The sequence below is a fragment of the Anomaloglossus baeobatrachus genome, chromosome 7 (assembly GCF_048569485.1).
Source record: "Anomaloglossus baeobatrachus isolate aAnoBae1 chromosome 7, aAnoBae1.hap1, whole genome shotgun sequence".
Taxonomy (NCBI): Eukaryota; Metazoa; Chordata; class Amphibia; order Anura; family Aromobatidae; genus Anomaloglossus; species Anomaloglossus baeobatrachus.
In genome coordinates this window covers 59,653,434-59,725,522 of record NC_134359.1, presented here as the reverse complement: position 1 = coordinate 59,725,522, position 72,089 = coordinate 59,653,434, and positions in this window count along the sequence as shown.

The following is a 72,089-nucleotide window of genomic DNA, read 5'->3' as shown; positions in this document are numbered from 1 at the left end:
CAGGCACAAGATGTCGCCGTGGTATTGGAGCAGCTTTGGTAAAAGGGGAAGCCTCTGGAAGGTGAGTATAAGACAGGGGGCTTACATTTAAAGCGCCACTCCAGAGCTGAAACTAAACCCCCGCTGGAGTGGTGCCTTAACTGAAAAAGTAAAAAGCAATTGTTTATAGCTAGAATCAGTAAGGCAAACAATTATGCTTCACATGTTGTGTTGTTGTAAGCACCAAATGTCTGCTTGGCGAGAGAAAGTGGACTAGGCATGGTGACAAATTTTTAGCATCTGAAATTCGTCTGTTTAAAAATATTAAACAGGTATAAAACTATAGCCATAGCGGACTTTTTATTTAGTCATTTATGCATCTATTTAGCTAATACTTAAATATGATAGGGCAGAGCAGCTGATGCAGTGGCATACCCATACCTCTAAAGGGGCAGATCTATTCCAGTGTTTGGTCAAACAGGGAATTTCTCTTTTAAAATGAGAGAACTGATTTGCCGAATTCCGGTCCATTGGTTAGGTCAGTAGTCTCTGGATGGGAGACCTCACTAATCTTTTACCTTTGATGAGTCAGGGCTGGCGTGACCAGGGGTGGACATACCACCGGTGCAGCCGATGCAGAGGTGAAGGGAGGCCCAAGCAGGGTGGTTAATAATGAATTCAATCTGGCCTGTTGTTCGAAGCCCATAGCCAAATTGCTCTCATCACACGCGGCATGCCGGGCAGGCAGCGACCCTGCAGCTCCACTGCCCAGTGTAGGCAGGAAAGCTGCAGGAATCTGTCCTCAGTTTCCTGCCTAGCACCTTTTCTGTGACACAGGCACGCACAGGGGAGAGAAGATTGGGATCAGAGTAAGGGATTGAAGAGAGACTTATAATGAACAGGCGGAGGAGAACATTATATGTGGATTTAAAATGTATTGGATAGTGGGGAAGGATGCTGTCCCCATAGCATCCTCCTACACAATTCATTATATGGCCTTGTAGCATCCTCCTCTACAATTCATTTTATGGCCCTGATAGCATTCTCCCACCCTACAATTCATTATATGGACCTAGTAGCATCCTCATACTTCACAATTCATTATATGGCCCTCATAGCTTCCTCCTTTTATTTGTTAAATCCCTTACACCACATTCTCACATTGGAGTGATATATCAAAGAGTAGTTCTTATTATGTTAAGACAGAACTTCTTGTCCAGAGGGTTAAAAGTGATGGAAAAATAAATTTTTTAATCTGTGTATATTTCAAAAAATGTATAACTTACTGGGTACTGTTATTTACTCACCTCATTTATGGCAGCGCCCTGGGCATTGGCTCTGATAGTCGCACTCCAACCCCTAGACTTAACACAGAGCTCTCCCTGCTGTGAGCTGAACATGCCCCCTCGGTGGGCGTGCGTCCGGCAGAGTATTGCGGGCGGGCGGCAGATAATTCTGGGCGTGTGTACAGCAGAGCATTGCGGACTTGCGTACGTGCGGCAGAGCATTGCGGGCGGGTGTGTATGCGTGCAGCAGAGCATTGAGGGTGGGCAGGCGTGCATGTGGCAGAGCATTGCAGGCGTGCGTGCGTGCGGCAGAGCACTGTGGGTGGGTGTGTGTGCGGCAGAGCATTGCGGGCAGGCGGGCATGCATGCGGCAGAGCATTGTGGGTGGCAGAGCAATGCGAGCAAGCATGCGTGCAGCAGAACATTGCATGCGTGCGTGTGGCAGGGCATTGCGGGTTGGCGTGCATGCAGCAGAGCACTGCAGGCGGGCGTGCGTGCAGCAGAGCTTTGCTGGTACGAGGTGTGCAGAGCGCTATGTGGGAAGCACTATGCAGCTGTCCTTGGTGACACGTTAGACATATTAGGATCACTTTGTAGTCACCAACCAAATGACTCTGCACTGTGATCCTAAACTTCATCTTCCCTTATCTTTTCGGAAACACCCAGAACGGGAGGGGGAGCTGTGACATCACACACAGGAGAGCAGATTCCACCCACTTTTACTGCAGTTGTAATGTGAGCTAGTTCTAAAGTAGCTCTACAGCAGGATTTCAGCAGTTGCTCCCCCTAATATTTAAGAGTGGAAAATATCAAACTTTTAATTTTATTTTTTTTAGATTTTGCTCAATTAAAAACAAATAATAATATTTAAACAAAACATTAAAACATTAATACTTTACATTTTTTCAGTTATTGGGTTGTTTTTTTTTTTGGACGACACCTTCCATTCTGATGCAAGTCATGAAAGACAGGGTTTTTTTGTGCACTAGCTTGATCACTCTCCATTGTGTTGAAGGCTTATAACTCCAGCCTTATTTAGTCCTGATGCTGTGTATTTTACTTCCACATCTAACAAACCTCTCAGCGTGGAGTTGTATTAATTTCCTATCAGTCAGCATCTCCACGTAATCATAAAAATTCTAAGAATATAGTGAGTCTTACAGGTCCTGGTAATTAGTTTCACACGTTCCTTCAGTGTGTGGCTTATACAATAGCTTCAATCTTCCCATTATAGTGGCTTCCCGGGATGTATTGAAGGATACTAATCATTGCCTAGCAAAGTTCAGAGCGTGTAACTTGTTCTGCTGTTTTCAAGTTTTGCTCATCACCATGTGAGCTTTTGAATTACCGCCCAGAGCCCAGCAAGCAAGGTTTTCTTAATTAAGTAATTTTCTTTTCTAACACAAGGCTAAATTAGCAAATGGAAACTATTGGTGAAAGACGGTGAAATAACCGTAATAGACTAATCAAATAGAACAGACATCACTTTTCATAGCAAATTCAAGAATTAATCTTTCTTTCATCTTATATCTTAATGCTGTGTGTTTAGCTATGAAAGACACAGCAATGCTTAAAGGGAACCTGTCACAGATTTGGCGACTATAAGCTTCGGCCACCACCAGTGGGCTCTAATATACAGCATTCTAACATGCTGTATATAAGAGCCCAGGCCGCTGTGTAGAAAGTAAAAATCACTTTATAATACTCACCTAAAGTGCTGTATGGTCCAGACTGGTCAGATGGGTGTCTACGTTCTCCAGTACCGGCGCCTCCTCTTTCGGCCATCTTTGTGTAACGCCTGCCTGGATCCACAGACTCAGATGGGATGTAATGGACAGGCTAGAGGGAAGCCAATCACCAAGCAGGACCCCCAGAACCCTGAAACCCTTTAACCCCTATACAGGGATTTGGAATTACACAGGGCCCTGTAGATCACTACCTGTGGAAGGCTGCAGTCCGATGAGAGTAGTCGTCAGTCAGGGTCATACCAGGAATAGCAGAACAGGGACAGAATCGTCAGGCAAGGACGTAATCAGAAAACGTAGCAGAGGTCAAATCCGGATCGGGCAGCGAGGTACAAAAACAGCAGGCAGGAGGGTAGTCAGGAAACACGCAGAAGTCAGTAAACAGGAATCACAAAACAGAATAGGGCGGACCAGGAGCCAGAAAATCAGAACTATCTCTGGCAGAGGTCAGCAGACAGGAGGGGAATTAAGAAGGGTGTGATGTCTTCCCACTGGCTGTAGCTGAATGATGGCAACTTCAGCTGGAAGACACACGCCACCTATAGTCAGCCAGTGGTACTGCAGATCCCAAGATAACCCAGCCTAGTGGATGATCGGAGCCTGCTCCCACCGGTGCCGCTGGCATCGACTTCCCTCTCATCACCAGCACCATCCATGGCAGGAACACGGCGTCGCCTGGCGATTGGAGTAGAAGTCGCTGGAGCGGACTCCAGTGGTGACATACCACTTTGTCCTCCTTCTTCTGAAGCCTGGGTGCATGATGCGTCCGACATCATCCACACAGGCCGGCATTGAGGTCCTGCACAGGTGGTCTTTGATCTGCCCTGAGCAGGGAAGATCAAAGTATTGTAGTGCGCCTGCGCAGGACCTCAATGCCAGATAGTGTGGATGATGTAGGATACATCCTTTTTTCCTCTCTTCACTGGCTCACCTTTGGATCTGCCTGTTCACACCAGTGAGCACGGCTGAAACCCCAGCAACAGTCAAGAGTTTGCATTTGTTCCCCAGCCATCTGCAGCATCGGACCAGGTAATCAAGTGGTGCGTGTCTGCATCTACTCTTTCATTTTTCATCTAAGGTTAAGGATTGAACAGGGTCCCCTAGCAAGAGGTATAGCATAGGAGCCCCTGTCTCCCGCTATCTTAACAGTCACCTCATGACACATACCCAGTGTTTCATACATCTAAATAAGGTTCGAAAAATTGGGTGCATGTGCTGCAGACACAACTCCAGATGTGAATAGAGATGAATAGAGATTCAGAGACATAATTATTTATAAGAACTCATTTGTAAATATGATACAAGTCTTTTCAGATGTGCCCAATCAGACTTGGATTTCGGCACATATTTCTTACAAAAATTTGCTGCAGATTCTATGGCAGTCTGCAGCTCATGAATGTGAACTTAGGTTCTGCAACCCCTTTCTCAAGCTACCTAAAATTTCAATGTGGATTTTGGTTGATGCAGGCAAAAAGAAACATAAGTAACATGCTGCTTTTTTCAAATTGAAAAGCAATTGACAATGTTGATAATCCTTCAATAGATCTTCTGCACATCCACCACAATACATTAGTATCATGGGGTATGTAATGAGAGGACAGGGCCCCCTAGGCTGGCCATAAGACATCGTGACCCTGCGCTGTCCCTTATCTCGGAGGTAGGCTTGATGGTAGCCAGGTCCAAGCCCCCATCGTGGCCCTGACTCATGTTCGAGCCCTGATCTTACTCCCCTTCTCCCCCATCCTTGGGGTGGGCTGGAAAACACAATAACAAAACCCCACGGACAAGGGAGAGTGGAAACTCGTACACACAGCACTCAAAACACACAGGAGAGACATTATGTGTATAGGGGAACAACAAAAAAGGGAATGAAGTAACGCACAACAGGGGAACATTTACACCACTCAATATCGCAACATATCACCATAAACAGGTTCACCAACAAGACCGGAATCACTGGAGCTTATGCTGAAGCTATAATCTGCACTGAGTAGTAAGATCCAGGATCTTCTATAGCAAGTAGATAACTCTGATTGGCAATTGGCAACCTGAGCTCTTAGCAGAGTTCCCCAGGTCAGCAGGAATTAACTCCTGCAGGACTGAGGAATAGAGCACATTAAACAGCCGATGCCCAGATCTGGCTGGACAACTAGGGGACACAAGGTTGCTTGTCAGGCTGTACAGTGTGAACAGAGCCTGACGCCGCTGGGTCATCTAATGAGTCTGGACCTGAACACCGGATGACAATTAGCTACAGAAATCTATGTGCACAGTTAATCTTAAATCTTTTCATGAAATGCATGCAGTGTAAATTTTACATGTGTAAATTTGCCCTTATGATTTATTTTGTAAATGCATTTTTTTATGCTTGTCTATACAATGAGTTTTACTCACCCAGCAGAAAAATGATCCGACATTAGACAAGTTAAGTTCCAAATTGCATCAAATTATGATACATCCAAGTCGGCAGTTATGATCCAGATGGATTTGAGTCACCGACTGGGACGATCCCCAGGAAATAAGCCCACTGAAACCCTTGTGTATCTAATCAATGTATTTTAAGAAAGTGTCACCAATAAAGTGCATTTCATTCTAAAATAGGAACATTATCACTGTATAGCCATCCAGTGTCCTATTCAATGATTTCTGAGATGTCTTGCTATCATATGCTGTGACAACTAATAATGCAAGTTATTACAGGACCTGTAGGGGTTATCATTGAGCATGCTGAGTAAAGATACACACCACAGGGGGAAAAAGTAAGTGATTTTATAAGCTATCAATCCCACTTTAGGAAAAATTGCCTCCAATAAATGCTTCCTGTAGCTTCAAATAAGATTTGCACGTTTAGGAGGAATTCTCATCCATTGCTCCTTGTAAATATGTTCATAAGTATTTCTGCGATACCTTGCGAGCTCAGTGACCTGCGGGTCATGCAACAGCATCTGGCAAGGGTTAATGGTGTTTTTCTACCCTTATCTTCCAGATGCAGTCTGTTTAAAGAAAAACACAAATTGTCCTTTACCTACCCTCCCTGGGTCCAGCGCTGAGTTTTTGCCCCTGTTCTGTTCTGTGTTATTGCCTTCGTTGCTGATGTTAAATTGACAGCAAACCCTACTGCCAATGACTGAGCTCAGTTGCTGTGACCGAGTTGACTGCATAAGCCGATCAAAGCCTCTAAAGGGTACTTTACACGCTGCGATCAAATCGCTGCCCATGGCGTACAACCTCGCTTACCCCGTCACACGGACTTACCTGCCCTGCGACGTCGCTCTGGCCGGCAAACCGCCTCCTTTCCAAGGGGGCGGTTCATGCGGCGTCACAGCAACGTCACACGGCAGGCGTCCAATAGAAGCGGAGGGGCGGAGATGAGCGGGCCAAACATCTCGCCCACCTCCTTCCTTCCGCATTGCCGGTGGACGCAGGTAAGGAGATGTTCCTCGCTCCTGCGGTGTCACACACAGCGATGTGTGGTGCCGCAGAAACAAGGAACAACATCGCTAATAAGTAGAGAACGATTTTTGGTTTCAAGACGACCTCTCCGCGGCAAATGATTTTGTCCGCTTTTGCGATCGTTTAAGGTCGCTCGTAGGTGTCACACACTGCAATATCGTTAATGACGCCGGATGTGCGTCACAAACACCGTGACCCCGACGATAATTCACTAACGATATCGCAGCGTGTAAAGTACCCTTAAGGTTGGCTGCCTCACTGTCAACGTGGCATCAGCACTGAGGACAATACCAGTGGAAGTGATGACAGAGACTCAGCGCTGGACCTGTAGAGGGTGAATAAAGAACAGTTTGTTTCATTTAGGGTATGGTTCCACTTGCGTATGACTTGTGCGAGTCTCGCATCGTATCACCCGTCATGGGCTGCCACTCTCTGGAAACGAGAGTGCAGCTACATAGAAATACATGCAGCCGACCCGCTACTGTCAGGAGAGTGTGTGGCCACGCCGGGGGATACCGATGCATGAGTCATATGCAAGTGGAACTGTAGCGCCCCTAAGACTGGGTGCTACAGGGTATTGTATTGTATGTATTTTTTATGTATTTTATAATGTCCATCCACCCTGGCAAGAAGAGGTTAAGTCTGTTTCCTGCTTCACTCAGCCTCACACACACAGGCAGAAGGAACATCCCTTAGGTGGGGGAATGTGCTGGAGGGAGTTACAAAAGGGACAGTTCAGTTTCAGTTTACCTCAGAATGCCTTGGGTAAGCAGAGAGAGTGGAAGCACACTTTTGCAGCTCCCTAGGATGCTCCCTCTGAGGGAAGCAGAGCAAAGGAACTACCAGTTCCAGACCGGTTCATACACCTTTTCCTTACCTGGGACCGGGTGAGTGGATGGCTGAGGACCCTTAAGCTGAGGAAGATGCCAGTTAGGAGGCTCCAGGTCCATTAGCCAGCAGAGACTTAGTATGGGAGAGGTGGCCAGCCAGGAAGGAGTTGAGAGCCTGGGAACAGTAGTCGTGTGGCACGGAGGAGAAGAGGGTTACAGAGCAGAGTGACAGAGTAACGGGTCCCAAGAGCTCCAGAGACAAGGAGGGGACCACCACATGAGAGCACAGGAGGAGAAAGTCCACGGGCTGCTCTACCAGGCTTAACCTCTGCCCTGCCTGGGAATGACACGGAGTCATTGCAGTAAAGAAAGAACTGTGAGTAAACAAGATCTGAAACCCGCAACCCAGTGACTCTGACTCTGTTTGTCTTTGTCATCGCCCTGTGATCCGGTGATTCCCAGTTCCCCGTTCTCCCTCCTGGGGGCTGGTCCACCTGTGGAAGGCAATATCATCCCAGCTGCACCCCAATATCTCCCCCGGTGAGGTTCCCTGCAGCGGCGGCCTTATCCCTGGCCGCACACTACAGGTGGCGTAGTTGACATCATCCGTTCCACTTCTGGAGGAGGAAAGGTCGGAGAAAGGGCCCACAGCGGAGGAAGCCGGGACCACAGTCACCACCGAAACCGGTGACTACCTCTCCAGGAACAATCTTTGCTAGCCTCCCTTTACTGTGCACCACGTGGCCACGGAACCGGGTCAGGCCACAACTTCTACAAACCACTGGCTTGGCGACAGGAAAACAAGGTACGTACTGAAGCTCCTATCTTGAGCTCCGTGGGGTGTCACAGAACCACACCCTTAAGCAAATAACAGCCAAGTAATAGGGGTTTTCCAAAACTGAAAAACCCCTTTAAGTCCAGAATTTTGGCTTGTTCTTTCCAAAACACATTTTTATTTTTCAACCGTAGTTTAGTTGTTTGCTTTTGAACTTTTGCGTTGTTGTTTTGCCCAATATCTCTTCAGGTCTCTTTCACACATCCGTGGAAAACACACACGTTTTTCATGGACATGTTGAAGGTGCGTATAGCCCTCTGTGTGCCGTGAATTTGACACATGTGTGCTATCCGTGATAGCACACGGAGATCAGGAACGTTTTACTCAGCTGTCCCTGCACTGCTGTCTTCGACGCTGCTACTTCCGGGTCCATGGTGCAGTGAATATTCATGAGCGTAATGAGCAGGCCCTGAAGCAAGAGACAGCAGCGCCGTAGACAGCAGGGCTGGAGACAAGTGAGTAAAGAAAATTATTTTATTTCAAAGATACGTGTTTTCGCCGGTACATGTCACACGGATCACATCAGTGTGTGGTCCGTGTGACACCAGTGCTGCGAGAGAAAAACGGACTCCATTCGGAACACACAGTCACGCGTGTGCTCCATACGGACATTGTGAAAACACTGATGTGTGCTCAGACCCTTTGATTTTAATGGTCTGTGTATGTCTGTATCTCCGGTACATATGCAAACATACGGAATCACTGATGTGTGAAGGAGGCCTTAAGCTTGAGGTCCTTGACGCTGCTCTAACATTCACCTGTAAAATGTTTTCTTGATCCATGATTTCCTCAATAACCAGAGCTCATCCAGGGCATGAAACAGCAAAGCAACCCCAAACCACGATGCTCCTTCCACCATGCTATAAAGTTAGAACGAGGCTTCAGTGTTTGAGTGTATTATTTTTTCCCTCCAAATATACCATTAACGCTTACTACACCTACTTTTTCTCCATGCACTATGGATGGTTATTTAATCTCCTCAATAAATTACATGAACGGTACATTTATTTGTGTAGCAGCGCTGGAGGTCACAACTCAATACAACTCTATGAGAACATCCTTCTGGCTTTCATAGACTTGTATTGGGAGTGTGTGACGTAACTTCTGACTTTTGGACAGTGTAAAGTAACAGTCGCAAGATGTCGCCGCGGGACCGGAGCAACACCGAAAAAGGATGAAGCCGCCGGAGGGTGAGTATATGACAGGGGACTTTCGTCCTCCTGTACCTGTGTGCCTTGTATTGTTTTTGATTATTGTACCTGTCCCTATTTTGTATACCCCTTTCACATGTAAAGCGCCATGGAATAAATGGCGCTATAATAATTATTAATAATAATGACTTACATATATAGCGCCACTCTAAAGCTGAAAAAACAAGCAAACTGCTGGAGTGGTGCTTTAAATCTAAGGGGTAATTTGCACGCTGCGACATCGCTACTGCGATATCGTCGGGGTCAAATCGAAAGTGACGCACATCCGGCGCCGGTAACAACGTCGCAACTTGTAAAGCCTAGATGCGCAGATAAAGTATCGCAAAAGCGACGAAAATCGGTGATCTGTGTTGCGTCGGTCATTTTCATAATGTCGCACCAATAGGAGATACGATGTTGTTTGTCGCTCCTGCGGCAGCACACATCGCTGTGTATGAAGCCGCAGGAGCGAGAAACATCTCCTTACCTGCCTCCATTGGCTATGCGGAAGGAAGGAGGTGGGGGGGATGTTTACGTCCCGCTCATCTCCGCCCCTCCGCTTCTATTGGACGCCTGCCGTGTGATGCCGCATGACCCGCCCCCTTAGGAAGGAGGCGGGTCACCAACCAGAGCGATGTCGCAGAACAGGTATGTGCGTGTGAAGCTGCCATAGCGATAATGTTCGCCACGGCAGCTATCACAAGATATCGCATGTGCGACGGGGCGGGTCCTATCGCGCTCGGCATCGCTAGCCGATGCTAGCAATGTTGCAACGTGCAAAGTACCCCTAAGTATTCTGACTCCTATCATATACTCGCCTTCTGGCGGCTTCAGCTTCTATTGCCGCTGCTCCAGTTCGTTTCAGTGATTTGTGACCTGCCAGCAGCTCCAGTACTTCATAGAGTGCCGCAGGTCACAACTCAGTACAAGTCTATGAGAGCCCCTTCTGGCTCTCTTAGACTTACATTGGGAGCTTTTGATGTAATTTCTGACTTTTGGCCAGTCAGAAGAGACTGACGCAAGATAGCACAGAGGGACTGGAGTGACGCCAAAATATTATGAAGTCGCTGGAGGGTGAGTATAAGACTAGGCTAGTATAAGGGGCAGGAGGCTTACATTTAACACTAGAAGTCCCAGAGAGGGGTCATTTAACATTTTTACCATTGGAACCCTATGGAGCTCGAAATTCCTGGGACTTCTAGTGTTAAAGCGCCACTCTAGACCTGATAAAAAAAAAAAAACCTGCTGGAGTGTTGCTTTAAACTCTTATGTAGGCTTCATGCACTATGCACATAGAAATATGTGTTGCAAAAAATAATGTTCTGATCGCGCTTAGTCTTTTGTGTCACTGTATTTCTGTGGTTAGGAAAGCCATTTTTATTCACTGTCCATATGTTGCTTTCATAAAACAGCTCTGATGCTGACAGTAGGCAGATGGCCTGATTTGTGTATACTAGTGTAGAACGTGTCTGCCAAACATACCCTAAAGAAAGCTGCCAACGTGTACCTCTGGCTGCTTCCTCCCACTGGATGGAATTCTGATTGGACTATTTCATGGGTTATTTCCAACTGTAATTATCAGCGAGGGTAAGGCAAATTGAGGTTTACACACTTGTTTATTTAAAAAGTCATCAAAGAAGGAGGCGATAAGGTAGACCCCTCTACCGGGATCTGTGCCTGCGCTCCCATTAATCCGGTCTTCTGCCGTAGTGTCCTACCCGAGCTCCTGAGATGCACGTGGAGAGCTTGTCTGTATAAAAACATGTAGGAATGTCTTCTCCTCTGCAACGAGAGAAAACAGAGTCAAAAATAACACAGAGAACTTAAGTCATCGGCAAAGTGGGAAAATTCCACGCAAATTGGGAGGAGATCAGAGTTACAAATCCCACAGAAAAAGAAATATACTGTATATATATGTGGCGCCCCTGACCTAGTCAGGCACCACTGAGTACTGCACCCATGCTGGGGACAGTACAATACAGGTAATCCAGAAGGCTGACCGAGGTGTGACTACACAGGCGCATAGTGATCAGGTCTCACACATGTACCTTTGAGAGGACCCCTGGGGATCCCAGGAGGGGGCAAAGCCTTCACCTCCACTGGAATAGTGGAGGGGGCCAAAAGCCTCCATCTCCACTCAAGGGGTGTGGTAAGAGAGCCTGGTTGCTAGGTGGCGTAGGCAAGAACAGGAGAGGAGGAGCAGTGAGCCGGTTTAGTGCAGAGTCCAGGGAGCTCCGAGGAGAGCAGACCCCTGGGGCTGTTGCAGTCTAACAGCGCCCGCGCAGTGGCTACCGACGGGGGAGAACGGTCACCTAGGAGTGCTACCCGAAATCCATCTTCAGCTAAAGAGAGAGCACGGAGTGGGAAGTAAGGAGACTGCTAGGGAGTACCAGGCCCAAACGGGCGGCAGATCCCGGAGCGGGGATAGATCTACCTTTCCTCGCTAAACCTGCCGGTGTGGGGCCCTCAAAGCCCACACCACAACTCCCAAAAGCCGCAGCCACGTAGCCACAGTTAGGGCCCATAGTTCACAGGAGGCAAGCAGCTGGAGTGATCTGGTCCAGGCGACAAGCAAACGGCAACCAAACGAAGGGGAGAGAGGCTTCAGCAACTTCCCTGGGTGACCCCCATAGGGACTAAAAGTCGGGGTTACCCCAAACCACCAAGGGCTAAGGAAGGCGAGTCGGTAGTCACCATCATCAGTCAGCCTGAAGGATACCTGGTTCCAGCCTGGTTCATCCCAGCTACGCCCGGGTTACTCACCCTGCCATCAACTGTGAGTAAAACCCCTGAAAGACATCCTGCTTGTGTGGAGTTATTCTGCGCCTTGTGGTTCTACACACCTACACAGGGCCCTGGGGCTTGCCTCACTCTCAGGAGGCTATTACAACTAACTGCACCCACCATCAGCCCCAGGCGTCCCTTAACCTGCAGTGGCGGTCTGCACTGACCGCAATTCTGAGAGTGGCGTCACGACAATCCTACAAGAAGGTTTCCTACCTGTGACAAGACTGAGCCGAGTGGAGTCCCTGAAGGTAATGCACCGACACAACACCTCTGGGGCTCCACATCTGGCGTCACGAACAGGATAAGGACTAGACCTGTTCAGACAGGTGACCATGTGCCTGGGCGGTCCGCTTGAAAAATTGGAAGCGCCGCCATATTGCCACCATGAAAAGCGCGCTGAAAAACAACAGCAGCTCGCGCTGGGAGAAGTTACCGCCCACGAAGAGGTGTGGCTACCCAGAGATCCCCTGCAGAGTCCTGACCTCGCCAGTGAAGAGAGCGGAAGCGTTCAGAGACGTCGGGACAGAAGGGGAGCCAGAAGTCTGCTGCTAGAGGAGATGGCGTCTGGACGCAGAGACCCAGAGCCGGGCTCCACTGCCTGGTGGTGTCGGGAGCTTGCCGAGTTCTGCGATCGGCTGGAGGCCAGGGTCGGAAGGCAGATCAGAGAGGGACGTGCGGAGTTTCTGGAAATGACCGCGGCGGTTCAGGCCTATGAGGGGAGAGCCGCGCGCCGAGTGCCAGACCGGACGGTGACGACTCAGACCCCGATGCTGCCAACGATGGGTGAGTCCAGTGTTGCCCCTGCCAGCGCGAGTGCCCCGATCCCTGCTGCCACGCCCGCGGTCCCCGAAGAGGCGCCCGGCGCGGCGACGCCGAACCAGGCCGCAGCCACGCCAGGTGCGGCCCGCCAAGCCCAGGCCGCCGCAGCGATGCCCTGCTCGGCCCGTAGAGAACCGGCTGCCACCGCGACCCTCATCCACGCCGCAGGTGTGACGCTGACCCAGGCCGCCGCCATGCTAGGCCCGGCCCGCCGAGACCCCACCGCAGCAGCAACGCTCGTCCGCGCCGCAAGTGAGGTGCTGAACCAGGCCGCCGCCACGTCAGGTGCGGCCCGCCAAGCCCAGATCGCTGCAGCGACGCCCAGCCCAGCCTGCAAAGATCCCATCGCGACAGCGACGCCGATCCAGGCCGCCGCAGCGATGCCCTGCCCGGCCCGCCAAGAACCGGCCATAGTAGCGATGCCCGCTAAGACGCCAGCTGCAACAGCGACGCTGATCCAGGCCGCCGCCATGCCAGGCGCGGCCCGCCAAGACCAGGCCGCCGCCATACAGGGCGCGGCCCGCCAAGACCAGGCCGCCGCCATACAGGGCGCGGCCCGCCAAGAAAAGACAGACGTACCATTGTTTACCCCGGCCTGCAAGGCCAGAGCAGACACCGCTCCCCAGTCTAAAGAAGTCCCTGCTAGGAAGTCCCTGATAGGTGCGGACCCCGAATACTGGAGACTGAAGGCTGACCTGGAGGCCAAGTTCCCACAGGAGATGGTGGACCGGTATCTGCTCCCTCCGCATACCCCCAAGGCGACTCCTGCAGCGGCCACGCCAAAGAGTCCCCCGTCCGGGCCAGCTGATGAACATTCATCCCCAGCCCTGCCACCAAAGGAGTGCCCAGAAGAACTAAGGGGGAGGGGAGGCCAGAAAGCTGAGAAGCTGACTCCGGAGCCATCAGCAGTGGATTCATACCCCGAGCCAGAGATGTTGCCATACTCCCGCTGGGACGAAGAAGACCCGATACCCTCCGCTGAGGAAGATCTGCCCAAAAGCCTCACCTGGGAGCTTGTAAGCTGTACCTCGCAGAATCCAGCCCGCAAGACACGGCGCCGTAACAGAACCCAGTCTTTCCCTGCACCGCAGTCCCCAGAGCAGAGAGATGAAATAACGGCCAGAGACCTAGAGGAGAAACGGTTCCTGAGAAGAGCCAAAGCCCAGGTCAGAGGACCCCTTTGTCGAGGAGTAGTGGAAGATTTTAGCCTAAAATCAGGATACGGCTTCATAGTAGCACCTGGTATGAAAGAAGGCATTTTTGTCAACAGAAGAGACGTTAGAGCTCATTTGCCCAGAGGACATCCTGGAAGGAACCTAAGAATGGGAGACACAGTGCAGTTTACCATGCATCAAGGAGAAAGAGGCTGGTATGCGCTAGATGTTACACCATGTCCTAAAGAAAAAGAAACAGACACGGAAGAAGAAAGGAAAGACAGAGATAGAGAAAGAACAGATAAAGAACCCACTGATGAGACTACCACAGACGAAGAAAGAGGTCAAGAAAGCAACAGGTGCCGCAGCCCTACAGGCCCAAGCCCTGGTGAGGAGGAATCTGCATAGAGTAAAGTACACCAAGTTACTGTTTGACCAGTTTGAAGTTTTGCAACGTTTTCAAGTTTAAGAAATGTGCCCACATAAACTAATGTGAGAAATGAACCTTAAGGCTATGAACTGGCTATAGCCACAAACTCTCGCAGTGTAAATAGTTACACCAGAGGGCACCACCACCACCAGAGTCAGCCTGTTTAGGGGCTTGGCTCGTCTGCAACCAGGGAGCACGTCCGTATATAGGGCCTTGGCTCACCTGCAACCAGAGAGCATGCCTGTTTATGGGGCCTGGCTCTCCACCACAAAGAGGGTACCTGGTCAGCACCAACTGTGGAGGCCGCCTCTACATCCTGCCAGAAGAGGCTGAAGGCGCGGATCCACCAGGCCAGGTATACCCTGAAGACCACCAGACCATGAAAGCCGCCTCTACATCCTGCCAGAAGTGGCTGAAGGCGCGGCCAACGTGAGAGGGTTTTGGGTGGGTTAACGGACTTGTGGGTGGAGGGTGGTGATGTATGGTACCTGGTGGTTTTAAAATGTTTTACCATGTTTTAATGTTTTATGCATTTTAAAATGTTGTCTTGCAGCCCGAGGACGTGCTGGTGATAACTAAGGGGGAATGTGGCGCCCCTGACCTAGTCAGGCACCACTGAGTATTGCACCCATGCTGGGGACAGTACAATACAGGTAATCCAGAAGGCTGACCGAGGTGTGACTACACAGGCGCATAGTGATCAGGTCTCACACATGTACCTTTGAGAGGACCCCTGGGGATCCCAGGAGGGGGCAAAGCCTTCACCTCCACTGGAATAGTGGAGGGGGCCAAAAGCCTCCATCTCCACTCAAGGGGTGTGGTAAGAGAGCCTGGTTGCTAGGTGGCGTAGGCAAGAACAGGAGAGGAGGAGCAGTGAGCCGGTTTAGTGCAGAGTCCAGGGAGCTCCGAGGAGAGCAGACCCCTGGGGCTGTTGCAGTCTAACAGCGCCCGCGCAGTGGCTACCGACGGGGGAGAACGGTCACCTAGGAGTGCTACCCGAAATCCATCTTCAGCTAAAGAGAGAGCACGGAGTGGGAAGTAAGGAGACTGCTAGGGAGTACCAGGCCCAAACGGGCGGCAGATCCCGGAGCGGGGATAGATCTACCTTTCCTCGCTAAACCTGCCGGTGTGGGGCCCTCAAAGCCCACACCACAACACCCAAAAGCCGCAGCCACGTAGCCACAGTTAGGGCCCATAGTTCACAGGAGGCAAGCAGCTGGAGTGATCTGGTCCAGGCGACAAGCAAACGGCAACCAAACGAAGGGGAGAGAGGCTTCAGCAACTTCCCTGGGTGACCCCCATAGGGACTAAAAGTCGGGGTTACCCCAAACCACCAAGGGCTAAGGAAGGCGAGTCGGTAGTCACCATCATCAGTCAGCCTGAAGGATACCTGGTTCCAGCCTGGTTCATCCCAGCTACGCCCGGGTTACTCACCCTGCCATCAACTGTGAGTAAAACCCCTGAAAGACATCCTGCTTGTGTGGAGTTATTCTGCGCCTTGTGGTTCTACACACCTACACAGGGCCCTGGGGCTTGCCTCACTCTCAGGAGGCTATTACAACTAACTGCACCCACCATCAGCCCCAGGCGTCCCTTAACCTGCAGTGGCGGTCTGCACTGACCGCAATTCTGAGAGTGGCGTCACGACAATCCTACAAGAAGGTTTCCTACCTGTGACAAGACTGAGCCGAGTGGAGTCCCTGAAGGTAATGCACCGACACAACACCTCTGGGGCTCCACATCTGGCGTCACGAACAGGATAAGGACTAGACCTGTTCAGACAGGTGACCATGTGCCTGGGCGGTCCGCTTGAAAAATTGGAAGCGCCGCCATATTGCCACCATGAAAAGCGCGCTGAAAAACAACAGCAGCTCGCGCTGGGAGAAGTTACCGCCCACGAAGAGGTGTGGCTACCCAGAGATCCCCTGCAGAGTCCTGACCTCGCCAGTGAAGAGAGCGGAAGCGTTCAGAGACGTCGGGACAGAAGGGGAGCCAGAAGTCTGCTGCTAGAGGAGATGGCGTCTGGACGCAGAGACCCAGAGCCGGGCTCCACTGCCTGGTGGTGTCGGGAGCTTGCCGAGTTCTGCGATCGGCTGGAGGCCAGGGTCGGAAGGCAGATCAGAGAGGGACGTGCGGAGTTTCTGGAAATGACCGCGGCGGTTCAGGCCTATGAGGGGAGAGCCGCGCGCCGAGTGCCAGACCGGACGGTGACGACTCAGACCCCGATGCTGCCAACGATGGGTGAGTCCAGTGTTGCCCCTGCCAGCGCGAGTGCCCCGATCCCTGCTGCCACGCCCGCGGTCCCCGAAGAGGCGCCCGGCGCGGCGACGCCGAACCAGGCCGCAGCCACGCCAGGTGCGGCCCGCCAAGCCCAGGCCGCCGCAGCGATGCCCTGCTCGGCCCGTAGAGAACCGGCTGCCACCGCGACCCTCATCCACGCCGCAGGTGTGACGCTGACCCAGGCCGCCGCCATGCTAGGCCCGGCCCGCCGAGACCCCACCGCAGCAGCAACGCTCGTCCGCGCCGCAAGTGAGGTGCTGAACCAGGCCGCCGCCACGTCAGGTGCGGCCCGCCAAGCCCAGATCGCTGCAGCGACGCCCAGCCCAGCCTGCAAAGATCCCATCGCGACAGCGACGCCGATCCAGGCCGCCGCAGCGATGCCCTGCCCGGCCCGCCAAGAACCGGCCATAGTAGCGATGCCCGCTAAGACGCCAGCTGCAACAGCGACGCTGATCCAGGCCGCCGCCATGCCAGGCGCGGCCCGCCAAGACCAGGCCGCCGCCATACAGGGCGCGGCCCGCCAAGACCAGGCCGCCGCCATACAGGGCGCGGCCCACCAAGAAAAGACAGACGTACCATTGTTTACCCCGGCCTGCAAGGCCAGAGCAGACACCGCTCCCCAGTCTAAAGAAGTCCCTGCTAGGAAGTCCCTGATAGGTGCGGACCCCGAATACTGGAGACTGAAGGCTGACCTGGAGGCCAAGTTCCCACAGGAGATGGTGGACCGGTATCTGCTCCCTCCGCATACCCCCAAGGCGACTCCTGCAGCGGCCACGCCAAAGAGTCCCCCGTCCGGGCCAGCTGATGAACATTCATCCCCAGCCCTGCCACCAAAGGAGTGCCCAGAAGAACTAAGGGGGAGGGGAGGCCAGAAAGCTGAGAAGCTGACTCCGGAGCCATCAGCAGTGGATTCATACCCCGAGCCAGAGATGTTGCCATACTCCCGCTGGGACGAAGAAGACCCGATACCCTCCGCTGAGGAAGATCTGCCCAAAAGCCTCACCTGGGAGCTTGTAAGCTGTACCTCGCAGAATCCAGCCCGCAAGACACGGCGCCGTAACAGAACCCAGTCTTTCCCTGCACCGCAGTCCCCAGAGCAGAGAGATGAAATAACGGCCAGAGACCTAGAGGAGAAACGGTTCCTGAGAAGAGCCAAAGCCCAGGTCAGAGGACCCCTTTGTCGAGGAGTAGTGGAAGATTTTAGCCTAAAATCAGGATACGGCTTCATAGTAGCACCTGGTATGAAAGAAGGCATTTTTGTCAACAGAAGAGACGTTAGAGCTCATTTGCCCAGAGGACATCCTGGAAGGAACCTAAGAATGGGAGACACAGTGCAGTTTACCATGCATCAAGGAGAAAGAGGCTGGTATGCGCTAGATGTTACACCATGTCCTAAAGAAAAAGAAACAGACACGGAAGAAGAAAGGAAAGACAGAGATAGAGAAAGAACAGATAAAGAACCCACTGATGAGACTACCACAGACGAAGAAAGAGGTCAAGAAAGCAACAGGTGCCGCAGCCCTACAGGCCCAAGCCCTGGTGAGGAGGAATCTGCATAGAGTAAAGTACACCAAGTTACTGTTTGACCAGTTTGAAGTTTTGCAACGTTTTCAAGTTTAAGAAATGTGCCCACATAAACTAATGTGAGAAATGAACCTTAAGGCTATGAACTGGCTATAGCCACAAACTCTCGCAGTGTAAATAGTTACACCAGAGGGCACCACCACCACCAGAGTCAGCCTGTTTAGGGGCTTGGCTCGTCTGCAACCAGGGAGCACGTCCGTATATAGGGCCTTGGCTCACCTGCAACCAGAGAGCATGCCTGTTTATGGGGCCTGGCTCTCCACCACAAAGAGGGTACCTGGTCAGCACCAACTGTGGAGGCCGCCTCTACATCCTGCCAGAAGAGGCTGAAGGCGCGGATCCACCAGGCCAGGTATACCCTGAAGACCACCAGACCATGAAAGCCGCCTCTACATCCTGCCAGAAGTGGCTGAAGGCGCGGCCAACGTGAGAGGGTTTTGGGTGGGTTAACGGACTTGTGGGTGGAGGGTGGTGATGTATGGTACCTGGTGGTTTTAAAATGTTTTACCATGTTTTAATGTTTTATGCATTTTAAAATGTTGTCTTGCAGCCCGAGGACGTGCTGGTGATAACTAAGGGGGAATGTGGCGCCCCTGACCTAGTCAGGCACCACTGAGTATTGCACCCATGCTGGGGACAGTACAATACAGGTAATCCAGAAGGCTGACCGAGGTGTGACTACACAGGCGCATAGTGATCAGGTCTCACACATGTACCTTTGAGAGGACCCCTGGGGATCCCAGGAGGGGGCAAAGCCTTCACCTCCACTGGAATAGTGGAGGGGGCCAAAAGCCTCCATCTCCACTCAAGGGGTGTGGTAAGAGAGCCTGGTTGCTAGGTGGCGTAGGCAAGAACAGGAGAGGAGGAGCAGTGAGCCGGTTTAGTGCAGAGTCCAGGGAGCTCCGAGGAGAGCAGACCCCTGGGGCTGTTGCAGTCTAACAGCGCCCGCGCAGTGGCTACCGACGGGGGAGAACGGTCACCTAGGAGTGCTACCCGAAATCCATCTTCAGCTAAAGAGAGAGCACGGAGTGGGAAGTAAGGAGACTGCTAGGGAGTACCAGGCCCAAACGGGCGGCAGATCCCGGAGCGGGGATAGATCTACCTTTCCTCGCTAAACCTGCCGGTGTGGGGCCCTCAAAGCCCACACCACAACACCCAAAAGCCGCAGCCACGTAGCCACAGTTAGGGCCCATAGTTCACAGGAGGCAAGCAGCTGGAGTGATCTGGTCCAGGCGACAAGCAAACGGCAACCAAACGAAGGGGAGAGAGGCTTCAGCAACTTCCCTGGGTGACCCCCATAGGGACTAAAAGTCGGGGTTACCCCAAACCACCAAGGGCTAAGGAAGGCGAGTCGGTAGTCACCATCATCAGTCAGCCTGAAGGATACCTGGTTCCAGCCTGGTTCATCCCAGCTACGCCCGGGTTACTCAACCTGCCATCAACTGTGAGTAAAACCCCTGAAAGACATCCTGCTTGTGTGGAGTTATTCTGCGCCTTGTGGTTCTACACACCTACACAGGGCCCTGGGGCTTGCCTCACTCTCAGGAGGCTATTACAACTAACTGCACCCACCATCAGCCCCAGGCGTCCCTTAACCTGCAGTGGCGGTCCGCACTGACCGCAATTCTGAGAGTGGCGTCACGACAATCCTACAAGAAGGTTTCCTACCTGTGACAAGACTGAGCCGAGTGGAGTCCCTGAAGGTAATGCACCGACACAACACCTCTGGGGCTCCACATATACAGTGGAACTTCTGCTTGTAAACCAAGTTACTCGTCTAGCAAAGCAAAATTTCCCATAGGAAATAATGCAAGCTGAGACAATTCGTTCCTCAACTTGTGAAATGTCCCATCCTGGTCGCCTATTGTGCCATTCCACACACGCACAAACACACACACATATTATGCTCACCTTACCCTTCGTTCCCTCGCCAGCCTCCTGGTTCTTGTAGTCCTGAGGCATGTGTATCCAGTAACCATCGCAACCGATGCCGGAGCTTCCCCAGTCAGCACATCAGCAGCAGATGTCATAAGCAGGAGACACTTGCCTCTGATTGGTCAGCGCCTTTGAGAAGCGCTGACTGCGGAAGTTCCTCCACCATCGCGATGGTTACCGGATACACATCCTGTGCCTGTGGATTACAAGAACCAGGAGGCTGGCGAGGGAATGGAAGGTAAGATGAGCATAATATGTGTATGTTTGTGTTTGTGTGTGTTTGTGTGGACTGCAAGAGCGGGTCAGAGCGCGGTGAAAGTATGGAACCGGAAGTGTGTGCGGTGAGTATTTGCTTCTACAGCAAAGCTTGCTTGTAAAACTGAGTTACAAATTTACAGAAAGCTTAAAACTCAACCCCCCCCCCCCCAATTTAGGCTCTATAGAAATAAAGGAGAAAATGGGTATGGTTTTTATCAAAAGGGTCTTAGGGTCGCTCTAAAGTCTCTAGTTATAACAAAGGCTGTCAACAACCAGTGCACAAGTAACTAAGGCTTCATTTATGAGAATTACCTCACAGTAAGATCATTCTGATTGCCTATTGCCACTGCAGAAGTAACTGGGGCCTGATTTATGAAGATTGTCTCATAGTAAGATTGTTCTGGTTGCCTATAGTCACTGCAGAAGTAACCGGGGCCACATTTATGAAGATTGCCTCACAGTAAAGGCCCCGTTACACGCAACGACGTATAACGATACATCGCCGGGGTCACGGATTCCGTGACGCACATCCGGCATCGTTAGGGACGTCGTTGTGTGTGACAGCAAGGAACGACTGTTAACGATGGAAAATACCAAATCGTCCATCGTTGACACGTCGTTCCTTTTTTAAAAATCGTTGATTATTGAGATCGCAGGTTGTTCGTCGTTCCCGAGGCAGCACACATCGCTACGTGTGACACCTTGGGAATGACGAACTGCAGCTTACTTGGGGCTGCCGGCAATGTGGAAGGAAGGAGGTAGGCGGGATGTTTCGTCCCGCTCATCTCCGCCCCTCAGCTTCTATTGGGCGGCCGCTTAGTGACTCCGAACGAACCGCCCCCTTAGAAAAGAGGCGGTTTGCTGGCCACAGCGACGTCGCTAGGCAGGTAAGTACGTGTGATGGCTCCAAACGATTTTGTGCCACGGGCAGCGATTTGCCCGTGATGCACAAACCACAGGGGCGGGTGCTTTCACCAGCGATATCGCTAGTGATATCGCTGCATTTAACATTCCCTTTAGATTGTTCTTGGTGCCTGTAGCCACAGCAAAAGTAACTGGGGCCTCCATTTATGAAGATTGTCTCACAGTACAATCGTTTTGGTTGCCTATAGCAACTAGAGTGCAGCTTTCAGCATTGAAGCTGCTGAGACAGTTTTTGCCCAAAGCGTCTTAAAGAATTAAAACCATGGTACCCAAAGAATCGCTCTTAATGGGGAAGCAACCATATAGTCGCATCACTAAAGTAGTGCAACCTGATAAGTTGCTCTAAAGTTTGTAATTATAGCAACGGATGTCAACAACCAGTGCAGAAGTAACTTGGGCCTCGTTTATTAGAATTGCCTCACAGTAAGATTGTTCTGGTTGCCTATAGCCACTGCAGAAGTAACTGGGGCCTCATTTATGAAGATTGCCTCACAGAAGATCGCTTTGGTTGCCTATAGCATCCAGAGTGCAGCTTTCAGCATTGAAGCTGCTGAGGTAAAGTGAAAGCTGAGCTCTGATTGGTTGGTATGGACAACTACAACAGTCTGACTGTGAGGCAGTTTTATAATTGAGATTTGAGATCCTTCAGGATGCACATTTTCTGCTTAATATAAATAGATTCACCTATTAGATCTCTGATCAGTGTGAGGTGATTACTAAGGGTCATAATACTAAGCACTGTTTTTTAACCTGAACGACACATAACGTACTGGGTACGTCATGGATCGTGTGAGGTTAATCCCTCACACATCCCGGGTTGCCGTGGGCAGTCTGTGTCGATCCGCACACATATCAGCTGATTTCAACAGCTAACATGTGCCTGCTAGTCGCAAGTGGAATCACGTTCCACCTGCGCCTATTAACCCCTTAAATCTCGCTGCCAAAATCTGACAGCGAGATGTAAATGCACGCCGCCGACTTACCCACCCCCATCGGAAATCACGTGACGTGATCACGTGACTCCCGATGGTTGCCATGGTAGCACAGAGTCATGTGAAGACTCCTGTAGCTATCATGAGTCACTTTCTCTCACTGCTGGCAGACTGCCGTGTGTCAGAGTAAAGCCACTGTAATCCAAATCTCAGCTGTGTAGCTGTGATTTTTGAGAAATGGAAGAGCGATCAGATTGCTGATCGTTATAGCCCCCTAGGGGACCTAGTTAAATAAAATAAAAAAGTTAAAAAAAGTTTTAAAAAAAATTTAACAAATAAAAAAACCTAAAAGTACAAATCACCCCCCATTCAGTCCATTGAAAATTAAACGGTTAAAAAAAAAAATACACATATTTGGTATCACTGCTTTCAGAAACGTCCGATCAATCAAAATATAAAATCAATTAATCTGATTGATAAACGGCGTAGCGTCAAAAAAATGATAAACAGCCAAATTACGTTTTTTGGTTGCGGCAAATTTTGCACAAAATGCAATAACAGGCGATCAAAATGTAGCATCTGTGCAAAAATGGTACCGTTACAAATGTCAGCTCGAGACACAAAAAAATAAGCCATCATTGAGTCATAGATCCCGAAAAATGAAAACTCTACAGGTTTTGGAAAATGCGCCACTTTTTTTTACAAACTTGTGAATTTTTTTAACCCCTTAGATAAAAGTAAACGTATACATGTTTGGTGTCTGCAAACTCGTATTGACCTGAGACATCATACTAACACATCAGTTTTACGGTATCGTGAACATGGTGAATAAAATATCCCAAAAACTATTGTGCAATCACACTTTTTGTGCAGTTTTTCCACGCTTGAATTTTTTTGCTATTTTCCAGTACACTATATGGCAAAACCGATGGTTTTGTATAAAAGTACAGCTCGTTCCGCAAAAAAACTAGCCCTTATATGGCAAGATTGACAGAAAAATAAAAAAGTTACGGCTCTCGGAAGAAGGGGAGCAAAAAAAAAAAAAAGGAATATCGCCCGGGGGTGAAGGCGTTAAATTGTTGCCAAAAAATTACCACCTATTGGGCAAGTTAATGCAAAAGCTAAGAAAGCAAAACTGTCTCAAATAGTTTAGACAAGTGAACAACACGAGTCCCGGCTTGAAAGGAAACGAAGAGTAAATGTTAAGTTTTAATAAAAAATAGGTTCAGAAAGTAGTTGTTGTTCATCTCAGTGTTACAACAAATTTGTAGAAATAAACAATTGTTAATGCCAAACTAATAAAAAAAGAGGAGCTGAAATTTTTTTATAAACGCTGACGATGTGAACTTCAGGGTGAAACTGAAAATTTAAAGGGAATTTGTCACCAGATTTGGTGAGTATAAGCTGCGGTCACCACCACCGGGCTCTTATATACAGCATTCTAACATGCTATATATAAGAGCCCAGGCCGCTGTGTAGAATGTAAAAATCACTTTATAATTCTCACCTAAGGGGCGGTGCAGACTGGTTGGGTGGGTGTCTCCGTTCTCCGATAACGACGCCTCTTCTTTCGGCCATCTTTGTCCTCCTCCTTCTGAAGCCTGGGTGCATGACGCGTCCTACGTCATCCACACTAGCCAGCATTGAGGTTCTGTGCAGGCGCACTACAATACTTTGATCTGCCCTGCTCACGGCAGATCAAAGGGCACCTGCACAGGACCTTAATGACGGCTAGTGTGGATGACGTAGGACGTATCATGCACCTAAGCTTCAGAAAAAGGAGGACAAAGATGGCCAAAAGAGGAGGCGCCGGTACCGGAGAACAGAGACACCCACCCAACCAGTCCTATAATATATAAGTTCACACCATAAGGACAGACACCCCATTTCACCCAACCATCACTAAAGGGCCTGGCTGCATCCTGCATAAATATGGAAAAATGCGCAATAAAAAGACGAAAAAATTATGTAAAAAAACATACGGTATTGGTCAATATTTTGGCCAAAATACGCAAGATTACAACCCACATGAAGGGTCCTAATACTTGCAAGTCTCTACACTAAATTAAAAAAATATTTTACATAGGACATACTGTAGATTCATAAAACTCTCAGAAAAAGATCATATTTGCGAGCCATCCAGAAATTCCAGGACAGTCAGTAAAAATAAATCACTTTTTTCCATTGTCCATAATTTTTTTTTAATGAGGTGTAGAATGATTTTTTTTTTAAGCTGAAGAATTTATACGGATTATTTTGACTGTGATCATTTTACAGTTTACAGTGAATGCAGCTGATGTCTTCACATCGGAATTATGGGCTAGAGACATGGATTACTTATAACCATAGTCATTTTTAATAGTTTTCCAATGTGTTTGTAAAAAAAATATTATCTGTCTGTAATATTTTTGATAGCGTTATGTCACTTTACTGTGTTTTTCTGTCCTAATGGGTGTCACGGTCGTCTCTGCTGTAAGAGATTATTGACAGGTTCGGGGTCTGAGTCTCACTTTACCTGGTGAGACTCTGCTATTTAAATGTGGTTTACTTTCCTTTGGCATAAGAGAGGGTTAATGTCAATTTGATTTGCAGCAGCCTAGACTCCTGATTACATGTTTCCGGTTTGGACGACTCCCAGTCCCTTTATATACCCTCTGCTACCAACAGAGGGTGCTCGTTATTCTTGATTTATTTGGATGTTGGTCCTGGAGGTGGAAGGAGCTGCTGATACCCTCTGTTGAAGTTGCTGTGGTGGCTGCAGTCTTGGTGCTGACTGTAGCAGTCTCTTGTGGTGTTTCCCCCTGCCTGTCTTCCTTACTTGGTTTCAGTGCAGCGTTAAGGCTAGCATCTGTCACCTGCCCACTCCCTAGCCAGGGACTATTATAAGGTCATCTCAGGGCTTAAGGTTCTGGCTTGACGACAGGTGAGGAACCTGTATAGGAACTGGCTAGGAGTGCAGGGTACAGCAGCAGGTAAGTGGGGAGGTGCCCATCTTCCCTCTCACTAGTGCTAGGGCCCACCTTTTTTTAAAGTGTCCCCGGTGTACTTTTGTTTGTAATTTTATTTCCCCTGTTTAGCTGTGTTTTTGGCCTCACTTCGGACCTCCTCTAGTACGAGCGTGACAATGGGACAAGCTAATTTACACAGTGTTGTTACCCCCCAGGATCATGATCTCAGGGCTCCTACTCGCAGTCTTTGCGCACTCCCTGCTACAAGCACAGACACAGCAGCGGGGAGTGAATATTGCAGCCAGCCTGAGTTGCAATATTACATTAAGGCTCGCTCAAAGAGCTGTATATTCTCTTGTGCAAGAGAATTAGGCAGATTATATTATCACACTCGGCTCAAACTCGTGAGAGTTTGATCCGATCCGAGTGTAATTTACTTGTGATCTGATTTTCTTGCATTCAAAACTCTGAGCATAAGTGAGGAGAGGATGGAAAACTTAATTTATCCATCTTCTCTTTGGTTTATGTTGCTGTATATCAGATTACATCCAACTGCAGTGCAATGTTTTGCACGCACCTACAGACTTGTATGGGTGCATGCCATCCAATATATGCTAAAAATTACAGCATGCAACAATTTATTAAAAATGCTGGTCAGAACTGCCCAGAACTGCTGTTGGCCATGTTATATGCTCGTGTGAGCGAGCCATTACATGGTAGACTAGATAATGCACTGCACTATTTAGATATTGCAAAATATTATTATCTATGCAGTCAAAAGAGTGCATTTTCAAGTCCCCCAATCTGCTTAGTTAATATTGTAAAAAAAATTGTAAAAAATATATATTAAGTTTTTAAGAAAAAAATAAAAATATCCCAGTTTTCCCAATAAAAAGTAGTTAAAATTGAAAAAATAAGCTCTCAAATATACCAATATTAGGTGTCACCAAATCCATAACAATGCCATTATGTCTCCCCAACTGTAAACCCCATGAAAAAAAACCTAATGCCAGAATTACTATTATTTGTTCATTCCACTGCACAAAACAATTAAGTAAAAAATGATAAAAAAACACCTCATATTTAACCCAAAATGATGTCAATAAAAACTACAGCACAACAATAAAAAAAACACTCTCAAACAGCTCTATAAACCCCAAAACAAAAAGTTATAGCTCTAAGTATAAGACTATCAAAAAATATTTTTTTTTAAATTTAATTTTGTAATGCAAAAGTAGTAGAATATTAAAAAAATTGTAAATTGGATGCCACTGTAATTTTACCATTCTGTATATGATTATTTATCCCACATGACGAATCCTGTAAAAAAAATAAATTCAGAATTGCTGTTTTTTGATCAATGGCCCCAAAAGTTACACCAGTAAAACTACAAAAAAAAAGTCTTTATACATTAGATTTTTTTTTTTTTACAAAAGTAGTAAAAAAAAGATGTATTATCGTCATTATGCTATCAACGCACAGAAAACATTTAACATTTTAATTATACTAAATAGAGAAAAGGACCAATAAAAACTGAGCAAAAAGCAACATGTAATCCAAAATACTACCAATAAAAATGACATCTCGTCATTCAAAAATTAAGTCCTCATATAACGTAATTGATAGAAAAATGTAAAACTTGTGGCTGTTGAATGTGGCAACTTAAAATTTATTTATTTTTCCAAACTGTATTAATTGTACGAAATTAAGAAAACATAAATTAAACTATATACATTTGGTATCATCTTAATAGCATTGACCCGTGAATAAAGTTAATACTTTATTTATGTAGCATATGAAAAATGTACAATTTTAAATTTCATAAAACAGCAGAATTGGGTTATTATTATTATTATTATTATTATTATTAATAATAATAATAATAATAATAATAATAATAATAATAATAATAATAATAATAATAATAATAATAACAACAATATTATTATTATAATTTTCAGTAATTCATAGACTTGATCCATACTGGCTATCTACATGGAGGTGTTGTTGGAGAGGGCTGTGCGTGCAGACAGACCTGTTCAATATTTCAGGAGAATTTACACTAGCTCAAACTATACATTGCACAAAAATTGATTTATTTTTATGCCCCTTTAGCAGCGCTTGTACGTGAATATCAAGCATTTACTTAGGTTTTCTGTAAATTTTGAACTGTTTTCTATTGAAATGTATAGAACGTTATCTTTATTATTGTAACTGTAATGTTGGCTTAAATAGAAATAAGCAATTAAAAAAAAAAGTGTTCAATTGATTGTTTTTAAAGTATAGATACAAGTGAGCTTAAAGAGACCCATTATGCAGACAGATCCTATTGAAGTTTGCTAACTCAATACCCTTTATTATCTTGGAAATACGTAGAATATTTGAAATAAGCTTTAATAGAACATTTTAATTTTTTTTTCTTAGACCAGACAACACTTTTAAATCTGGAATCAGGGATGGACATAGCATTGGGGCATCCTGTGCAGTCACACAGGGTTCCGAGAGATAAGTGGGTACATACAGGATCCCAAGAGATAAATGGGCACACACAGGATCCCGAGAGATAAGTGGGTACACACAAGGTCCCGAGAGATAAGTGGGTACACACAGAGTCCCAGGAAATAAGAGGGAACACACAAGGTCCCAAAAGATAGGTAGGCCCACACAGGGTCCGAAGAGATAAATGGGTACACAGAGGGTCCCAAGAAATAAGAGGGCACATACAGGGTCCCTAGAGATAAATGGGTACACACAGGGTCTCAAGAGATAAAAGGGCACACACAGGGTCCCAAGAGAAAAATAGGTACACACAGGGTCCCAAGAGACAAGAGGGCACACACAGGGTCCTAAAAGATAAATGGGTATATACAGGGTCCTAAGAGAAAAATGAGCACACACACGGTCTTGAGTGATAAGTGGGTACACACAGGGTCCTGAGAGATAATTGGGCACACACAGGGTCCCAAGAGATAAGTGGGTACACACAGGGTCCCGAGAAATAAGAGGACACACACAAGGTCCCAAAAGATAGGTAGGCCCACACAGGGTCCGAAGAGATAAAGGAGTACACAGAGGGTCCCAAGAGATAAGAGGGCATATACAGTGTCCCTATACATAAAGGGGTATACACAGGGTCCCAAGAGAAAAATAGGTACACACAGGGTCCCAAGAGAAAAATGAGCACACACAGGGTACCAGGAGATAAGTGGGTACACACAGGGTCCCAAGGGATGACTAGGTACACACAGGGTCCCAAGGGATGACTAGGTACACACAGGGTCCCAAGGGATGACTAGGTACACAGAGGGTCCCAAGAGATAAGTGGGTACACACAGGGTCCCAAGAGATAAATTGGCACATACAGGGTCCCAGTAGATACGTGGGTACACACAGGGTCCCAAGAGATAAGTAGGCACACACAGGGTCCAAAGAGATAAATGGGTACACACAGGGTCCCAAGAAATAAGTAGGTCCACATCTACCTCCAAAGCGAATGGAATTGTGCATTATGTGGAGCTATTGGTCGGCAAAAGTCCAATATGCTATCTTCACACAGGGGCTCCCTTCCATCTATATCTGCCCCTGTTTAACTGAATCAACATGAGTTGAATAAATGTAAAGGGATATTGGATTGTGGACTATAGAGGTGTTGAGTCATAGTCATATTTTATATTAAAACACAAGAAAAATAAACAATATCACTAATAAAAATCAGAGTAATATCTCTGGTTTCAAGAATGGTGTCCTTCTTCTGAGCCATATGATGAACATTTGATACATTTGTCCCGGCTGAAGTCATATGAGCTACAGTTGAACTTATAAAACTTATAATTAAGAATCATGGTATTAGTATAAGCATGAATCTGTCTTTTACTTTACGCTCATGGAAAATATATAGAAACTATTTTAATGCACATAGAATTACTTTTAAACTTACCAAAACTATTTTTGCTCAACTACAACTAGGGTTCTTCTTAAGCTTCAGATGTCTTCTGCTTAACCTACCATCATTTTTTTTATCCTGTCAAAATTAAGGCCAATTATTATGACTTACTAATAAACAGAAGTGTTGTAAAATTATCTTCGTAGACATACAGATAACAGTTAGGTTTGGTATTTTAAAACTAAAGAGTAGATTGCTTCACTTTTCAATTGTACAACGATAATACGAAGTCTATCTTCTAACCCTTACTTTATTTCAGGAGAGAGTAATTTAAGGCACGAATTGTAGAATATGGATATAACTTCATGGTATCAGGTTAACCTATCATTAGTTTCTTAGATAAAGTACAAAACAATGAATAAACGAAAAGTTCCAATCAAAAATAATAATGTATCATTAGGAAATTGTGACAACACTTTTGGATTTGGTCAACTTTAAAAGGTGCCAAAGATCTCGAAACTTTGATGTTTCTTTATTTTATTTTCCATTTTATTCCCCAAAAGATATATAGAAACAAGAAAAAGAACAAAGATAGATGTATTTTTTAAATGAAAGCCATTATCCGAGAAGCTGCTCCACAGCATTGCTGTATTTTTTTAAGACACCCCTTTGGCCTTGCTCCGACATATGTGGAGGATAAAGAGATATCCACCAGGTGCTGAATTCGTCAACATGTCAATGTTCTAAAGGAGAGTTCTCACTGAGGGGCACCTGGTCATACTCGGGCTTCTCATATTTCTCCTGGGTTCCTTATTGATTTGAAAAGGAAATTGTGCTTTGGATAGATATATCCTCGGCTCCTCATATCTGTGCAGCGTATGAAAAAAAAAAGACGGCCTTCCAAAGCGCTATTTGAAAAGTAGATTCTTAAGAGATGTCATTAAAGTGTTGGGGGAAAATCATGAAAAAAATGAAAGATATGAGCTCTAAAGAAATAAGAAGAAAACGCAAGAAGGATAATAGTGAAAGTTCTAAGGCACCTTTTTTGGGGGCCTGGTACTTATACAAGACATTACCATACTTCTTATCCACAGTGACTTTGGTTATGTGACACAAAAGAGGGGGAAGATGGTCTTTCTCAAGGAACATGATTAGATCTTCTTTTGTGTTGAGTACAAAGCATTGAAAAACTAAAGTAGAATGGTCACAATGTAATGGACCATGCCAAGGAAATGAAAAATTGGCCTTAACACTTCGTCTTATCACAATGGATTACATCCTCATAATAGTATATAAAAGGTTCATGCATATTATCTGATGGGATATCCTTATAATTCTTTGTAACCTATTCATCCGAGGCTGAAGATGAAATGCGCTATAGAATTAACAAAGAGATAAAGGTTCCTTGTCAATGGGGCTCAAACTGTCACCCATAAAAAATATCTTTTCTTCTATTAGGAAACAACGTATTACAAAAAGGACCAGATATAGAAAACAGAAGGAGAAAAACTTTTGAGATCCTTTGGTAGATCATATTTGACATTTTCTACTTTGCGTTGGGTCTTTTAAAGAAGTTTGTTTAACAGACTTTTAACCTTTTATTCCTTGTGTTATTATGTTTTCATCTTCTGGAACATTGACCAAAATCTGTGTAATATTTTATACAGTTTTAAAGAAATATTCTACTTTACTTTGGCTGTAATGAGATGTTGAAGGATTTATATGGAGCAAGAGCTCCGCTTTGCTGCTGGCCGGCTCAGAGACAACCTGGATTTTACAATATTTGATACTAATCTTGTCATTTTCCTATTGAAACTTTCCCAAGAGAAAAATGTCGCTAGTGCGGAGAGAATGAAGACAAATAGAACAATGGCCTTTCTGTTCCTTTCAAAAAAATGTATTTTATTTCCTAGGTCATTCAGTTTTATTCATTTAATGAATTGAGAATGGTGCATTACATTCTATGTCATTTCATGAAACAGATTAATTGGAGACTGAATTCGTACTTCTGTCTTTAGACTTTTAGATACTTTTATCTACAGTTATTATGGTATATTATATCAAGAAATGTAATTTCATGAGCTGACCCGACGACTCCAACTAATGTATGAAATAATGGCTGAGCATTAACGGGTGACTAGTGTATGCATCACATCCATAGTTTTGGTTGCAAATAGAATTTATCACCTACATTATTCTAAGATTTCAATATTTACACATTACAATCAGTTACGATGGCTTTTTCTGGGCCGTCATAACTTTATATTATAGCGCTCTATGTAGTTTGTGCACTTTGTTAAAAGATCCAACTGAGTGCCATGTGAATTGTACTGTCTAAAGCAAGTAAATACAGTGAACATACAACCTACAATTCACACTTGTGGCTTTATTATAGGTTTTATTTACTTTGCTCTACTACTTTAGCTTTAAAAATGTTGTCCAGTGTTATATAAAAATGGGTTCAAAGCTTCTTAAGCTTAAAAACAATACTTACTGAGGCATAAAAATAACCAAAGGCTGCTTTACACACAACGACATTGCTAGCGATCTTGTTAGCGATGTGAAACGCCAGATCGTAGATACGATTTGCCGAAATCGCACATAGGTCGTTTTGTGGCTGGCGCTATAAAAAAACGACCTATGTGCGATCTCGGCAAATCGTATCTACGATCTGGCGTGTCACATCGCTAACGAGATCGCTAGCGATATCGTTGTGTGTAAAGCATCCTTAAGCGTGCAATACTTTCTGAAGCATAAAAATAACTAAACATGCAATACTTACTGAGGGATAAAAATAACTAAAATAAACATGCAATGCTTACTGAGGCATCAAAATAACTAAACATGCAATGCTTACTGAGGCATCAAAATAACTAAACATGCAATGCTTACTGAGGCATAAAAATAACTAAACATGCAATACTTACTGAGGCATAAAAATAACTAAACATGCAATGCTTACTGAGGCATAAAAATAACTAAACATGCAATGCTTACTGTGGCATAAAAATAACTAAACATGCAATGCTTACTGAGGCATAAAAATAACTAAACATGCAATGCTTACTGAGGCATAAAAATAACTAAACATGCAATGCTTACTGAGGCATAAAAATAAGTAAACATGCAATACTTACTGAGGCCTGTAAGGGGCAGTACTGCTGGTCAGTGTTTACAGAGTTGTAGTGATGATATCATGTCTACAACATGTGACCACTGCAGCCAATGATTGGGTTCAAGGTAGACCGCATGTTACGGTACTACTGAGTCTTTTATTGTAAAGTATTGTCACAGGCGTGTCACAGTTGACAGACAACCCTGTGGCACAAATTTCTTCTTGATATTTAATTATTTCTTCTCTGGTGTGTATTGCGTTCCAAGTATCTTTTTTGTTAGGGTTAACTCTTTGCCCTTTAGGACCCTGTGGACATCTTGGCTATTCAGCTGCTAATCCTTAGCTCCATTCCCTTTATCCATATAAGCCTGCATTTCTCCTTGGCTTGTTGCAAGTGATAGAGTTACTCCTATGCTGTCCAGATGGTAAGCAGTCGGCTTGGAATCACCTGTGGAGATACATCGTTGCATGTTACTGTACTTCTCTCAAAGTCATCCTGGAGATAAGTTGTGCATTTGTGTTCCCTGTTTGTTTTCCCTGTGTAGCACTTAATGGGGTTCACTAGTGCTCATCCCATCCGATCCCTACCTTGAGTCCATTACAGGGTCAGCCAGGGTCTAGGTATCCTGCTTGGTGCATAGGTGCGGAACCTAACTAGGGTGGTCAGGGGAGCCAGTGGAAAGTTTTACCAGGTTTCACGATCTTTCCCTTCCCCAGAGACAGGGTTCCCCCCCCCCCCCCCCCTTTTCATCGTTTGCTCGGTATTCCACCATACCTAGTGTGACAAGTATAAGCTGCTTTACCGCACAACCTTTTGCAACAATGTATAGAGAGGTATTAGACACAAGGATGACTTCCTGGAGCTGAGAGCACACATGTACATTATACAAACACCTGTTGCTCTGATATATACATACAAGAATACATAATAACTTAAAAAACATGTCTTAAAATTATTAGGGGAAGTCAAGAGATAGAAAAGCTAAATCCCATAGATATGCAAGAAACTTGCTCTCTTCTCCTTGATATACATGATCTTGAGCACTGGTGTTCCCAATGGAACTTTCCTTGACGACTCCAAAACTACTTTTATATTTTATCATACATAAAGAAGTATATTTTAATTAACATTTATGGTTTATCTACAGGATATACCATAAATGTTTGATAGATCTGGGGTCCCCTAATCCCCGGTTTTGATTGACTGGTACTGCAGCTGCTAGTAACGATGAGATGGACACTGCTCTCTTCATTTGCATCAAGGGTAGTTCTATAACCTACCTGCATCCATCAGACATTTATGGAATATTTGGTGGATGTGCAATAATTTATGTTATGAGAATACTCCTTTAATTTTGTTGCTTATCCAATGACAAATAAAGGATATTGAGCTAATTTGCAGGCGCTTTGTTACTGAAGTGCATGTAGTGATTAAAGAGGTTGTCCGCTACTTTTACTTTGAAGGCCTATCTTTAGTTAGATCATCAATGTCTGATTGGCCGGAGGCTAATACCCGGCCCGCCTGCCGATCAGCTGTTCCCGTGGGCTGGAGGCAGCAGCAGATGGTCGGAAATGCTCAATTCCAGAGTTCCCCAGTCTTCTGATAGCAGCCGCAGACGGGAATTGCACATCCACCTCCCATTCAAATCAATAGGAGGCGGATGTGCAGTACCCGGTCGAAGGCAGAAGACAGAGCAGCTGATCGGTAAGGGTGACGGGTGTCGGACCTTTACCGATCAGACATTGATGACCTATACTTAGCAAAAGTACTAGACAACTTCTTTAACTGTGTAGTGAAATTATCGGAAAGAAGAACGGGTGTAATGCCGCGCTTGTCACCAATACGAGCCAATAAAACTTTAATCCAAGCCCCCTTCCTCAGGACAGTATAGTCCTGTATAGTGATAACTCTATCCTTGTCACTGCTATACTGTCCTGAGGAAGGGGGCTGCGACCCCTGAAACGCGTTGACCTGTGCATAGATTATACAATAAAGACTTGGATTAAAGTTTTATCGGCTCGTATTGGTGACAAGCGCGGCATTACACCCGTTCTTCCTTCCGATAATTTCACCTGATGTCTTTGGGACTGCAGTTGTCTCCATGTACTACTAAGCGATAAATAGGAGTTGTGACTTTCACAACCCCTATAGGTGAGTGTACCTTATTCCTTTTATCTCTTTTTAACTCTGGTAAGACCCTATGCGCCTTTTGTTCCACAGTCTCTGTATCATTTAACTGTGTAGTAGCACTTCTCTGCTGCACAATACTGTATCATACGATATATTCCTCTCTCTACCTGTGCCCAGACGAGAAGCCATATTTACTGCACACTGTATGTACCACGCATGATCCTGAAGAAGCTCCCAAGCTGCACATATATTGTGATTATATCTTCCATAGCTTTCCCTAATATTTATGTAAGGACTTGCTTGCTCTGTATTAATCATGTGCTCAATTAATCATGGTTTCTGCTCCAAAAATTGACCTTCATTTTAGCCACATTTCTTGATTACAGCCGGCCCCGGGGCCCCGTTTGCCCATTCTATGATCAGCCTCGTTTCTGCTTTAATTCCTCAGTGAAGATTATGTGACGTGCCCAGTCCATGTTCTGAACGGTTTATCCTCAATGTAACTTTAGACTTAAACTCTGTGGGAACTGAAATAGTGAATGGTCTTATTGTTTGCAGGTACAGATGGTACGTTTCACACATCACTGTGTCTAGAGGAGCAGATTATATTTACTCAAGCAGCACAGCCTTTATCCTAATGTTCCTAGTCTGAACTGATGATAGAAGTAGGAAGGAAACAAGGCGAAGGTGCAACAACAACTGGATCCTACATCTTCTTTTGGTTGCCCATAATGATCTACTGTACATATGCATAATGAAAATGAGGTATCATACATCTATTGTATTTTTGTTAGCTGTCCTGCTATTGGAGTTATTTCAGCTACAGAGTCGCGAAGCTAAAGATTTCTAAATTATTAAATATTATTATTATTATTTATTATTATAGCGCCATTTATTCCATGGCGCTTTACAAGTGAAAGAGGGTATACGTACAACAATCATTAACAGTACAAGACAGACTGGTATAGGAGGAGAGAGGACCCTGCCCGCGAGGGCTCACAGTCTACAGGGAATGGGTGATGGTACAATAGGTGAGGACAGAGCTGGTTCCGCAGTGGTCTACTGGGCTGAGGGCTATTGTAGGTTGTAGGCTTGTTGGAAGAGGTGGGTCTTGAGGTTCCTCTTGAAGCTTTCCACGGTAGGTGAGAGTCTGATGTGCTGAGGTAGAGCGTTCCAGAGTATGGGGGAGGCACGGGAGAAATCTTGTACACGATTGTGGGAAGAGGAGATAAGAGAGGAGCAGAGAAGGAGATCTTGTGAGGATCTAAGGTTGCGTGCAGGTAGGTACCGGGAGACTAGGTCACAGATGTAGGGAGGAGACAGGTTGTGCATGGCTTTGTATGTCATGGTTAATGTTTTGAACTGGAGTCGTTGGGCGATGGGAAGCCAGTGAAGGGATTGACTTAAATAATTGTATATTATTCACTGTCTTTGGGTATTTTTTGATGTTTTTGTCTCCATTCATTCATTGACACCCTTATATTTTATTTATTTATTTTACTCGCAAATATTCCATAGCGCTTTACAGACACCATCATCACTGTCCCCATTGGGGCTCACAATCTAAATTGCCTATCACTGTCTTTGGAGTGTGGGAGGAAACCCACGCAAACATGAGGAGAACATACAAACTCTTTGCTAATTTTGTCTTTGATGGAATTTAAATCCAGGGCCTTGACAATGCAAAGCAACAGTGCTAACCACTGAGCCATCATGCTACCCAATCATACTGTGTATCTTCTATATGTTGCTACATTCACAATAATATGATAAATTGAATAGTTTCAGCCTGGATTTTTTATGGTTCACATTCACAATAAAAGAGCATTTTATTCCATATGCAAATGAGGCATTAAGTGCTATGGGAATGAGAAAGCACTTCCCAAGCCTCTGTCTTCCCAGGTTGTTTCCTCACCCAGCAGCAGGCTCTTTAGCTTGATTGATAGCTCAAAGTCTGATTTCTTTTCCTGATGTCACATAGAAAGTGAACTGTCAATCAAGTTAAAGAGGCTGGTGCTCAGCAGGGAAACATCCTCAGGAAGTAGAGACTTGTTAGATGCTCTGCTACACCCAGAGCACTTAAAGGGAATCTGTCAGCAGGTTTTTGCTATGTAACCTGACAGTAGCATGATATAGGGACAGAGATGCCCTATTCAAGTGATGTATCAGTTTGTTTAGTGGTTGTAGCAATTATGAGAAAGTTACAATTGTCTTTGCTACAATTTGAGCAGAGCTCAGCTGCTAATAATGTAATCTACATTGATCAACATTTGAAGTTTTTTTGTAAGGAGTGCACCATGCCACTAGAGTAGTGATTTACAAAAAATCCAAACTATCTAATAAAAGCTGAATGTGTGTGTGTATGTATGTATGTATGTGTGTATGTCCGGGATTGGCATCTGCACCGTCGCAGCTACAGCCAAAACATTTTGCACACTCACACTTCTGGACCCCAAGAGTGTCATATGCTATGTTGTGAGGCGAAATTTTAACCCCGCCCGTTCCAATTTACCAATCAATTTTGCCCCTATCTACATAATGGGCAAAAAGTGAAACGAAAAGTGTATCCGCACCGTCGCATTTACAATTACAAAATTTTGCACAGACACCTCATGTGACCCAGGGATTGTCGTAGACTATGTTTTGACAGAAAAATTTAACCCTGCGCTTTACAGTTACTCTCCAAAAACATGCCTCCATTAAAGTAAATGGAGCCTGGAACTACAGGTTATTAGTAGGAGCTGTGAGTGGTTGCTATAGGAACAAAAGACATTCATAGTATAAGAAGCTTATATGTGAGGTAATAAGATGTCGGTGGGGAGACTGATAGAGAGAGACAGATAGAGACAGACAGAGAGACAGAGACAGACAGGGAAAGATACAGAGAGATAGAGACAGACAGGGAAAGAGACAGACAGAGACAGACGGTGAAAAAGACAGAGACAGACGGGGAAAGAGACAGACCTGGAAAGAGACAGACGAGGAAATAGACAGATGGGGAAAGAGACAGACAGACATGCAGACAGGGACAGAGAAAGGCAGACAGGGAAGGAGGAGACAGCCAGAGAGACAGACAAAGATAGATGGGGAAAGACACAGACCTTGATAGAGACAGACAGGTAAAGAGACAGAGAAATAGAGACAGACAAAGACAGGCAGACAGGGAAAGAGACAAAGAGACGGGGAGACAGACGGGGAAAGAGACAGACCTGGGAAAGAGACAGACCTGGAAAGAGACAGATGGGGAAAGAAACAGAGAGATAGAGACAGACAAAGGAAGAGACAGAGATAGGCAGACGGGGAAAGAGACAGACCTGGAAAGAGACAGACCTGGAAAGAGACAGACAGAGACAGACGGGAAAAGAGACAGACGGGGAAAGAGACAGATCTGGAAAGAGACAGACGGAGTACATTACTTGGCCAATTTAGTTAAATCTGTGTGGAATATCTGTGGTGTTGAAATATATGTTGTGAAATGCTTCTATTAGCTTAGTTTTTGCCTTTTAATAATTACATTTCTATCTATTTGTTTTTGGTTTTTGTGTGCAGAATACATTTTTGTTAATACATTTTATTTCAACAGCAGTTATTAACCCGGGCGAAGCCGGGTAGTACAGCTAGTATCACCATAAAACTTTTATTTTGCCCAAAATGTGATGATGATAATTAGAGAACAGCAATGACTATAGCACAGAGAAAGATTATAAGTAAATTTTCTGAAGGTAACAACAGTCGCTGTGAATGACTTCAGCACATCTGCAGCCACAGGACATCACTAGTCTCTCACACTGCTCTGGTAGGATTTTGGTCCACTCTTCTTCTAGTCTCTTCCACAGTGCCTTGACTGTTGTGGGTTTCTTGGCCATAACTTTGTCACCAAGGATTTTCCAGAGGTTTTCTATTGGGTTTAGATCAGGACTTTGGGAGGCCATTTAATTGTTTCAACGTGTTCTGTTTCAAGGAACTGCTTTACCCGTTCCACACTTGCATTCACTCTGCCATCTAGTTGTATGAGAGGTCCAACTCCTCCTGCAGAAAACATTCCCCAAACCATGACACTTTCTCCACCACTTTTCACTGACTTCTTAACACATTTTGGATCCAGTCTTTCCCCAGTTTGTTGACGAATATAATATTTCCCATCAGACCCAAATAAATTAAACTTGCTTTCATCACTAAAATTAACTGTGGGCCACTTCTCCTCTGTCCACACAACATGCTACTAACAAATGGTGAGTCTAGCTTTTTTATTCTTTCTGCTAATGAAAGGTTTGGTCACTGCATAGTGGGCTTTCAGTCAAAATGCTCTTAAATGTTGTGACATTGACAAGACATAATTCTTACCCTGTTCAGTGCTGAACTAGCGAACAATTCCAGCTGTAGTGTTGAAACGATTACCCATGGAGATTCTCTGCATTATCCTGTCCTATCTTGCATTTGTCTTTCGAGGGTGACCAGCCTTCTTGTGGGACTTGAAAGAATTTGTGACGTTGTAAAGATGCAATATTCTCGAACTCACAGACTTGGAAAGACCAACTTCTCTTGCTATAGCTGAGAGGGTCACCCCTTTGGCCTTCATCTAGACAACCTTCTGCTGGAAGGTTTCAATCATTTTGGAACCGCACACAATTTTTGCAAAGTCAGTGCAAACTGGAAAGTTAGGTTGCCAGTTAAATGGGGTTTGTCAGATAATTAAGGAAATTAGCACCAGGTCCTAGATTAACACCAATAACTTGCAGGAATCTGAAAGTGTTATCTAATTTGCATCAGTGTCTTTTTCATTTATCTCATTTACATTTTTAATATGTGCTTTACAATATATTTAATGTATGAAATAAGCTTAAAATACTGCAAGTTTACTCATTCTAGGATATAATCACATAGGACTACACAGTGACCACAACATTTAGGAAATTGTATCCTGTTCTCTAATTTTAATAAAACAAGAGCTGGAAACTTAGCTATTTAACCATGTCTCAATAAAAACATTAGGATATAAGAGGAATGTTATTCCATTTTTAGGCCAGTCTCAAAAGGTAGATTTTAAAGTTTGATCTTTATTTTTTTAATATACTGTGAGTATATTAGCATTGGTGTATATTTACAGTCTAACACATAAGCATGTGTAGTAATACTAACAGGCAGCTGTTAGGTTATATGAGGGGCTGCTGATAAGTCTTTGGCTTTACCCAGAAAGAAATGAGATAGGATGATGAAACTTTACATTTATTCTGCATACTCTCTACTGATGTCAACACACTTCTTACATCGGTATTCCAAGTTCTGTACGAGGTGCTGCTGATAAGTCTTTGGCTTTGTGATTTTTTTGGTTTCTATAGTAACAAATGTTGCATCACATGAAAGCCTTATGTATCTAATATATGTTTTCAAAATTGTGTCCTTGTTGCTTATGGCAACAGTGTTCTACGCATGCTGGAAAACAAAATGGCAGAGTCTAATGCAATATTCACAGCTACTGTGCTACTGCGAAACGTGCATCAGGGATGGTTCTCTGACACAGCGTTGTTATGGTAATCTATGTCATTTATTATGTTGTTAGGATAGTATTTACCGCAGTTCTCTCGGTTGTAGGATTTTTGGGGGATTATCAGTGGAGCCATTTGGCCGGTTTACAAATATTTTTCCTTTCTAACTGACATATTTAACTTTGTATCTTTTATACATGTCAGATGGTAATAGCCCTCCATTTTCACATTTTTGAGGTCTGCTGGTGGTGACCACTCTGAGGTTCTTGCCAGTGTGGTCTTAATTTCATAAATAATTATCTTTAATTGATATACTACCACCTTTTGCAATTATTGTGTCTCTAGAGAACCCCCAATTTTTGTCCTCATCCTCCTTCCTCTATGTTGTATTTTGGATTTTTGTATTCTATTGCCTTTCTAATGTAATTTTAACACTTTATATGATTGAATAAAGAATATTTTTTTATTACATTGTTTCTTGGCTATTTTCTTGCCCTATCTTTTGATTAATGTACTAATTGGGGTAACCTAGTAGTTGGGATCATGATCCCGTATTATTTCCATTTGATGAAAAAAAAATTCAAGATATTGGGGAATCAATGCCCTTCATATTCCACAGTTAAGAACTGGGTTACCAAATTTAAAACGGGCCACTTCAGGACCAATGAAGGGGAACGTTCTGTTATCTTTTCTCTCCTATTTTCATTATTTTTTGTCATTATTTTTAATTATTATTTTTTTGTAATATTTTAATATTTTTGTCTATTCTTTTTTAGATATTAAGACTTGGGTGAAGATCGCTATACTACCCTCAGCAATCTTGAATTAAATGGACACAGTCACTTTTTATATTATTTGGCACATATTACTTATTTTTTATTATATATTGTATTTTTATTTTCACTTGCACGGCATTATATGTATTATAAATGATTTTTATTGTCTCTTATATGTATCCATGTATGCATGTATCTTGCACACTTCATTGTATTTTGCATTAATTTATCTATATATCACAATTCATATTGTTCTACTGATTGTGGAATTTGTCATATCACTCGATCATGGTTTCACTTGTTGTGTAATTGATAGATGGAGATGTGTTACAAACATGGTGTTCGCCCTCTGCGCATGCGCGCCGCTACCTGTTTGTTGGCTCATCGCTGAAGGCCTCTCTTGTCATGGTGTGGGCGGGACCTAGTGACCACACCAGGGAACTTTCCCTGACCTACCGCATCATCGTGAGGCTAAGAAGTGATGTTTGTCGACTTGCCGGTCGCGGCGCGCATGAATGAAATACGTTCGTCACTGTGATTGTTTCCACATGGTTATTGACTATTTATAGCCGTCGATACACAGTGCTGTATGGTTCCCCTGAGGAAGACCAACGCGAAACGCGCGTCGGGGCCATTTCTGGGTACATTCCCTGAGGCAGGATAACATGGGTAAGATGGATCTTTTCTCACGCTAGTTGCAGTGTTGTTGTGTTCACTGGTTGCCCTCTAGTGGCCTTGAACATATATTGCAGGCCATAATCTTCTACTGTGGTTTTCCACTTTGGAAAGACCAAATTGTGGTGATATTTATTACAGGACTAGTAATAATTTGTTGTCCCCTCTTCTCTGTGGTATTTATACATTAATACTTTTATCTGGGTAAGAAAAAGATTTTTTGTTACAGAGAAGTAAAATACATGGCACATTGGACATTGCAATATTGATATTGGGATACATCTTATAGTTACACTTAATCTTAATCTCCTGGAGTATAGATAGTGTCGGGCACAGTGCAACATTGTTTTGTTATATACATACGTCTATTGATCCATGCTGAATACCCTATCCTTACTATGACCTCAGGATAAAGGTAATCCATTTCTTTTTGCACCTCAAATTCCACATTTGATTACATATTTTTGTCTTATATAGGTTTGTCTCAATTGTTTAATAAAATGTATTTATTCTTGGTTACTATGGATCTTGACTCCATGTTTTTTTTAATTCAATTGTCTAGGAGTTTTTCCATTATTTTTGCATTTTAATTATGGTTTCTCAGATGATACTATCCTCCATGTGTAGTGTGATGTCTGTCATTCTCTACCTGCCCTCCATGTGTAGTGCTGGGTCTGTCACTCTCTACCTGCCCTCCATGTGTAGTGCTGGGTCTGTCACTCTCTTCCTGCCCTCCATGTGTAGTGCTGGGTCTGTCACTCTCTTCCTGCCCTCCATGTGTAGTGCTGGGTCTGTCACTCTCTTCCTGCCCTCCATGTGTAGTGCTGGGTCTGTCACTCTCTTCCTGCCCTCCATGTGTAGTGCTGGGTCTGTCACTCTCTTCCTGCCCTCCATGTGTAGTGCTGGGTCTGTCACTCTCTTCCTGCCCTCCATGTGTAGTGCGGGGTCTGTCACTCTCTTCCTGCCCTCCATGTGTAGTGCTGGGTCTGTCACTCTCTTCCTGCCCTCCATGTGTAGTGCTGGGTCTGTCACTCTCTTCCTGCCCTCCATGTGTAGTGCTGGGTCTGTCACTCTCTTCCTGCCCTCCATGTGTAGTGCGGGGTCTGTTACTCTCTTCCTGCCCTCCATGTGTAGTGCTGGGTCTGTCACTCTCTTCCTGCCCTCCATGTGTAGTGCTGGGTCTGTCACTCTCTTCCTGCCCTCCATGTGTAGTGCGGGGTCTGTTACTCTCTTCCTGCCCTCCATGTGTAGTGCTGGGTCTGTCACTCTCTTCCTGCCTTCCAAGTGTAGAGCGGGGTCTGTCACTCTATTCCTGCCCTCCATGTGTAGTGCTGGGTCTGTCACTCTATTCCTGCCCTCCATGTGTAGTGCTGGGTCTGTCACTCTCTTCCTGCCCTCCATGTGTAGTGCTGGGTCTGTCACTCTCTTCCTGCCCTCCATCTGTAAAGCGGGGTCTGTCACTCTCTTCCTGCCCTCCATCTGTAAAGCGGGGTCTGTCACTCTCTACCTGTTCTCCATAGGTAGAGCGGGGTCTGTCACTCTCTTCCTGCCCTCCATGTGTAGAGCGGGGTCTGTCACTCTCTTCCTGCCCTCCATCTGCAAAGCGGGGTCTGTCACTCTCTTTCTGCTCTCTATGTGTAACGCAGGTTTTGCCACGACCTGTCACTCTCTACCTGCCTTCCATATGTAATGAGGGGTTGTCACTCTCTACCTGCCCTTCATGTGTAGTGCGGGGCTCTGTATTTGTCTACCTGCCCTCCACCTGTAGTGCTTGATCTGTCTTTCTCTACCTGCCCACCATGTGAAGTATGGGATATGTCAAAATGTACCTGTCCTCCATGTGTAGTGTGGGGTCTGTCACTCTCTTTCTGCCCTTCATGTGTAGTGAGGGATCTGTCACTCTCTACCTGTCCTCCATGTGTAGTGTGCAGGGTCTATCATTCTCCATCTCCCCTCCATGTGTATGGTGGTATCTGCCACTCTTTACCATCCATGTTTAGTGCAAGATCGTTTGTTCTCTAGCATGTTTGCATACCTAAGAGACAGAGAGGAATCAAGAAAAGGAAGAAAGCAATTTTTGATTTAGGCTAAACGACCACCTTTACCTCTGCTAATTTTTGTATGTGCTCCACAGTGCCCATCACACACAGTTTCATGGCCCCAAAGTGACCACCATACAGTATGATGCACTCACACATCATACCCTCACATACAATATGATGTCCCACAATACATTCTACCAGACACAATATGAGACTTCCAAATAACCCACACAGCCAGTATGATGCCCCCCATATACAGTATGATGCCCCCTCAGCTCCCCACGCACACAGTATTATGCTGTCACGCTCCCCGGGTCCCCTGCGCTGCCCTCCGGCTCACCTGTCACGCTCCCCGGCTCCCCTGCCTCGCTACCCGGTTCCTTGGTCCGGTCACCGCCGCTCCCCGCTCTCCAGCATCCATTGCCGGCGCGTCCCCGGCGTCCTGGCCCCCGCTCCCGGCGCCCGTCGGCTTCTCAGCCCCAGCCCGTCCCTGCTGCTTCCTCCTCGCAGCTTCCTGCTCTGGATTCTGGCACTCGGGCCGCGCGCATGCGCATTAGGGCGCGCGCGTGGTCATTGACCCTTTCTTAAAGGGCCAGCGTCCATTAACAGGAAATGATGCAAACAGGTACTGGGTATAAAGGGGTTTAATGTCCAAGGGGGCGGGGCCTGATCTTCGTGTTTCTTAAGCTAGGAGTCAGGTCTCCTGGTGTCTCTATGATATACTCACCTATCTCTCTTGTAGAGCCGTGCCTGCCTCGCCATCCGGTCCTGCCGAATCCCGAACCCCGAACGCTGTCCATCTGCCATCCTGACAGTCCGTACCATCTCGGATCCCTGCGGTGACCCGTCATCTCGCTCCAAAGGTTCCGGACCCCACCTGACATCTTCTCGGCTTCCGAACCTGAGCTGCGTCACCCGGACTACCATCAGTGACTCCGTGGTCCCAGGGACTTCTCCGTTATACTCGTATGCACGGACTGTTCTGCTGCCTATAGTGCTTCAGCTACCGGACCCCTTTCCACCATCTAGGAGTTCGGCCCAGTGGATCCACCTCCTGGGTCTGCCTGTCCACCTGGCCCTGACATATGCCCTACCGTACATTCCCACACACATAGTATGATGTCTGCACATCCATCTACATACGGTATATTAGATATCACAACAGTGCAATCTTCCCCACACATGGTATGATACCACCAGGCACCCATTCATATAATATGATGCCCTCACACAATATTATGAACCCACAGTTTCCCACACAAGTATAATACCCTCACTATAGTATCCACAACACACAGTATGATACCTCCCAATGCCCTGGCACATTGAGAGACAGCCCTGGAAAGAGACAGCCCTGGAAAGAGACAGCCGGGCAAAGAGACAGCCGGGCAAAGAGACAGCCGGGCAAAGAGACAGCCGGGAAAAGAGACAGACGGGCAAAGAGACAGATGGGCAAAGAGACAGACTGGGAAAGAGACAGAAGGGGAAAGAGACAGCCGGGCAAAGAGACAGCCGGGCAAAGAGACAGCCAGGCAAAGAGACAGCCGGGAAAAGAGACAGCCGGGCAAAGAGACAGCCAGGCAAAGAGACAGCCGGGAAAAGAGACAGACTGTGAAAGAGACAGACTGGGAAAGAGACAGACTGGGAAAGAGACAGAAGGGGAAAGAGACAGACGGGGAAAGAGACAGCCCTGGAAAGAGACAGCCCTGGAAAGAGACAGAAGGGGAAAGAAACAGATGGGGAAAGAGACAGCCCTGGTACGAGACAGACAGATAGAGAGAGATAGACAGACACAGAGAAAGAGAGAGACACAGAAATAGAGACACAGAGATAAAAACAGACAGACAGAGAAACTGATACAGAGACAGACAGAGAAACTGATACAGACAGAGACAGACAGAAACTCAAAGAGAGATAGTTACTATCCCGGGCAATGCCCGGATACTACAGCTAGTATATATATATATATATATATATATATATATATATATATATATATGTATATACCGGTATATATACAGCTCTGGCAAAAATTAAGAGGCCACTTCAAAATTGTCAGCTTGATTCATGCGTCCTTTGCAAAGTTTAATCTGCCCATTTCCAGCCTTGCAGAAGCATCCCCAGATCATCATTCATCCTCCACCAAATTTCACAGTGGATGCAAGACATCAGAGAAGATTACCTTACTCTAGAAATTGGGCTGGAATTGGGCAGATTAAACTTTGTGAAGGACGTATGAATCAAGCCGCATACAAGGTTATCCTGGAAAAACAGTTGCTTCCTTCTGCTCAGGCAATGTCCCAAACTCTGAGGACTGTTTTTTCCAGCAGGACAATGCGCCATGCCACAGAGCTAGGTCAAACAATGTGTGGATGAAGGACCACCACATCAAAACCCTGTCATGGCCAGCCCAATCTCCAGACCTGAACCCCATTGGAAACCTCTGGAATGTAATCAAGAGGAAGATGGATAGTCACAAGCCATCAAACAAAGAAGAACTGCTTATATTTTTGCGCCAGGAGTGGCATAAGGTCACCCAAAAGCAGTGTGAAAGACTGGTGGAAAGCAGCCAAGACGCATGAAAGCTGGGATTAAAAATCATGGTTATTCCACATAATATTGATTTCTGAACTCTTCCTGAGGTAAAACAATATTAGTATTGTGGTTTCTAAATGATTATGAACTTGTTTTCTTTGCATTTTTTGTGGTCTGAAAGCAATGCATTGTTTTGTTATTTTTTTTTTTAAACTTTGAATTTTTATTGAGATTTTCAATTTACGTTTTTCATACATAAAATAAAACATAAAATTCACAATTCTTATCGAACCTAGACAAACAATGACAGGACAGGTGAGGAGGGTTAGGAGGGGAGAGGAGAAATAGGAGGGAAGAGGGAAGGGTTTCAAGAGTCCATGCTCCTTCCATAGGACCCATAGGCCTCAGTCTCACAGATCCTCCTGTCCCGCAAAGTAGTCCCATGGTGCCCACACGGCCTGGAAACGGTCAACTGTGTCATGCAATAGTGCCGTGAGATGTTCCATGCGTCTAACGTCCAGTAATCTATACTTGAGGCTCTGGAGTGAGGGTGTCCCTGGCTGCTTCCAATTCTTTGCAATTAAGCATCTGGCCGCCGTAAGGATGTGGGACAAAAGCTTAGAGGCCGTTTTTCCCAATCCCCCATTCCCAAGACCCAGAACATAGATCAGGGGATCAAGATCAACCTCTATATATAGTACTTTATGGATCAACCCTCTAACCCGCTCCCAGAAGGGGACTATCCCTGGACAGGACCAGAATATGTGCAGAATGGTGCCCCTGCCTCCCCCGCATCTCCAGCAACAAGCCGGTATGGAGGGGTCTATGCCATGAAGGAAATCTGGAGTGTGGTACCAAAATATCAAAATTTTATAGATATTTTCCTTATATAGTGTGCATATTGACGTCTTGGCGGCGTTTCCCCAGATTGCTGCCCATTCCTGAGGAACTATCCGCCTTCCCAATAGAGACTCCCATTTCCGCATGTATGGAAAAGACCCCTCGGGCCCCTCCCGTGAATCAGAAAGCAAAATGTAAATTTCCGAAATCAGCCCCTTAGTATCAGTGCCCCTTCTGCAAATTTTCTCAAAATCTGTGGGAATCGAGGCCCCTGCCCTGCCAAACAAGGAGCCAGCCAAGTCTCTGATCTGCAGATATTGGAAAAACTCTCGATTAGAGAGAGAGAATTTATCTCTAAGATACTCAAAGGAATGGATCTGCATTGTACTTCCATCTATAATGTCTGCAAATCTGAATAGACCTGCCTTGAGCCAGGGGTGCACCATGTCCGACTCCAGACTGCTTGGGAGCAAGGGTTGGTATATGAAGGACACCAGAGGGGAGCAGGGGGATGCCAAAGGAAATCTTCTAATGCAAAATGCCCAGAGGTCCCTAGTGAACTGCATCGGTCCAAGAAGAGGGGGGGGGGGGCGAATTGTTTTGTTATTTTGACCATTTCTCATTTCCAGAAAATAAATACAAAATGTATTGCTTACCGAAGAGAAAGGAAAAAAACAACAAAAAGTGCACCAATCTAAATGTAGCTGTATAGAGAATTCATAGGTGAATGTTATATTTTCATACACTCGCCTTTAGCAATTATATCAGAGAAAGAAAGCGGTACTAACCCAATATTCAATAAAAAAAATTACTTTATTAGTTTACATAATATAACTAAAATTCAACAAGGAGTCCAAATGGGTAAGCTATTCCGCATACAACAGTACAATAGAAAGGACTACATACATTGTAATGGACAATATAATGGCCTGTTGTAAACAGTCATATACAGGGTAACAATTATGTGCAATATTAAACAGTATTAACCCTAATTAGGCCATAGAAAAATGCAGCATAATTAAAACAATATTAACCCTAATTAGGCCATAATACACACATCATAAATTAGTCCTGGTTTTTGTGATGTCTATATAAGGTGAATTATATATGTGACCTAATTCCCAATTATAGCTTATAACTACAGGGGAGAATATGATGCTGTGATCTTAATCACAGCATATAACCCCTAAAAAATCCCAAGTATAGATAGAACCAGTACGGACCAATAATTACAGCGGTAATCGCCTCCCAACAGTCCCTACGCGCGTTTCACCTCTTCATCAGGGGACGTCCCTAATGATCCCCTGATGAAGGTGACGCCGAAACGTGCGCGTCGGGGCTGGTGTCACATGTGAGCACAGGTCTTCCCTTGCACAGGTAAAAACCTTCTTTTTTTCATCTACCATGTCTCAATTTAGGCGGTTTTCATATATACCTGCCCTAGATATTTTTGCATAACAGACTATGCTGTAAATGTACACCTTTCTATAACATTTCCTTACATTGTTCATTACAGCCATCACTACTGCACATACCCATGTGAGTGCTGATAACAGTGCATATGGTTCTGACCCTTGACACTACCGATGGTCAGCACTATATGTGTCCACTATTACCTTGTATTATCAATTAGACACCACATGGTTAGGCTTCTGTTATTGCATGACTGCTATAGACACTATACCTATGAACACTTGTGTTAATTTGATATGGTACTGTGTATCTGATCTTTTCATAGTAATATAATTTATCAATTTTACCTTAACACCTGTGCAGTGATACCTGTTCTTGACCTTTTAATATCCATACATGTGATACCCCTGTTCTTGGTTCTCTGCCAGTTGGCATTCATTTTTAAATAATAAAATTTGTTATACTTTTTGACCTAATCGGCTTCTCTTAGAATTTTTGTTCTAAAATTCGGTGCCTAGTTATTGTTCCCGTAGGTCAGCTACATCCATATGACCCACACACTATTTTGAACATACAGTACAGACCAAAAGTTTGGACACACCTTCTCATCTCTAGAACAACTGTTAAGAGGAGACTTTGTGCAGCAGGCCTTCATGGTAAAATAGCTGCCAGGAAACCACTGCTAAGGACAGGCAACAAGCAGCAGAGGCTAGTTTGGGCTAAAGAACACAAGGAATGGACATTAGACCAGTGGAAATCTGTGCTTTGGTCTGATGAGATCTTTGGATCCAACCACCGTGTCTTTGTAGAAAAGGTGAACTGATGGACTCTACATGCCTGGTTCCCACCGTGCACTAAACCAGCATGGCTACCACAGCATCTTGCAGCGGCATGCTATTCCATCCGGTTTGCGTTTACTTGGACCATTTTACAACAGGACAATGACCCCAAACACACCTCCAGGCTGTGTAAGGGCTATTTGACTAAGATGGAGAGTGATGGGGTGCTAGGCCAGATGACCTGGCCTCCACAGTCACCAGACCTGAACCCAATTGAGATGGTTTGGGGTGAGCTGGACCGCAGAGTGAAGGCAAAAGGGCCAACAAGTGCTAAGCATCTCTGGGAACTCCTTCAAGACTGTTGGAAAACCATTTCCGGTGACTACCTCTTGAAGCTCATCAAGAGAATGCCAAGAGTGTGTAAGGCAGTAATCAAAGCAAAAGGTGACTACTTTGAAGAACCTAGAATATAAGACATATTTTCAGTTGTTTCACACTTTTTTAAGTATTTCATTCCACATGTGTTAATTCATAGTTTTGATGTCTTCAGTGTGAATCTACAATTCTCAGAGTCCTGGAAATAAAGAAGAAAACTCTTTGAATGAGAAGGTGTGTCCAAACTTTTGGGGGGGTGGTACACAGAACTGGAAGGAACCAATGTACTAGACGGGGCACAGAGCACACAGAGTGCAGGCGCCGGACAAACAGCACCGGAAGGAAGAGGGGCAGGCACACAGCTCCGAGGGCAGAGGGGCGTGCACACCGCTCGCGGGCACATCACCTGAAGGGCAGAGTGACGGGCACACACCACTGAGCATGCTGACACTGGACAGTGGCACATGTGGTGATTTAAAGGGCCAGCAGCCTACAAGACTGCAGTGGCGGCCCCAGCACTGCAGCCCCCTGGAATCTGCCCGGGGCCGCAAAAGAGGTTCCCCACCCCTGCTTTAGGACCTCAGATCTCAATGGAGAGTTCTCCTTCCCAAATGGTATGCTGCAGACTCCTGGTGGCTATTATATAAATAAATAAATTTATATAAATTTATATAAATATAAAGAGAAAAATTAGAAAAACTGAAAATTTTGCAGTGGTCCTTTAATTTTTGCCAGAGCTTTACTACTACTATATATATATATATATATATATATATATATATATATATATATATATATATATATATATATATATATATATATATATATATTCAGGTAATATTTGCATGTGATTGTTGGGTGGACCATCACTCCATTTGTGGCACCCCAATCTAACATTGCACGCCTTACGTTTTGTGCACAGAGAGTATTTTTGTGGAACAACAAATAGCTTTGTGGAAAGTTCAGGTCACATTTTTTCTTTGGGAAGTTTTTAGAGAACTTTGTTTTCCTTTTCATAAGGCCCCCTTCACATGTCAGTGTTTCCAGTGCGTGTGGTATTCGTTTTTCCCACAGACACCATATGTACCCATTATACACTATGGCGCTGCTCACGCGTCTATTTTTTTTCAGGGCAGCATGGATGACAAGGGCCAATACTAGTCTATGGGTCCGTGAAAATCATGTAGAGCACACAGATGGCATCCGTTTACTGTACGTGTTTAACATTGAAGAGTATAGAAGAAGCTTAGAAATTTCTTAGCCATCCATGAAAAACACTGGTAGTAAAAACAGACAAATGTGTTTATGAAGTGACTCTTCAGGCATATTATGAAGCCGACACACTCCGAAAAAAAAAAAATCCTCATAAAATCTGTGTGCAAATAGGCTTATAATGGTAGATTCAAGGAGAAAAAAAAATCCTGAAGTATAAAGAAAAACCAGAAGGTGGAGCTGAAGAGCTATCAATTTCCAGACTAGACACAAAGTTTGTGTAGAACATAGAAAAAGAGTGTAAGATATTTTATGTAACATATTTATTGTGCTATTTACAAACTGTTTAAACATCTTTAAAAGGGAAATTCTCTTATGAGCAGTAACTCATGCTACAAAGCCAGTAACTGTATCTAGTTCCTTTACTAAAGCTTTAGCACAGATAGTGCCCTCCACAGCCCCTGTGAATTCTGCTGGTTCATCCTTCTACGTGGGTTATCTGGACTCCGCAGATGGTCATGTTACCTAACACCACAATGCACTGCTTTTTAGTAACAACAAGACTAAAGATGAGATAATCCCATTTTTGACAGATTCACTCAAATTCAGCCGGGACTTAGCTTTGCATCTAATTTATTGTATGTCCATTGCCTGCTGGAAAAATATGCGTAAAAAAAATAAAAAAGATATTATACTAACTTCACCTGTCACCTATCCCCACTGCTGCAACACCCCTTCAGTCTTAAAGAGATATAAGGCTTCCTCAAATACCTTGTGTTGCTAATAGAGCCTGTGAGCGGTGGTATTCCGTTACGCTCATCCCCATCGCGTAACCCCTGAGCTCCGTGACCTCTGATGCCCGGTGATGTCACGTCAACTTCCTGTTGACCTGGCACCACCGCGGCCGGCCCCAGTCTTCGTGATGGACTGGGCTGTGGGCGGCGTTTCACCACTCGTCACAGTCCAGCGTCTTCCTGCTCCCACTGTTGAGGAGGATCTTTCCATCAAATACTTAATTAACCTCTTGACAAGGGATTGTGGGAAATATGTCGATTTGCCTTACATAATTCAGGTTTCAGATCATATACATGACACAGATATAAAGATGGCTGCCATTTCCTGTCCTCCACACCTTGCCTGGAATGCAAGGAATGTCCAGATGTAAGAAGACCACCATATAAGGAAGGACCCCTGGTCAAGGTAGAGAACCAACCCCCAGATCAGATGACACCATGGATTCATCCACTGAAGTCAGACCCACCCATCAACAGCAACACAGATCTCCCCATTGGGTAGCCCATGAACTGTCCCACTAAATGGGCATATCTGAACTTGTGTACGCCCCTAGCCTATATCAGAAGATGCACGCTCTGTACTCAGTCTCTTTGGCTGACATTTTTACTGTGATCAAGAAGACATTTCACATCTGACTGTGTCTGGTGTGATTTCTTTACGCATGCACTTGGTCTACACCAATTAGGCCAAGCAGTAGGCAACTAGTGATCTCTGGTTAAGAGTTCACCCTAACACCACAAGCAGGAGTGATGCTGAGCTGAAACTGTGAAACTCCGTTCACAACCCAGTCACTCAAGGAAGACTAGGGTCGGCCGCGGTGATGTCAGGTCAACAGGAAGTTGACGTGACATCACCGGACATCAGAGGTCACAGAGCCTGTGGCATCACAAGAAGGGGATGAGTGGACCACAAAAGCGCCACTTATCACTATTGGCAACACAAGGTATTTGAGAGAAGCCTTGTTTCTCAATATTATGTGGCATCAATGGGGCTTGGAAAAATAAGTAGTGAACCACCTCTTTAACTCTTCGGAGCTGACTAAGCTTCACATGACGTCCCGCAATGTTCTGAGGCCTTGTGAGGCTGAGTCGGTGCTGAACAGTAAAGCAGACTGGAGCAATAGGGAGTCAGTGGAGGACCGAGCAGGGGGTGTGGTATAATGGGTGGGTATAATATTTTTCTAACCTTTCCTGGCCCTAAAGAAAATTTTAAAAATTGTGATGTTTTACTGGATTTCAGTAGGTCAAATAGTAAAAATATGGATTCTAACAAACTGTTGTTGTTTTTTACATCCATAGCGAATCTGATTTATTCATCTCCACCAAGATCATTTTGGCTTAAAGGGAATCTGTCAGCAGGTTTTTGCCACCACATCTAATAGCAGAATAATGTAGAGACACAGACCCCGATTCCAGCAATGTGTCACTTACTTTACTGAGCTGCTTACTGCAGTTTTGAAAAAAAACTTTTTTTCTACTGAATATCTAGAAGTTTTCTGAATGCTGAGCTCTGTATAACCGTCACTCATACCACTGATTGTCAACTCTCTGTGTACACTCCCAATCAGTGGTGGGGCGTGGTTGGACTACCTAGCAGCAAGTTTACAAGTCCTCTATTGATAATTTCCTAATGATAAAACAGTGATTTAGGCAAAACTACAGCAAACAGCCCAGTAAGTGACACATGGCTGGAATCAGAGTCTCTGTCTCTACATTGTGCTGCTCTCATATTAGGAGGCAAAAACCTGGTGATAGATTCCCTTTAAATGGCATTTCCCTTGAAGAGAGTTTATTTTAATCAATAGATCTTGAAAAAAATAATAATTTCCACAATTGGTTGTGTTTTAAAAAAAATGTTCTTGTGGTGAGATAATCTTATATATCTACCCCTGCTGTGTAATGGCCGTGTCTGACCGTACAGGGACATGGTCTGATCATACCCCAGCTCCTGGGCAGGGGAGGATGCAAAAGAGTATACAGACATTACAGCACGGAATTACAAATGACTCTTTCTGTGACGTAAAGTGTTTCCCTGCCTGTTTTTAAAAAATGATTTACCTTTTAAGAAAGAATTGTGGCCACAGGGTACTGCAATCGTTACCGAGGGTGCAGAGCCTACGTCCCCCCCCCCCTGGTTCCAGGTTCCTAAGAAATCGGTGTCACTACCATCAGCACAAATCCCAATCACACCTCACATCATGACCTGTCAGACACACCAGAGGGTTGGATAAGCGGAATAAGGCCACCCACATAGGGGTCAGGCAGAATGGTGGGAGGGAAGAAGAAGAGAGTAGTGAGAGCCCTCAAAGAGTGAGGAGCTGGAGTAGTAGTTCCCGGGGAGCTAGACCGAGGTTGGGTTCCAGATGGTGGTCCGGGACCAGAGGAGTCAGGGACCGGTGGCAGTGACATTGGAAGGGTGAGACGGACCGGCATCAGAAACCCAAAAGAACTGACCGGTACCAAGCACGACCGGGTACAGGACCCTAGGTCAGGAGCAGGTTCAACCGTCCTGATAATTAATCTGGGAGGGAGAGTCTCTTTATGAACTTCCCTAGGAGCTCAGAGATTGAAGGCGACACACACTGTGGGGGATAGGGCTTTCCAGTAAAGCGGCCCACTGAAATCCCAAGTGCCAGCCATTAAGAGCACAGCTACACTAAAATATAGTGAGCGGGGCCCTAACAGCTACAAGCCAAGGGGCCACAACAGAGAACTAAATTGTGCACGGCGGCAGCTCCGGATTACCAAGTGACACTGGTGGGAGCGGACACCTGGACGGGCTCCACGTAGTGACTGTGATGCACAGAGACTTTGGTTTATCTTCATTGTGTCTGCTTTATAACTCTCATGCTGCACCACGACTACCCACAGTGAGTCCCCTGGTCCCCTGCACCCTGTGCTCCGAAATAGCCCCATGAAAAACCCAGAGGCCGGGGCCTTCCCTACCTGCGGAGGCACTGACACCTTGCTGCTCCACACTATCTGCCCCGGTACTCCTTCCAGCAGCGGCGGTACTCCTTCCAGCAGCGGCGGTACTCCCATTACCGCAACCAGGAGTGGCGTCACGAACTTCTCCCCTGTAAATAATCCCCCTATCAAGGATCACAGCGAGTGCCGAGCCCTGTTCCGGACCCCTCAAGCTACGACCACCCTGGATTTGAATACCCTGGTACAGAATAATTTGCAAACTTGTGCTGTAATGTCGGTATACTCTCCTTTGCTGCCTCCCCAGCCCAAGAGCTGTGGCATGATCAGATCCTGTTCCTGTACGGTCAGACACAGTCATTACACAGTACATTGCAGGGACACATATATAAGATTATCTCAGCACAGGAACATTTTTTTTAAATTCATCCAATTGTGGAAATTATTATTATTCCAAGATCTATTGATTAAAATGAACTTGAATATTAACTTTTTTCATGAAACACCCCCCCCACCTCTATCTGAATTGATCAATCAAGAATAAAGAAAGTGTATTAACCTTTGGCAACTCCTGATTAGCACGTAGGATACAGATTTCGTCCCAGATTGCCTCCTGCACCTCATTTGGGATATGAAAACTAATGTCATCATCACAATGACTAAGGATTAACATAAGTCTGCTTAAGAAGATCAGATGGGAAACTCGGCTCTCACTACAAGCGATGTGTTAAAAACTCTGTGACAGGGAACAGGTTATGTAATAACTTCACACTATTGTGTTCACAGGAGCGTTCACAGATTTGACAGGATTAGAGACCAAGAGAAATTACACAGGATGGCGCTGAGCTGCAATACCATACACAACCTGTGAACAGATGTGGTGCTGTTTTCTCAGAAATGAACCTTGTATGTGCTTCATTGTTACTGTCAGCCTAAGAAATCCATTTTGAAAGGCTAAGGGGGAAAGGAGGGTTGCATACGTCAAAACAATCAAACCTCAATATCAAAATTAATTTTGATAATATATATATATATATATATATATATACATATATATATATACATATTAATATTTATTATATATACACTTAAGGCAGCGTTACACGCTACGATTTATCTAACGATATGTCGTCGGGGTCACGGTTTCCGTGACGCACATCTGGCATCGTTAGAGACGTTGTTGCGTGTGACACCTACGTGCGACTCTGAACGATCAAAAATAGGTTGAAAATCGTTGATCGTTGACACGTCGTTCAGTTTCAAAATAATGTTCGTCGTTTGGAACGCAGCAGACATATTGCTACGTTTGACACCCTGCAAATGACGAACAACATCCACACGACCACCTTGGTCAAACAATATATCGCTGAACGATGTTGCGTCGTTTGTGAGATCGTTACGTGTGACCGCTAATAAATGACCTATGAGCAATCTCAGCAAATCGTAACTACGATCTGGGGTGTCACATCGCTAATGATATCGTCAGGTAAATCGTAGCGTGTAACGGGGCCTTTATTCATGAGCTGATCTGCCAATCAATGAAACTTGACTAAGTGAAAATTTAGAACATTATGGGCAAGGTGTGAGTAAGGTATATAGAGTGGACTCATAAGGGCAAGCTCTGGCTGTGTCATACAGCTGACATCTGCTTCTAACAGCTGCAATCTCAGCTAGCTCATATAGCTGCTGTGTAAATGTGACGCCCTGGCACACCAGGTAGTCACACATAGGCCCCTGCATAACACCTTCCCTCACAGGGTTATACACAGCCGACCTGAAACCCTAGTCACCCCCCCAGGGAAGGACAGGAACACCAGTGGGCGGGACCAGGTGGATGGAGAACGCCCACCTAGGGGTCTGGAGAACCCGGGGCGGGAAAAACAGTTGGTTGTTGAGTAGAGGAGTAGCAGTTTGGAGTTGAAGGGAAGAGGAGGTGAAGCTGACAGGTGTCAGGTTCGGAGCCCTGACACATTGGCTAGGTGGCAGACGGTGGCCCGTGTCTAGCAGAAGACGGGAAGACGACAGCCGGAGATCCGAGATGGACCGGGGCAGGGTTGGAGCCCGCCGGTACCGACACCGGAAAACTGACCCAGAAACCATGCACAGAGGGGGTACTCGGACCCTGAAGCCAGGACCGGAACAAACGGCCTAGCTAATTAACCAATTGAGGGCAGGATTATAGGTCATGTCCCAACCAAAGTCCCAAAAGCAGACAACCACCCACAGAGAGGGATAGGGCATCCGCCAGGGCACGGTAGATCCCACAGGTCAGCGTCAGCGGGCACGGCTCCCAACAATAGTACCGTGAGCGGACTCCCGCGTTCCACACCGGGAAGTCCACCACATCACAACACAGTGCAGAGGAAAGTGACACAGACCACCAGCCCGGGTGGGGGACCAGAGTACACCCGGCCATGGTGGCCAGCCACCAGCACCTTGGTTAACCACTGGACTTGTCTGATTTCTTTAACCGTGAGTAAGCTGAGACTCCGTGGTCTGACCAGGTGCGCCGGCCCCTGCCATCACAGTTCCCTGCACCAAGTCACCGGGTCCCGGGGCAACCATCCCTACCCACGGAGGGGTTAACAACCAGCTGCCATCCCATCGCCCCGGGTGTCCCACAGCAGCAGCGGTGGTGCCATATTTCACCACACACCATGGGTGGCGTCACAGACTGACTATGGCAAATTCCGTACAAATACGTTCCCCTTTTATTCGGAGTGTCCACATAACCCCCGGGTCCGGAGGATCCCTAGAGCCACACTGCGGGTCCAGATCCGAGCAGCTCGGCTGCTACTGATGTGGGGGCGGCACATAACCAAATAAATACCGCTGTCAATCACTGGCAGCGGCATTTAAGTTACCTACTACCATTAATGCAACTATTTAGGTCCACTTCCCAAACCCCCCCTTCTCATGACACGAAGAACCCCATTCACATCGATCTTTGCACTTCATAGGAGACCAGAGACCATGAATATCAATATGTACTGCAACATTTAAATATTGCAATTTATATAACAAGCAATATTAAAAAAAAACACACATATACTATATATATATATATATATATATATATATACACACACACGCGCGCGCATCTCAATAAATTAGAATATCCTCAAAAAGTTAATTTATTTCAGTAATTCAATACAAAGAGGCGAATGCATATATTATATAGAATCATTACACACAGAGTGATCTATTCCTTGTGTCAAGCCACTCATGGCCAATAGACAACGCCAGGAGCGTCTTACCTGGGCCAAGGAGAAAAAGAGTCAATTTTTTCTGGCAGCAAGGATGACAAGGGCAATACAAGTCTATGGAGCCATGAAGAATATTATACAGCACACAGATTGCACCTGTGTGCCGCCCGTGTGCTGTACGTGTTTAACATTGCAAAGTATAGGAGACCTTTTGTAATTTAATTTGTTCTTATCCATACCGGAAAAATGCATAGCACAATGATGGAAAACACTGATGACCCCGGTACCGTTTTTTCACATACATGTTTTTTAATGCACACGTGAAGGGGGCCCTGACCTGCAGATTAACCCTATTGGACATAGCAGGTTCTATTTAAATATACTGCTCAGTTTACTATATGGATGCAGCAACCAACATGACGATGAAGATATAAACTGTGCGAAGGTTCACACCTGATTCCTAAGATTGCCGCTATCTCTTCTCAGTGGGTGCCTGCCAAAGGCGGGGTGCTGCTGGACTAGGATAGTTGGCCCTGGAAGCCCTGGAGTCACAAAGACGCTAATCCCTGGCAGACCAGTAGAAGGGTGAGACTCTGTCACTTACAACATCTTGAGTTTTTGCTGGGAATGTGCTATATGTTTTTGTCTGTGAGTGAACCAATAAAGTCTTACCAATGTGTGGTTCCCTCACCCTGTGTTGTCTGAGTAGTGTTTTTCCCACGGAGAAGGAGTGCAGGCGTTCAGTGGTATGAGCCCAGTCTTTCTGAAGACAGCCAGGCCAGTGGACAAGAGCACCCACTGACCCTTGTGTGTCCACACTGCGTGCCCTCTTCAACCTATATCCGCCCCTGCCTTTATGTGGTTAAAACTTGTAATTAGCTCAGAAATTCAGTATGGGGTAAATTACCTTGAATACACTGCAGTGAAGGTGTTCTCCTTGGCAATAGATAGTTACCATGGTGATAGAACTCTCAGAACTTTTCAATATCACTGTCTACTGATACATTCCACTCCCACACATTACATCTCACTGGTGACCTGTATCAGCTTTAATGATAGAGAAAGGGGGGATTAGCCATTCCAAATAACTGAGTGTGCACAGCTTGGACCAAGAAAATCACAGAGGCACATAATATTTAACAACACATTATTAAACATAGCATTAATTATGAAGATACCAATAATGTGCACAGCAGTTAGGATGATGTTATAAACGGACACAGATAACATCCTGCAAAGTATACATGAGCCTAGGGGCATTTTATATTGAAAAGCACCTAAATTGTGCTAAAGAAATATCAACTAGGAAATTAAGAAAATGTAATAAAGTAGATTTAAAGGGGTTGTCCAGTGAAGAGAAGTTATCATCTTTCCAAAAGATAGGTGATAATTCATAGACCAAGGGGACCAACCACTGGGACCTGCTCTGATCAACACGATGGGACACTTTTATCACTGTTAAAATGGTGATACTCATGCTCAACCACTGCTCCATTCATTGTCTATGGTGCTGGTGGAAAAAGCAGAGTACTGCTAAGTGAATACAGCATCTGTCGGTCATGCACACTACTGCTCCATTCTAACAAGAAGTGCCCCAAGCTGACGATCAGTGATGGAAGTTCCTCAGCTCTATAAATGACCTATCTTATGGATAAGTGATAATTATTAGTTATGAACAGGCACTACCATGCTCGGGTGCTCGGTACTCATGTAGAGCAGTTGAATGCTTGGATGGGCGCGCGTCGAGTACCCGAGTATAATGAAAGCCAATAGCGGAACTCGAGCATTTTTCTGGGAACTGTTCCGGAAAAATGCTTGAGTTCCCCATTGACTTCATTATACTCTGGTACTCGAGTTTCACCCATCCGAGCATTCAACTGCTCGTTACAAGTACAGAGCACCTGAGTATGGTAGTTCCCGTTCATAACTAATAATTATTCTTCAATGTACAACCGCTCTAATCTAGTTTGAGAAACACTGATAAACTGTACGTTAGAAAGATTATTTTATAAACTGTAAAAATACTGTCAATTGTCAGGTACAACTTTCATAGTGTATATACAGTGGAACCTTGGTTAATGAGAACAATCCGTTCTGGGAGTGTGCTTGTTAACCAAGTTACTCGTTCAGCAAAGCAAGATTTCCCATAGGAAATCATTGCAATGCAGACAATTCGTTCCACAACTTGTTAAATGTCACATCCTGGTCCCCTATTGTGCCATTCCACACACGTACAAACACGCACAAACACACACAAACACGCACGCAGACATACATATTATGCTCACCTTACCTTCCATTCCATCGCCGGCCTCCTGGATCTTGTAGTTCGCCGGTACAAAACGTGTATCGGGTAACCATCGCAACGAGGGAGGAACTTCCGCTGCCAGAGCCCTGACGTCAAAGGCAGGAGCCGCTTGCCTCTGATTGGCCAGCGCGCTGCCTTTGAGTAGCAGCTGACAGCGGAAGTTCCTCCATCGTTGCGATGGTTACCCGATACACATCCTGTAGCGGCGAACTATAGGAACCATGAGGCCAACGATAGAACAGAAGGTAAGGGGAGCATAATAAGTGTGTGCGTGTGTTTGTGTGTGTTTGTGCGGACTGCAAGAGCGGCTTAGAGCGCGGTGGATGTACGGAACCGGAAGTGTGTGCGGTGAGTATTTTGCTCGTACGGCAAAGCTTGCTCGTAAACTGAGTTGCAAATTTACAGCAAGCTTTGCTCGTTAAGCGAAATACTCACTAACTGGGTTACTCGTTAAGCGAGGTTCCACTGTAGTTAGTAATGACATTCTTGCCAACATTCCTGATTTAGCCAGGACAATCCGACCTGAAGAGGGGCTTAAAAGGTTTGATTTTGTACAGTACAATATTGGTTAATATGCAATTATCTAATTAAAAGCAAAGCAATCAAAATACTGTAGATTGGATAAATAATTTCACTGGTTGATACAAACAGAAGAGGGTCCCTGTGCAAGAATATGGGCCTTCTGCATCCTAAAAGCTCATCACAATATGATATTATTAGTATTTTTTATTATTATAGCGCCATTTATTCCATGGCACTTTACAAGTGAAAAGGGTATAAATAAAAAATAAGTACAACAATCCTGAACATTACAAAAATAGACTGGTACAGGAGGAGAGAGGACCCTGCCCGTGAGGGCTCCCAGTCTACAAGGAATGGGTCAGGATACAGTAGGTGAGGGTAGAGCTGGTTGCACACTGGTCTGAAGGTTATTGTAGGTTTGTTAGAAGAGGTGGGTCTTCAGGTTCCTTTTGAAGCTTTCCACAGTAGGTGAGAGTCTGATATGCTGGGGAAGAGCACTCCAGAGTATGGGGGAGGCGCGAGAGAAATCTTGTATGCGATTATGGGAAGAGGAGATAAGAGAGGAGTAGAGAAGGAGATCTTGTGAGGATCTGAGATTACGTGCAGGTAGGTATCGGGAGACTAGGTCACATATGTAAGGAGAAGACAGGTTGTGGATGGCTTTGTATGTCATGGTTAGTGTTTTGCACTGGAATCTTTGGGCAATGGGAAGAAGGTGAAAGGATTTGCAGAGTGGCCAGGCCAAAGAATAGCGAGGGGAGAGGTGGATTAATCAAGCCGCAGAGTTTAGATATGATATGATGATATGATGTGTCCGCCCCTGAATAATTTCCTAGTTATACAATTCAGAGTATCCAGGGTAGAAATCAGGAAACTCAGTTTTCATGTTGCCTACAATCTATAGCAAGACGTTTAACCTACATACAGAGCTGGACTGTCCCACCATCGTACCAGAGGATCATCCAGTGGATCCTCGTTCTGACACAATAATGATCTCCTATGAGAATAGGGCAACAAAAGACAAGCAGATGACAAATTCATTTACAGCTGACTTGGCAGATATGTACATGCCAAAAGGGTGCTATTCTAATGAGTTAATTAAAAATTAACTTATGGGATTATAAGCCATGCTGACATATAATTTTCAAGCCTTTAGAATGCTCTACAGTGGCAAACATTGGCTATTGACTCTCATTGGGATAAAGAAAAAATATACATATACTGTATATTTTTCTTTTCTTTGCACCACTGCATAGCGTAGTTCAATTTTAAAAAAAAGTATGAAATCCCTGTGTATGCCAAACATGGCAGTGTTTTGGTATATAATGGATGCATGGGCATGATTGGGGACCTATGAGCAGATCGAAAGATACAGTACATCAAGTGTACTCCTGTCTTTGAGTCCCGTCTTCCACTGCCCTTATTCCCATTGATGTCACTGACACATGATAAGGTCTAGTACTTGAGACAGGGTAGGTCCATACCAATGGGTACACCTTGCCACGGTGGGATGGTTTTTATGCCTTTTGATCAAACAGTGTTAACCAAGTACATTCACTACTACTATTTACTTACTTATTATACTATGCTCATTTGGGTATTTTTCTCTTGAGTCTTTGTCTGTGAAACGGCCCCAATGTGAACATACTCTTACTGTTGCATGTATACCAACTTATGCTCCGGATCATTTATTGATACACCTGCCAAAACACCTATGGCATGGCTAAAAAAAGCAAGATGTTCACATAATCTGAAATTATGCCCTATGCATATGAGCAGGCTCAGGAGCAGTGCCTACTACGGAGAGCACGCGTACCAACATAGCCGAAACGGATGCAATCAGAGTAATGGAAGCAATCGTAACGATTGTATTGGTTTAACTTATAAAGAGAACCTGTCATTGGATGTTCATAATACTTACCTAACGGTCGGTGCGGAGCAGACGGGTCGGATGGGCGTCTCCGTTCTCCAGGTCCCGCGCCTCCTCTTTCGGCCATCTTTGTCCTCCTTCTGAAGTAGGGCAGATCAAAGTGCGCCTGCGCAGGACCTCAATGTCGGCTAGTGTAGATGATGTAGAACGCGTCATCCACACTAGCTTCAGAAGGAGGACAAAGATGTCCGAAAGAGGAGGCGCGGGACCCAGAGAACGGAGACGCCCATCCGACCCGTCTGCTCTGCACCAATCGTTAGGTAAGTATTATGAACATCCGGTGACAGGTTCCCTTTAAATGCCGCTGTCAACATGATACCAGCATTTAGAATGCATCCAAGATGTCTACTGACAGTTTGGAGCCTAACTTTCCTGCAAAGAACACAATTGCAGAGTGTTGATGGGTTGACATGACGTCCAGGGGCCATCCGAAGACCTCCATGTTTGGCATGGTATTATTCTTATGAAGCATAGGAAATCAGAAATTTCACATCACAGTGAAATTACTACAGTACTGCAGTGTATCGTATAGGAGATCAGCGATCACAGGTTCAAGTCCCCTCAGAGGACTAATAAAAAGTTCCAAAAAAAATAAAAAAATGGAAAAAAAAATTTTACTGAAAGATTAAATCATCCCCTCATTTCCCTAAATGTAAAGTGAAAAATGTAAAGAATAAAATAATTAATATTTTTGGTATTGCCATGTGTATGATTGCTCAAACTAACTAAAAAAAATTAAATGCCAGAGTAGGATTGTTGTCCTCCATTATTCCTCCTGAATATGTGGGAAAAAAAGGAAAATTTTGTATTTATTCCGCAATGGTATCAATTAAAATGTTAGGTCAAAGAACAAAGAAACAAGCTCTAACATAGCTCCATCGATTGAAAAATAATAAAGTTACAGATCTCAGAAAATGTCGTCACAAACCAAATTACTTTAAAAAAAAAAAATAGTTGTTTTTTTTTAATGACTAAAATATTAAATAAATGGTATTCGTTTGGTATCGGCATAATTATATTAATCTAGATAATCAGATTGCCAGATCATTTTTACCACTCATGTACGAAAATCAATGGTGGAATTGCTTTTTTTCACCAACTTTTTCTTTCACCATTTCGAATTCTTTTTCAGTTCATTATATGGTAAAACTGAATCCTGTTTTCCAAAATTATAACTTGTTCAGGTAGGGGAAAAAAAAATGGTGATTGGAAAGAAACTAAAGGATCAAAATGAAAAATTGTCCAGTCGTTAAGGGGTTAAATTTCTGAAGAAAAAAAAAACAAACATTTTTGCCGCCATATTTGCACTTTTGGCTATTATACTTGGGACATGAAAATGTCATTGTGGACTTGAAATTTGATAGCTGTAATCTGTAGGTAAAAATGGCTTTACTCAATACTGTTGTAGATATGTACACTAAATACCACGTGTTGTCTGCATATCATTTGTATAGTAAAACAAGTAGAATCTTTGCCCTGCAGAAAATATGTATCTTTGAAAGATAATACAGTGGAACCTCGCTTAACAAGTAATCCAGTTAGCGAGTATTTCGCTTAACAAGGAAAGCTTGCTGTAAATTTGTAACTCCGTTTTTGAGCAAGCTTAGCTGTATGAGCAAAATACTCATCACACATACTTCCGGTTCCCTACATCCACCGCGCTCTAACCCGCTCTTATGCGGGCTTTACACGAGACGATCTATCGTGCGATAGATCGTTGGGGTCACGGTTTTCGTGACGCACATCCGGCATCGCTTGCGACGTCGGCCCGTGTGACACCTATGAGCGTCTGTAAACGATCGCAAATCGGTTACGAATCGCGAGTCGTGTACAGGTCGCTCATTCTTAAAAAATCGTTTAATCTTCTTTGCGTCAATTGTTCATCGTACCCGGGGCAGCGCACATCGCTCCGTGTGACACCCCGGGAACGATGAACAGCAGCTTACCTGCGTCCTGCGGCTCCCGCCGGCAATGTGGAAGGAAGGAGGTGGGCGGGATGTTTACGTCACGCTCATCTCCGCCCCTCCGCTTCTATTGGCCGGCCGCTGTGTGACGTCGCTGTGACGTCGAACGACCCTCCCCCTTCAGCAAGAGGATGTTTGCCGTCCACAGCGAGGTCGCTCAGCAGGTAAGTACGTGTGACGGGTGTTTATCGACTTTGTGCAACACGGGCAGCGATTTGCCCGTGACGCACAAACGACAGGGGCGGGTACAATCGCTCGTGCAATCGCACGATAGATCGTACCGTGTAAAGCCCGCATTATAGTCCGCACAAACACACACAAATACACACAAGCACGCACAAACACACACAAACACGCACACACACACATATTATGCTCACCTTATTTTTCGTTCCATCGCCGGCCTTATGGTTCTTGTAGTTCACTGCTACAGGATGTGTATCGGGTAACCATCACGACGATGAAGGAACTTCCGCTGTCAGCCGCTTCTCAAAGGTCTTTGACGTCAGCACTCTGGCAGTGGAAGTTCCTCCCTCATCGCGAGGGTTACCCGATACACATCCTGTACTGGCAAATTGCAAGATCCAGTAGGCCGGCGATGGAACGGAAGGTAAGGTGAGCATAATATGTGTGTGTGCGTGCGTATGTGTTTGTGTGTATTTGTGTGTGTTTGTGCCTGTTTGTGTGTGTGTGGAATGGCACAATAGGGGACCAGGATGGGACATTTAACAAGTTGTGGAATGAATTATCTGCATTGCAATGATTTCCTATGGGAAATCTTACTTTGCTGAACGAGTAACTTGGTTAACAAGCACAGTCCCAGAACGGATTGTTCTCGTTAACCAAGGTTCCACTGTATTCTTCTGTAGGAAACCATGGTATGTGTATACTTAGATAACCTCTAGCCTAAATAGTTAATTATGAGAAAATTACATATGTCAGTGCCAACTATCTGACATTTTACTTTTATAAATTTAATGAATTTCAAAACTGCTATATCCTCTGTGGAAGATGATTAATAAAATGTGCCATGTAAACCTAACTGAAAGAGAAAGCCTTCCTAGATGAGCGGTGGTCACAGGCAGTTATCGAGCAAGATGGCCATGTGACAACTAAATTCTCATCCTCTTCTCCCAATGCCCCAACTAGGTGCTCATCTGCATCTCTCAATGTTCTGTCTAGATTCTCATCCTCTTCTCTCAATGTTCTGTTTAGATTCTCATCTGCCTCTATCAATGTTCTATTTAAATTCTCATCCTCTTCTCTCAATGTTCTGTCTAGATTCTCATCAGCCTCTCTCAATGTTCTGTCTAGATTCTCATCAGCCTCTCTCAATGTTCTGTCTAGATTCTCATCAGCCTCTCTCAATGTTCTGTCTAGATTCTTATTGGGGGGTGTTACTGCTATGGACAATAAGAAACACGCTGCCACTTTAAGAGACAGAAACCTCCCCGTGTCTGGGGGTAATGGAATGTTCTGCTCCCCCTGCAGAAAGTGTGCTAATGGACAGCCCGAGTGTAAAAAGAGAAATGAGGGTCTGTTTTTGCTTTGGATGCGTGTGAAGGAACACACAGCCGGTGTGTCTCGGAGGATTGGAGTTTTCTTCTGAATCGAGAGAGAGACTCACAGATACCTGGGAACCAGCGAGGAATCTGAAGCAAGAAGCAGATTTTGATCCCCTTAACCCGGCCCAGGAGACGGGCACACCTTCGGATTAGACTGTTGTTGGGGGCCCCCGGGACTGGATCCACGTCCCCAGCATCACTGTGAGTTGAATATTGTGCACATACTAGGGGCTACAGTAGGCTTCAGTAGGTAGAACACGGCATCCGTGTGGCCCGTTTAGCAGAGGCCAGAGAGGTTACGTGTAGGGTAGCATTGTACCTGACTGTTTTTGTGTTTCTTGAACCTGTAATAGTTGGAGCACCGTGCTATTGAGCGGACCAGCTAGAGAATACAAAAGTGTTGTTAAATTACGTTTTGCCACTGTATACCCCGTGCTTGAACCCAGGGCCGGCTCCAGGTTTTTGTGGGCCCCGGGCGGAAGAGTCCCAGTGGGCCCCATCCACACGCAAACACACACATACATACACATACATATACATATTTAACGACAAACTCACAAAAATACATATAGAACTGACACATCTATACAGTCATATACACTGACATACATAGATACACATCATACATGCATACAGACAAACACACACAGCGCTGCTACATACATACATACACACATACCTCTGCCACATACATACACACATACCTCTGCCACATACATACACACATAGCTCTGCCACATACATACACACATAGCTCTGCCACATACATATACACATAGCTCTGCCACATACATACACACATACCTCTGCCACATACATACACACATAGCTCTGCCACATACATACACACATAGCTCTGCCACATACATACACACATAGCTCTGCCACATACATACACACATAGCTCTGCCACATACATACACACATAGCTCTGCCACATACATACACACATAGCTCTGCTACATACATACACACATAGCTCTGCTACATACATACACACATAGCTCTGCTACATACATACACACATAGCTCTGCTACATACATACATACACACATAGCTCTGCCACATACATGCACACATAGCTCTGCTACATACATGCACACATAGCTCTGCTACATACATACATAGCACTGCTACATACATACACACATAGCTCTGCTACATACATACACACATATCCCTGCTACATACATACACACATATCCCTGCTACATACATACACACATAGCTCTGCTACATACAGACAGACACGCGCGGCTCTGGGGGGGGCATAAATCGGGGGTGGGGAGGGCACATACCGCTCAGGTCACGGAGGAGAGGGGGCCCACACAGCGCCGGAGGGACGCGCTGTGCTGGGGGTCGCTGGCTGGCACTGCAGCTCCTTCATCTGTGGGACTGAGCAGGACGCCGGTCGGTAGCTCCACCCACAGATGAAGTTCAAACCAGGAAGTCTGCGCACCTTAAAGGGACGGCGCCGCAGATTCCTGCCGAGCACTGCGGTCCTTGGAACTCGGCCCGGGGGCCGCAGAACTAAGGAGAGTGGGCCCCGGCCAAGGTGCACCAGAACTGACGAGGCCGAGTGGGCCCCCCCCGGCTCTCCAGGGCCCCGGCATTTGCCCGGGTATGCCGGGTGTTGACGCCGGCCCTGCTTGAACCTGCCTTCTCCACATCTTTCCCCCGCCTGTTAATAAATATACCCTTGTTGTTCACACCTCGTCTTGTGTACTGTAACCTACTCTGCACCGCAGTGGTACTCTCAGCCATCGCTTCAAGTGGCGGTGTGAGCAAGGTACGGTCACCAAGATGGAGGCAGCAGACAGCAACGGCGGGAACGCTAATGTTAATGGGGGGGATGTGGGCAATGGTGGAACCCCTGCAAGGACACTTCCAATGGGCACCATATTTAGTATGCTACCAAAATTCGATGGCAATAACATGGCACTGTGCGACTGGGTGTCCCGGCTGCAGAGCACCCTGAAAGTGTATAACATCGGCCCAGAGCTTGAGGTGGACATCGCTCTGACTGCCCTAGAGGGAGAAGCCCGTAGAAATGTCTGTCTACAACCAGAACCCACCCGTAGTACCCTGAAAGAGTTAGTTGGATTCTTGGAAGAGATCTATGGCGAGACTGCTAGCATGGGACATCTTCGCGCTAAATTTTTTTCGAGGCTGCAGCGGGAAGAAGAAGGGATCTCTTAGTATGCAACAGCACTACAAGAAGTGTTAGCGGAGGTCCAGAGAAAGGAGTCAGATGGACTCGGCGGCATAGGCTCTACCGACTGGATACTCCGGGAACAGTTTATTCTGGGATTGCATAGCGTATCCCTGGCAGAACGGGTCCGAGCGAATCCGGCTCTTACTTTTCGTCAAATCCTAACAGAAGCAGTAGCCCGAAGTAAAGAAGAAAGTTACGCATCTGGGGTGGTGCGGGTCCAAACCGCAACCTCCAGAGTGGACCCAAACCGCCAGGTGGGACTAGTCCAGGTGGTGCAAGATTTACAGAAATCTGTCCTCAACGTACAGGAGAAGCTGACCCAGATGGAGCAAAGAATGAGGGACTTGTCTAGTGAACATCCCTACCCAGCTGCACCCTCCTCCTTCCAACCTGGCCCATCATACTCACGCAATAATTCCTCGGCTCTACCAATGGGGGACTGGAGGCTGCAGGCTTCCTCTCATCAGCCACCAGAGGCAAGAGGTATTCCCCAGCGAGGAGAAGACATCCACTGCTGGGGATGTGGAGGTCGGGGGCATATTTCCAGTGGGTGCCGGAATAACACTCAAAGCCAACGGAAGCCATCGTTAAACTACTAACCCCCACAGTAGTGCGGCACTCTGCGGGGGAGGCGAGAAGGGAGGCTGCTCCGTATCATAACGAACATTTGATCGCTGGTTGTCCCATCCTACGTGCTGAATTCGAGAGTGTCCCAGTGAATTGCTTGATAGATACCGGGTCACAAGTGACGACGATGCCAGAAGCATACTTCAATCAACATTTCCAGACACTGGCCAGGCCAGAGAAAGAGACACTGATCCGGGTGATTGCGGCTAATCAACAACCGATCCCGGTCACAGGAGTTGTGTGGATGAATGTTCGAATCTGTGGGCAAGAAGTGGGGAGAAAAGGGATCCTACTAGTCCCCGAGCCCGTCAACGAAGATGTACCTGTAATATTGGGGATGAATGTCCTACGTGAATTAGATCAGATTATGTTCACCAAACGGGGACCCGGATACTGGAAGCAAGCTACTACACATAAGCCTACACAAGAAGCACTTCAACGGCTGATCCGCGTCTGTGGGACGCAGAAGAGTGTGCCAGCTCATCAGACGGTAGGAGTCATCAGGGCTCCTGGGAAGGAACCTATAATCCTGCCTCCCGGGCGAGAAAGTATATTACACCTCCCAGTGGGAACCTATCGCAATCTCGATGGGATAGAAGTGATTGTTCAGCCTGTAGCAACCGGAAGAGTGGACCAAGAAGTTATGATAGCTCGTACGGTAGCTGTGGTCCAACAAGGACGCGTCCCTATCAGAGCCTTGAATGTGGGCCCCGGTGAGGTCACCTTGCCTCGAGGGACGTATCTGGCCCTGGTGTATGTACATAAAGGCGAGGTGGTGAGTCATAAAGAGATATCCTTATCGCCGATAGAAGGTGCGGGGTGGACCCTAGCAGTTTCTGCGAGGGCCAAAGAGATGCCATCCCCAGAATGGAGTGGAAAGGCCATCCTCAATCAGATGGAAGTGGATGTGAAATTGCTGGGCCCTGAGTGGGTGCAAGCAGTAGAAGATATGCTGTGGGAGAACCAGGCCGCATTCGCTCGCCATGCTGAAGATTTCGGCTGCACTGAAGCCATCATGCATGACATACCGACCGGAGAAGCTCGTCCGATTCGAGAACGGTACCGACAGATCCCTCTCAAGATGTACCAAGAGGTAAAGACGTTACTGAAGCAGATGCTGGATTCAGGAATAGTGCAGGGCAGCCAGAGCCCTTGGGCGGCCCCGGTGGTACTCGTCAAGAAAAAGGATGGAACCATCCGGTTCTGTGTAGACTACAGGAAACTCAACGCTTGTACTGTCCGCGACTCGTACCCATTACCACGAATCGAAGAATCCTTGACGGCATTGGGGAAGGCCAAGTACTTCTCCACCTTGGATCTAGCAAGCGGGTACTGGCAAGTACCTGTGGCGGAAAAAGACAAAGCCAAGACCGCGTTCATCCTCCCGATGGGATTGTTTGAGTTTAACCGGATGCCCTTCGGACTCTCCAATGCTCCAGGCACGTTTCAACGGCTGATGGAAAAGTGCTTGGGAGACCTAAATTTTGAAGCGACCCTGATCTATCTGGATGACATCATCGTGTTCTCGGCCTCGTTCAAAGAACACCTTGACTGGCTTGGACAGGTACTCGGGAGACTACAGGCTCATAACCTGAAGGTGAAGCCCAAAAAATGCCACCTCTTCAAGAGAGAGATCGAGTACCTGGGCCACACAGTGTCACAAGATGGAGTCCTACCCTCCACAGAAAAGGTGGCGGCCATTCAGAAGTGGCCAGTCCCTCGAACGGTGAGAGAACTCAAGACATTTCTTGGACTCGCCGGGTATTACCGCCGGTTTGTCAAAGACTTCGCAAAGGTGACGGGTCCTTTGAACGAGCAGCTGAGGGGGACCGCCGGAGTGTCGAAGAACCAGGGCATCTCTTGGGCTCAGAGACAAGATGAGGTTTTTCAGGTTATGAAGAATGCCCTTACTTCAGCCCCGATCCTGGCCTATGCGGACTTCGACCGACCATTCCTGCTGTACACAGATGGTAGCCTTCATGGACTCGGTGCAGTATTGTCTCAGATGCAAAATGGATATGAGAGAGTCATTGGCTACGCCAGTAGGTCCCTGCGGGACAGCGAAAGAAACCCCCACAACTACAGCTCCTTTCGACTAGAGCTCCTGGCCCTAGTGTTGGCCATGACAGAGAAATTTGCTGGCTTCCTGACAGGAACCAAGATCCAGGTCCGGACAGACAATAATCCTCTGGCCCACCTTGAGAATACCAAATTGGGAGCCTTGGAAAAACTGTGGGTGGCTCGCCTTGCAAAGTTTGACTTTACCATCTGTTATCGCCCTGCTACCGAAAATGCAAATGCGGATGGGCTGTCAAGAGTGACGGTGGAGACCCCAGTGGGGGATCTCGATGAACGATTAGAGGAGGAAGAAACGCCAGACTTTAACAAGTTTGGGCCCTCGGTGGTTGCGTCTCAGTTAAGTAGGCAGGCTTGCACACTGCCCCGGTCCCTGGGGAGAACCAATGAAGAATGGGGACATGCTCAAGATGCAGACGAAGGGCTGCAACAGATGAAACACTGGGTAACTGAGAAGCAGAAGCCAGACAAACAAGAAAGGGCTAATCTGCATGCCGAGATGAAGAGTGTCTTACACCAGTGGGATAGACTGGAAGTTCGAGGATCAGTGTTATATCGTAAGAGACAACAGCCAAAAGACATATAGGCAAGATGGCAGGTGGTCATCCGCGGAAAAATGGCTCAAGAGGTAGCTAAGGAAGCTCACCAGTTTGGCGCTCACTTCGGACCTGCAAAGACCTACCAATGGTTACAGCAGTACGTGTACTGGCCAATGTTGGGGGTCTGTGGTGGAAGAGGTTTGCCGGCAATGTCGAGTATGCGACCTCATTAAAAGCAACGAACAAAGGGCACCCGTTTAGACCATACAGACCAAAGAACCGCTAGAACTGTTGATGATTGATTATCTCCTCGTGGGACACTCCGCTCGGGGACTACAATACTGTTTGGTTATGACCGACCATTTCTCCAAGTTCACTGTAGTCACCCCAACTAGAGATCAGACTGCTGAGTCGGCGGCACGGGCCATCTGCCAAGACTTCATCCGGGTGTATGGATGCCCGAAGCGGATCCATTCCGATCAAGGTGCATGTTTTCAAGGCAAGGTGATGGAGGAATTATGTCGTATGTATGGCATCGAGCGATCTCGGACTACACCTTACCACCCCCAAGGCAATGGAGCCTGTGAACGCTTCAACCGAACTCTACTTCAAATGCTGAGAACATTAGAGGAAGATAAGAAGGCATGTTGGCCGGATTACCTGGCAGAAATGGTCTGGACCTACAATAACCGAGTTCACTCCACTACAGGTTACACCCCATATCTACTGCTGTTTGGAAGAGTTGGGCGAGAAATCTTCGAGCTGAATTTGGAGCAGCCAGAGGAT